This window comes from Mesoplodon mirus (assembly GCF_964341445.2).
Source record: "Mesoplodon mirus genome assembly, chromosome: 11".
NCBI lineage: Eukaryota > Metazoa > Chordata > Mammalia > Artiodactyla > Ziphiidae > Mesoplodon > Mesoplodon mirus.
In genome coordinates, this window is record NC_138987.1 from 77,210,149 (window position 1) to 77,282,237 (window position 72,089).

General features: G+C 39.9%; 1 protein-coding gene across 4 annotated transcripts; it reads left to right on the top strand.

The window, feature by feature from the left end:
- The first annotated feature begins 297 nt into the window (after positions 1-297).
- SINHCAF (SIN3-HDAC complex associated factor) lies at positions 298-31,048 on the top strand. Of its 4 annotated transcripts, none has more exons than XM_082634777.1 (6): positions 298-1,737; positions 15,849-15,996; positions 17,298-17,397; positions 19,015-19,141; positions 25,362-25,512; positions 28,924-31,048. In XM_082634777.1, exons 2-6 carry the CDS (start codon positions 15,869-15,871, stop codon positions 29,081-29,083), a joined length of 666 nt encoding a protein of 221 aa, XP_082490903.1. In that variant the 5' UTR covers positions 298-1,737; positions 15,849-15,868; the 3' UTR covers positions 29,084-31,048. The 4 variants fall into 4 exon arrangements, with proteins under 4 accessions (XP_082490903.1, XP_082490904.1, XP_082490906.1 ...); XM_082634778.1 differs by lacking the exon at positions 298-1,737 and adding an exon at positions 1,752-2,066; XM_082634780.1 differs by lacking the exon at positions 298-1,737 and adding an exon at positions 2,375-2,559.
- The last annotated feature ends 41,041 nt before the right edge of the window (positions 31,049-72,089 follow it).

Here is a 72,089-nt window from a genome sequence, read left to right on the forward strand (position 1 = left end):
CACTGTAACTTCCAAACTCATTTTAAGTTGAACACAAAAATTCTAAACTAAAACTGTTTTTATGTGAGATAAGTCTATAATAAATTTGAAAATGTCCACTGATTTATTACTTACAAGCAATTAGAGTTTATTATGTACTGTGCACTGTTTTAGGCACTAGAGTACAAAAATGAATACAACATTAAATTCTTGCCCTTAGGGAGCTCACATTTTAGTGAGAGGTGTCAGTTTTTTTCTCCTTTGCAGGTATTTAATATATCGTTTTCATATACAGTTACAGAAATAGTATGCTACAGAGCTTAAAGAAAAAAAGAAGCATTAGTTGAAGAATTCAGAAGTGGATTTGTCTTGTATGTACTAGGAATTGGCTGTCCTATTAAATTAGCATTTCAGAAGTATCTATTTAAATCCATATTGTTGACACTACAGTGAAAGCAGTGAAACTTGTCAGCAGATGATTAAGTTTTATTGTTGATGTCCACACTTTTGTATCCTGGGACCAATATCAAGTTTCTGGGAAAAACATCCTTCCTCTCTCCCCATGTCCCTCTAACATTAAGTCAGGGTCTCAGCCTGTTGGTGTTAGATGTGTTCTGGGAATAAAGGTGTATCACAGTCATTTTTCATTTTTCACTTACCAATTTGAGAAGATTTATTTCAGGTTTTCAGTTTTTTTCCCCTCCTGAGGCAAGAAGCATGGCTACTTTTTCAATTCCCAAGACCACCAGTTGGTAGTAGTATTTCTGGGTGAGTGGAACACACATTACCAGCAGCTGGAGATGGTATGCACATCCCTAGACTACTGGCTTTCCACTAACTAGTCTTTTAGGAAAGCGACACTGTTCCCACGGAAATTAACAACCGTTCAACTCAGGCTTGAAATCTTAAGGCCGAAGTGGAGAAGAAAATTGGATTGTTATGGGTTGGGTTACTGTTTGAGGAGGGCAGACAGGAGTTAATGAATGAAGAGTGTCAAAATGGGACTTTACTAAAAGACTCATTAAAGACAAACCTCTTCTGGCCCCAGAAAATTAAAAAAGAAAAAAGATTCAAAAACCCATTTTCAAACAAAATTTAGCAAATGTGGGAAAGGTATAAACTCAGTGTGGATGCTTGCAAGACCACCTCTCCTGTCACTTCAGGCCAGAAACCGGGCACAGGTGTGAGCATTTTGCAAAAACAGCTTTCAAAACTATTTTTCAACGCGAAACGGTGCGCCTGAAGAGCTTCAGAGTGGAAAGCACTTCACGAAGTCTAGTGTTCTCCCTGGGTTGCTAACCTTTCCGCCTTTCCCATCCCGCCACTCCCCCTTGGCCGCCGCCTCCAGCCAGGGGGCGTTTGTTTACGTGACGTCAGCTGTAGTAAGCAGTCCCCGCCCCCGTTTCTCTCTGGCCGGCGCGTTTCCCGCGCCGCGGCGCTTCTCCCCTTAAAAGGACAATAGAGGCCTCGGGAGCGCGCGCGCCCGCCGGGCCTTCTCCCCTCCCAGCCATCGACGCGCGCGCGCCCGTATGCAAATAAGTTCGATTCAGGAGAATTTTGTACCAGGAGCCGCGCGTGCGCAGAGGGAAAGCGGAATCTACACCTTCCGCGCCAGCGGTAGCAACTGCAGAACTGCAGGAGACAATCTTTCTAGACAAGGCAGTTGAGGAGGAGGGAGCGATTGGGAGGTGGGCTTGGCTTGGCGTGCACTCCGCACCTCGGGAACGTTATTGCGCGTGGAACGTCTGCTTTTGGCAGGTGAGTGACTCGAACCATTACTGTGGTGGAAAACTGTCTCACGAGGCATTGATTTGAGAGTGGCTTTTTTTTTTCTCTTTTCACCGAACCTCACCACCTCCCCCTTCCTTACACAGACACACACGCACACATTTATATACACACAGGAAGTTTTGTCTTGGAGATGGCATTGCTGGGAGCGCTGTTTTCGTGATCTTCAGACCTCAGATTCTTTTGTATCTGCATGTTTAGTGTGTCCTTTTCAATTGAGGAGCGTATCTGAGGCAAACCGAAAGTCTTGAGGTGGGGGAAGTGAGTGGAGCCTGGAAAGGAGTGAGGAATCGCCAGAGGTGAGGGATCCACGTTGAAGGTGACAATGACTTTTCTCAGCCGCAGTGTTCGCTGGCGACAAGGAGTTCGGTGGCTGAAAGGCCCGAGCGAAAAGGAGTTGCTGGCGATTGCGGAGGGGCCCCGGGTCGGTGCACCCGCGTGGGCGCGCGCCCGGGAGTGGCCGGCCGCCGTTGTTGGACCTCGTGCTTTAGTTTCTTGCGGCCCCCGCGCGTGTTGTGATGAGGGCGGACAATGAACGCCCCTCGCTCGAAAACTAAGTTGCCGCCTACTTGCGAGCTGGCGGGCGGAGGGCGTTTAAATCGGCCTTTCGGGTCGGTGCCGGCGTAGCCCGAGTGCACGCGGGTGGCGTTGTCCGCCCAACTCCGGAGGGATGCGGATGCGACAATGAGCAACACGCGGCTGCTCGGAAGCGGCCCCGGCTAGCAGACGCCTCTCCCCGGGCCGCGCCCAGTCAGCGCGGGCGTCCGGGGTGTCTGTGGAGCCTCAACTTTGGTTCGCAATTTATTCACCTGTAGCGTAGATGTGGGCGCCGCGGCGCTCTCTAGGGCGACCGTGCGCGGCTTAAGATGGCCAGTCGGAGCCGAGTTGACTCCGGGATGGAGGCAGCGGCGTTGACTGAGCCGGAGGAGTGCGGGAACTCCGGAGGGCACTGCTTTTTGTGCCGAGCGTGACAGACCACGTGCTGGGGCTGCGACCCGGGTTTGGTCGGGGGTCCGGCTGAGCGTCCGGCTCGCGGTCAGCCGGGAGATGCGGGCGCTGTCGGGGCCGGTCGGCAGGACAATGTGACTTGCTGATGATGGCGTCTTGCCAGTTTAAAAAGCAGAGTGAAAGTCGCCAACTCTCGGCCGGTGCGGGGCGGGGAATCCGGGCGTTTCTTATCAAGGACATTGCAAAACTTCGATTAAATGGGCCTGCTGCTAGGGGAGGACGGCGGGACTAGCCCCGGAGTCCCGGGTCGCGGGGTCCGGACCCTTCCCCTGGGCGGTAGTCAAGTGTTTCCCCCTGAGGTACAATCCCACGTCCCTGAGGCTGCACGTAGGCAGCGCCCGGCTGGACAGAAAACAAAGAGCTGCATGTGCCGGTGCGGGCCCGGCCGGCGCTCAGGGCGGCCGCCGGGCGGGCTGGGCCCCCCGAAGTTCGGACGAGTTTCGGGAGGGGCTTTTTGTTCCTCGGGCCCTCGCGGGGAAACTTTGGCGGCGCTACTTGTGCGCGGTGCGGTGCCGGTGCGCGGGGGAGGCGACGTGCTTCCGCGCGGCGGGCGGCCGAGGGGCGGCAGTTGGGGCCCGGAGCTGGAGCCCCGGCGTCGGGTGCCGCGACGGCCGAGGGCCTGGGAGAGAGCGGCCGTGAGGTCTCGACCCGCTCCCCGGGGCCGAAGCCTGCGTCTGGGAGGTCTGTGGATCCGCCTTTGAAGTCGAACTGTTGCCATGTTTGAATTACGTCAGGGTAAAGCCATGAGGAGGAACAAGCCCCGGCAGCGCAGCGTGCGGGAGGCGCGGCCTGCGGGAGGCGCCGGGCCGGCCGGGTGGGCGGGCGGGCGCGGGGCCCGTTGTTCCGGCGCAGGTGAGGGAGGCGGCGGCGAGAGACGCGCTTACCCTCCCGCCGCCGCCGCCGCCGCCGCCACCCCCGCCCCGCCCCGCCCCGCCCCGCCCCGCCCCGGCGGGCAGCTCTCTGCGGCAACTTTCCTTCCGACCCCAGTTGCTGTGTTTACCCACCGATCCGCCGGGGAGCGGTTCTCTTTGCTGCCTGGGTGCTTCTGTCTCGGCCGTCGCCGCGTGCCCGGGGGGTTGGGGAAGCGCAGCCTGGGGCGACCGCGGAGAACCGGGGCGGCACGGGGAGGCATTTTGCTGCTTTCGGGGAAACCGGCGAGCGCGGCGCGCACCCCTCCCCCACAGCCGAGCCGCGGCCCGCAAGTGCAGGGGGCCCAGCCCCGACGACACCCGAAAAACCACCGCGGGGAAGTTCGGGGCTCCGGTTGTCCTACAAAGCGAAGTGAGGACTGTGGGTGAATCGTGCGTGCAGCTCTCGTCTTTGTGTGTTTACGTGTGGGAGGGGGGCCGGCTGGGGCGAGGGCTGGTTTGGTTGGGGGGATGACTTCTTGGGGGTGGTAGGGCGGTGTAGAGTTTGTTCTCGTAACTCTGACCCTACTAGGTTTCTTTGTTTTTGTTTTCTCGCTCTAACGTTCGATTAGTCCAGGCACCCGGAAGACCAGAAATTACTGTTTAGTCAAACATCAACCCGGGGCGAGACAGTTTCTCCCCAGCCGTCCTTCCCCCCGCACTCCTCTCTCACGTTGTCCTAAGGAAGCTTAAGAACACCACCCCCTTTCCTCCGAATAATTAAAAAAATGAATTTGACCTTGTCATTAAAAGTACTCTGAAAGCACCTGTTTTTGAACTGGAGTTTGCCGGACTTGAAAAGCCCTTTAATAATTTATGTTGCAAAACCGAACACGTTTATTAGTTGCTGAATCTAAATTAAATTCTGGGAGTTTATTTCTGGTGGACTTGGAGAAAAGCCCGATGGCATTTAAAGTATTTATATAGTGGTTTGGGGAAGGGAGAATCTTCCTTGGCCCTAAAGGTATGCTTGGCTCAATGTTCCGAGCGTTATCTTTGGACGACCTTGAAGAAGCTAGCACGTAGGAGTTAGGCCTTTCTTGGAGATTTTCTGTGGGCGCTGGGGAGGCAGCTGCTCAGGGGTTGACACAAGGTGATGGCTAGCGATCCCCGCTAGCTGCTTCATAGTTCCTGTGAACTGGGGTTGACCTTCTGATTACCCCTCTTAGATTTTCTTTCCAAGCTAACTTTTTTTTTTTGGTATGTGGCCCCAGGCATAGCTCAGAAATTATGCTGGTTTGACACATGGATGCTTCTTTGGTATTTGCCTGCAGTCTAGACATCCGATAAGCAGCACCACGTCTGTTGCTTCTTTCCTGATTTCTCCTGCATTTTGACCATGTTTAAGGGCTAGAATCTAAAAGTGGTCATTCCCGAAAAATAATAATATCCTGAGATGCCATGCCCACACAAACCAAAACATCCATACAAATTGAAATCAGTTTTGTGCTGTCATTGTTTTGTTATTAAATAAACGTTTTCCCCAGGTTTTGGTTGACCAAATTACAAATACTTAAAGGCTACCAGTATTAGTAACAGTACATTTCTTAAGTGAATAGAAAGATCTTGTCGAGAGAATGAGAAACTTTGGATTTAATAACTTTTTGGCTTTGGGCGGTTGTTTCTCTGGGTCAGGTATTTAAAATGCACATGAGGCAAGGCACACTTAAAGCAAGTTTTACTTTTGGTTGTATTTTCTTTGTATGTTATAAACATTTATTTAACTTGTTGCAGTTTGAAGTAAAAAATTTTCCAATATGTATGCTCAACAATAATCATTAAAATGTTTGCAGCATAAAAAAAATAAGTAAAATGCATATGAAGAGCTTTGCAAATACACTGTGAAATTCTTTGATCTGTTTTTCTTAATTCGTATTTTATAGCCGAGTTACAGCTAGAATTTCGATATTCTGGGAAATTTCAAATAAAATATCTTAAGAGTTTTTGTTTTAAATATCAGATGAAATGTGCAGCAGAGATTTGGCTTATAAAGGTAAATGAGTTGAGAGTGGGAAAGACACAGACAAGGTCTCTGCTGCCGTCCCTTTTTGCATTACTTTTGCAAGAGATTGGAGTTGAAAAGTTCAATACATAGTATATTCTGGAAGCTTTGTGGGCCTCAACGCTGCTGTTGCACAGTACTGTTAATTCTGTATATCTGGAACCTGGATGATCAATTTTTTCCCAGAGTTGTAATCAGGCCCTGGGAAAACCTGGCTCGTGAGGCTCAAATTCAGGCAGATTTATGTCAAAAAAGCAATTTGAGAATGATTTTCCATGTAAAATAAGTTTTTCACTGGGGAAAGCTTAAGCTTATTTGAAATCTAAACCAACTTCATAAGCTGTTGTAAGGACAAATTAATTTACTGTGCCAGGCACATAGTAGGTTGCTTTAAAAATATTATGTTTTCTTTTTTTTCCTAAGCAGTGTTGGGAATATAATTGGCTAAGAATGAGGGGAACACATTTGTTGAGGCAGTAGGTTAGTTGTTCAGAAGTCTCTGGGGTCGAAATGCCTACGTTCCAAAGACCTGATCATCTTAAAGATGTAAGTCATTTTGTAGTCAAATTTTGTCACCTGCAGAATAGCAGTAATAATAATAATACCTGGTTCTTGGGGATATAAATAAGCAAATCATGTGCTTGGTAAATACTGACTATTGTCCTGACAACTTTGGGAAGTAGACATTTTACAGAAGACAAAACTGAGGCCTGGATCAGTTTCCTTGCTGGAGGAAGTAATTCAGTAAATGATGAGTGGAAAGAATGAATGTCTTTGGCCTCTCCCCCTCCTTCAGGAGCTGGTTCTGGGCGTACACTGCCTTCATCTCCTGGTGGCCAATCCAATTCTGATTCAACCACTTTACATCAAAAAGTCCTGTGGAAATCTAGAATATGCTATTTTCTTCCTGATTTCTCTTGTCCACAAGAGTGTCCTGTTATAAAGTGAAAATATTTTATTGTCTTTTGGTTCTCTAGTTTCTTTCTCTCTCTTTTTTTTCAGATTCTCTTTTAATTGAATCTGCGGCTAAGGTTTTCTGTATTATGGAAATGATCTGGAAATTCAGCTAATGCAAAAGAAGGGAGTGTATTTTCAAGGGAGCGAAGTTTTCTTTTTGTACTAGAAATATGGAAGTCACAGGCACATTTGCTATTATATATTCAAGTACAAAAGTTGCAGTTGAACTAAAATAATTCATTTCTAGCTTCATATTTAGTTGTTTTCACGTACTATAAGTTTGTTTGGATTAATGTTTTCTAAATTTGGTTGGTGTTAATGTATGCTGAGTTTAAATAGCTCTCATTTTGCGATTCATTTCTCTGCACAGTATTCTCCTAATCTTCCCTTCCTCTCCATGTGCCTGCTTGAAATCAGCAAGAAATATTTCTTCTACCAGTTGTTATGAAAGCATTGACTTGTTTACTATTAATCTTTTCTAATTAAAGTAATTCCTTTGGTTTACATTTCCTGGAAATCTTTAAAGCTCACAATTTTTTTCTACAAAAGTCTACAGACTAAATGTTAAAGAAAAATGACACCATTCAAAACATCAGTTTTTTAATACATGTTTTTATTATGGACATCATTCCTATTTCATGCCCTTAAAAACACTGTTCAACTCTATTTTGGCTACCCCACTCTTCTTAGCAAGTTGCACCCAGTTTTGTATACTTTGTACAGTCAGCACCTGGCTGTAATATAAGACTTAGTATCTGCCCTGTAACAGTTTATCACCGAGTAGAAGAAATAATACATTTAGTTTCTGCCCTATAACACTTTATCATTGAGTAGAGGAAATAACACATTAAACAAGTTCCGGTGTGTTTGTTAGCTATGGAAAGGTTTTGTAAAAAGATATATAATCCTTAAAGAATTTCTCAGGTTAAGGGGATGGAGGAGAAACCATCTTGGACAAAAATAGGAGCCTAAGTAGAGATGCGGCTAGTTATTAAAGTTGGTTTGACACTCCTGGAATATCAGAATTCTAAGTTGGGAGCAGCTGTTAGTCAGGACTAGATCCTGAAAAGCTTTTAACTTCTTGCCAAGGAGTTTGGATGTATCCTGAAGCCAGTGTTGGTACCTTGGAAGGGATATTAACATTTGAACTTTAGGAAGATACCACCTGTTTGAAGGGTGCAGGGAAGTCGGTTATGAGGCTCTGACAGGTGTTCGAACACCATAATGAGGGACAAACAGGCAGTGGGGATGGAAGGGACATGAACCAGAGAAGTGAAGGAATTAGCAGATTTTCTAAGGATTTCATCGTGGACATGGTGGGGACCATGCAGAGGATGAGAAGAGAGCCTAGTTGACTTGCAGATTTTTTGTGTGACTGTATGGATGATAACCAAGATAGGTGAACACAGGAAGAGCGTGTTTGGAAGAGAAGACTATATAATCAATTCAGAGCATTTAAAGGTTAGGACTGCCAGTTCTTGTATTGGTGCTTCAGAGAGCTTAAGGAACTTTCCTGAGGTTTGGGTTAGACCAGGTGTGTGCTTTCTTCACATTTTTGTCAAACTTGAAAATGGGAGAACAAGCTTCACTGAAAGGAATATGGTCTAGTTTCATGAACTTAAAAGTCTCTCTGAAAATGCTAAGTTTCTCTTTTCCCACAAACCTGGTCTTAAAAGAAAACCTTCAGAAATCAAGATTCTACCTTCATTTTAATTTGTTGTGCGTGCCTTGGGACAGATAGAGTTTATATTTCTATAATGTGCAAGTCTTACAAATTTAAGGAAATAAATGGTGTACATACACTGATATTTTCATACTCTTGCTTCACAGCGTCCCTGGAAAGTAGAAGTGAGATTTCACCCTAATATTACAAAGGGAGAAGTAAAATTCTAAGTGACTTCGTATTTACTTGTAAAGACAAAAGCAGAAATAGACTCCAACTTGACTCACAGTGCCTTCTTCACCACACTCACAATAGTTACATTTCTTACTGATAATCATCTCTTAAAAGCAAATAAATACTATGTTCCCAAACTTTAACTTTCCCATCCCCTGGAATCTCTCTTAATCTGGTATTGGGATACCCAGGGTTTTTTTAATAACACTGTCAAAATGGGATTTTTTTATACTATCTAAAACTCAGACCTGGGTTTGTGATTTTTATTTTTAACCTGTGCTACTTCAGCTGAACACTCATTTCTGAGTTTGACCCCTTTCCTGTAGGAGGAGTTCTAGATTCTGCTAACGTGGATTCCATAGGCACCACTGTATAAATATTTTACCATCTAATTTCTCAGGCTGGGTTACGTGTTTGGAGAAGCTATTGGCGAACAAGTGGGGATCCATCACCTCTTTCAGTTTTCCTCCAGGCAGGTTTAAATTGTTAAATTTCACTTAAAAAAGTGAATCAGTAAAGTAAATTCAGAACCTTTGGTGTTGGGATGTGGGTTGGTATCTACTAGAAGGAGGTGAGAGGAAATAGTAGTGTTTAATTGCTCCATGGCTTTCCTTAATCCCTGCAGAAACATGTCTCCTTGTAGGGGAATACTGCATCCACGTGGCCTAGCGGTTGGAGAGCACAAAACCCTCAGTCCTATTTGACCCTTTGTGAAGAGTGTTGCTCCAGTTACAGTTAGTGTTTACTGGATCCTGTACTTATATGTGATTAACGATAGCGTGCTGTTGACTAAAATGGTGTCGAGTGCCAAGAACTCAAGGTTGCCCAGAACTTTTGATCATGAGTGTTGTTTCGTATTTCTCTTCGTTTCCCATCATCCTGCCATTTAAAGTTCAGGTCTAAAGCATACATCTCCTTCACTTCAAAGTTGTCTTTGGTTGCTTGGTTCCTTTTGTCTTTGTTCACCGCTGCTTCCTTCCCACTTAACAAATCTTTTGCTCGTCTCTTCTCTGCAGTTTCCTTCCCATTCTGTTCTGTCTGTTCTGAGTTTACTAGTCTATTCTGTACTCTCTCCTGTGGAATATATTTCCTAATGTGTGTCTCTTTGTCCATATGTCTTTGAGGAAGTTTATTTAAACTCTGGGATTTTTCAGATTCCTCTTTAGTTAAGTCGAGATATGTGATGATAACTAAGGTTTTGGGGTGTGGTGCTCTTGATTAAAAAAAATATCAGTATAGAAGGGAGTAAAGTGAAAGTAAGCCTCCTTCATTCTTGCACCCTTCAGAGGCAACTGCTGTTTACTAATTTTTAAAAATCTATTTTAAAAAGCCAGTTTGTGTATTTAAGTTCTCATTAAAAACATACTATGGGATTATACTGTATAACAAATACCTTGGATAAAAGTTCCCTCCCTGCACAGTGTCGTAGAACTAATGCCATCTTTTTAAGGGCTGAAAGGGTATTCTGTAGTATGAAGACACCATACGTAAACCAGTCTGAGAATCCATGGACATTTAGGTTGCTTCCAATATCTTACGTATTTTTTTTTTTTAAAGGTCTAGGTCATTTGGATTTTAGAGAGAAAAAGTGATAATTAGAAGCTATAGGGTTTTGGTCTGTTGAAAACGAAGATCACTTTAATTTAGGAATGCTTTAATTTGGGAGGTTGCACCCCTAATTTGTGCATCAGAATTTCACTCCTCAGGATGGCATGGACAAGTTGTGAAGTTAACTGTAAAGCTGATTTATCATCCTTGGCATACTTACTTCTCTCTGTTTTCTTCTATCTAGTCCATCCAGAGGCATTTTGAGTTTTGAAAGGTATTTTTGAATATAAGAAAGACTTTACTACCCAGAAGGAGTCTAGAAAGTAAAATTGGGGAAGTTATTACATTGGAGGAACTATTGGTGTCCTTCAAAGCATACATACCAACTAAGGTGAGCCTAATACATGTTACATTTGTCATAATAAGAACCTTCTCCATTTTCCTAAATGTTAAAATCACACCCTTACAAGATTTGAAAGACAAGAAAATACTCTGCAGAATTAAGTTCTTCACCTCACTGTCTCCTAATTCCATAATAAAAATTCCATATTAAGAAGCTCTAAAATTTGCATTTCACGATTCTTCATACTGTTTCTTAGTTGGAACTTAAAATCAGGTATTTGATATTATTAAAAATTGTAAGACATCGCCTTCAAGCCATTTATCAGAAAACTTTTCTTAAATAGCATCCCTTCACTATTGGCTGTGAAGATTTCTTTCCCATTTATATTGTATTGTACTCAGTAAACTTACCTTATGTGTGCCGAATTAAGTGTAGTAAGACATCATCCCTGCTCTTTGGCTTCATAATCTCATTAGATCAGATTAGAATTGGCTCTTTTGTATCTTGATAAACAGTGGTTACTTCAGCCTTTCCTTGTCCAACACTAAGGTTGCATTTCCCATTCTTTCATTAAGTTGATGATTGAATTCTTTTTAAAGGTAAATTTATTTATTTATTTTATTTTTGGCTGCATTGGGTCTTTGTTGCTGCGCGTGGGCTTTCTCTAGTTGCGGCGAGTGGGGTCTACTCTTCGTTGTGGTGCGTGGGCTTCTCATTGTGGTGGCTTCTCTTGTTGTGGAGCACGGGCTCTAGGCGTGTGGGCTTCAGCAGTTATAGCACTCAGGCTCAATAGTTGTGGCTCACGGGCTCTAGAGCGCAGGCTCAGTAGCTGTGGTGCACCGGCTTAGTTGCTCCGCGGCGTGTGGGATCTTCCCGGACCAGGGCTCGAACCCGTGTCCCCTGAATTGGCAGGTGGATTCTTAACCACTGCGCCACCAGGGAAGCCCGATCACTGAATTTTTATGATCAACTTTTTGGAAGTTTTAAAGTGGAAGAAACCCCAGTAAATCAATCAAAATAAATGTTTAGAATTGATTGTTGCATTTAAAAAATTCACATTGTTGTCTGTGTATGCTATTTGTTCATGTAATTATAGTTATTTCTCTTACAGCTTTTGCTGACTTAGCTATTAACTTTATCTTTTTAATTTGGGGAGATTGAATTACATTGGACAGAACAGTAATTTCAGCATGGTTGATTTGTCTTTAACTGTTACAGTATTGAAAAAAATTTGTGGCTTTTTAGCTGACAGTAGATAAAGAACTAATGTCAATGAAAGTGCTTTATAAAACATGAAGTGCTATACAAATGACAGCTTTTTAAAAAAGTTTAATCAACACATTTATTGAGTACGTACCACATCATTGGCACTGAGGTGCTGAGGTTACAAAGCTGAATGAAGAGAATAAGAGAATTCCCAACCCAGTCTATTTTATTTTTAAAAACAAGCTTATTGAGATATAATTTATGTACCATAAAATTCACTCTTTAAAGTGTACAGTTCAGTGGCTTTTAGTGTATTTAGAGTTTTGCAGCTATCACTACTTTCTAATTTTAGAAGGCAAATGACGGTTTTTAATCAGCATTTTACTTCTTTCTGATTTTTGCCTTTATCTCAAAGGTAACTTTTCTTCTGCCTTCTGCAAATACATGCTTAAGGGTGAGATTGTACGGGGTACACTCTCATCTGTAACTATTCATCAATTAGGAAGCAGATGGTATTAGCTTCCTCCTATTAAAACACTGCTGAGTGATGTGACACCTATAAGAATAGATGCAAAAATCACAAATAATTTGAACAGATAAAATAGATTGTTCTGGAGGGATCATTTAATATTGCACAAATGTGGGATTAGGAAAGAAATATGTTTTTTAAATTGAAGTTGATTCAGAATATTATGTTAGTTTCAGGTATACAACATAGTGATTCAGTATTTTTATAGGAAAGAAGTATTCTAAAGAACCACCCGGTTTATTGAGATAACAGAAATTCCAAGTTTAAAATCAAATTGTGCCATGCTCACCCACTACCTTCTCAAATATATAAAGTAACTTGGCTTCAGAGCCAGTTTGTGTCCTTAGTTTTTCCCCGGAGACTAGGTAAGGTTTTTTTGTTTTTTAAAACATTAGTGGGTCTGTAGATTTTTTGAAAATATTTTCAGTTAATCTCTGAGCTCCCCAAAGCTCAAAATGGCTAAACACCAACCACTGCTTAACTGGGTTACTGTAAACAGAGCCCAAAATGAAACCCCTGTGTATTTGCTGCAGATTCCCAGGTACCTCTCCAGTGCAGGAATAAACTCAGAAAAGGTTTAATAGGTTTATTAAGTAATCATCCGTTAAAAGGTTCATGCGCTACTTGTGTGCTGCATTAAGACAAGTGCCTGCCTCCTTACTGCATTTAGCACTGCTTGGAAGAGGGTGAACCCTAGGATTTAGACCCCACTCAGACGTTTAGGCAGAAGAATTTTGTCAGGAAAAAAAGGTTGCAGAACTACATAAAAGATTATCAATCAGAAGACATCAGGCTATTATATTTTTTCTGATGTCTAAGAAGAATATCCTCAAGCTGCAGAACGGATTGTTTCACGGGTACTATTGGGTAAGTTTCGTGGAGATCCCCAACCACAGCAGAATTCATACTGAAGATGAACAGTTGATTCACAATAGCTGCTGATGAAAAGGAAAGCCTCAGTACCTGGAGGTAGCCCTAGTATTTCTTAGCAGCTTGCCAGCATGATAACTGGCACAAACTCTGGCTTCTTGGTCAAATCCAGCCTCAGTGAAGGTAGTTCATATCTTGGAGATGATCCAATTTTTGTATAGTTTTGATGGCATGTTTATTTGTGGAGAGAAGGGGATTGTGAGGGTAGAGATAGGAGTCTGTCTGTTGTAATAGGATTTGGTCTGTGTGTTAATGGAATGAACTGGCCTTTCTTGCTGTACTTCCTTTATCCTTGCTGAGAAGGGAGGTTGAAGTTTCCTAGAGCTATTGATGAAGCTGGTTACTGCAAGAGGAACTCTAGACTTTTGACCTTGATGGTAATGGAGGGTGTTGGGGGAGTTTGGAGAGCCCACAGGTTGGTGTAAGGACTAGAAAGTTATGTTACATTTTTGCCTCAAAACAGAAATATACAAATTAAAGCAATAGCTTCTACTTTCTGAGTACTTATTTTAAAGTTTCTATAAACCTGTGTCATTTGACCTGGTTTTTTCCAAAGCAGCACATGGCCATTTTCTTCAGGAGGCAATTTTCTTTTCATTTATCATATGGGTTTGTTAGATGGAGAAAGAAATCTACCTCATTTCACAGGTCTGTGCCTTTTCCTACTATATACAGAGCACCTTCCTCATTTTTTTCCTTTCAAAAAATCTCATTTAATGAAAATAATTAACTTAATCGACTAGGAGTATTTTATTTTCTTGTTTTAACAATTCTTAAATCAAAGCAACTGTTTAGGCTTCATTATGGAAATGCATCCGTGGCCTTCTGCCCCACTGCACCTCCCTTTTTGCTTGCCTCCCTCACCCACAAAAGCATCAAAGAACACTTAATGAACAGTGGCCCCTGTTTAAAAGGAAGACTTAAGTCTTTAGTTATTTGCTGATAAAATATTTTCTTCAAAACAAGTTATAAATCCTTTGTTTATATTTCAGAATCCCTGCATCTCAAACACACACACACACACACACACACACACGAGATCCTGGATATTTGGTTATTTTTCTGAATCACTTTCATATACTTGCTCTGGTATGGCTAACCAGAAAGGGAATGGAATGAGGTTAGGCAAGAGGTCATCCAAAGACAAACACCAAAATTTTTGTTTTACTTGTATATTTGAGTGTATTTCTAAAAGACCTTTTAAAGGGGTGGTGTTCTGTGGTTATAACTCCTAAAACTGTGGGCACAAATCTAGTTAGTATTAATAATTTTCTCTTCTTGATGCTTTATGTGATGGTTTTGTGATAATTTGTATTTGGACCTTTACACACACACACACACACACACACACACACACACACACACACACACTGCTCTGGATTTGTCCCTTGGGATTTAGTTTCTGTTCATCACCTCTCTTAGTCCAGATGTTTTGGTGAAGTTGGTCCTTGGTTTGGATATTCTAAATTGCTTACAAGGTACACGTTTACTGCCAGCTACATTTTTGTTGCATCCAGCCCTGGAGCTGAATCTGCCTTCCTTGCTTGATGTTGAGATTTTTTTGATCATGGAAATCACAGTTTACGTTTTCAAACATATGCCTCCGACTATTACTGCTCTAAGGCATAGCACCTCATTGAAAAACTTCAAAAACCTCTGTAACAGCTGTGAGGGGCAGACCACTGGTCAGACAACGTGAGCTCATTCTTACTTTATCTTAATGATTTATAAAATTATTATTCTTAAATTATAACCCTGGATTTTTGTGTATTTTACATCCTCCTTTCAGTAGTTTCAATTCAGGGACAACTTGCCTTAGAATTTCCCATTTATCACAGAAGAAATCCCCTCTGATTTCCCATAGGGCAAAGTAGTGTAGGTTGATGCATATTGAGCTACTTGTGTGCTTAGTATCAAATAGTGGTCCTGTAGTAAATGCTCAAAACTTTCCAAGAGAGGGGAATCACGTTAATGCAGAGATGCAAAATAAAGGGGGGTACCTTAGCTTAAATTTTAGGATGTGTCCTCCATTGTGTATGATTCCATTATTTCACAGGATAGTGGGGAGAGTTTGTTGTATTCTCTACTTAAAATCTTGAATTTTAGAAAATGCCTCCTTCCTGCAATTTTATTTTTTTTTAAAAAATAAATTTATTTATTTATTTATCCACTTTTGGCTGCGTTGGGTCTTGTCTGCCGCGTTCAGGCTCTCTCCAGTTGCGGCGAGTGGGGGCTACTCCTCGTTGTGGCGTGTGGGCTTCTCATTGCGATGGCCCCTCCCGCCGTGGATCACGGGCTCCAGGCATGTGGGCTTCGGTAGTTGTGGCTCGTGGGCTCTAGAGCGCAGGCTCAGTAGTTGTGGCGCACGGGCCCAGCCGCCCCGCAGCATGTGGGATCCTCCCTGACCAGGGATTGAACCAGTGTCCCCCGCATTGGCAGATGGGCCCTTAACCACTGCACCACTAGGGAAGTACCCTTCCTGCAATTTTAGAATGAGTGTTTGCCAGGAGGGGAGAAGGAGGTAGTAGAAGCCTTGTTAAATACCTGAGCTACTTTGTGTGTTTTAGACACTTGCTATGCTCGTGTGCCTAGAATTGACATGGATCCAAGAGGTTTTCACCAGAGCCCTCCTGTCTCGCTTGGTCATGTAGTACCGCATTGCTGGGGGTAGGGTGGAGCGGAGAGTTCGCTTTTAATGGTTTCTTGTTATAGCCCTCAACAAAGCTGTGTCATCAATTCCCTTGGCTTTACAGACTATTGCCCAGAAGAAAAGATGTTTGGTTTTCACAAGCCAAAGATGTACCGAAGTATAGAGGGCTGCTGTATTTGCAGAGCTAAATCCTCCAGTTCTCGATTCACTGACAGTAAACGCTATGAAAAGGACTTCCAGAGCTGTTTTGGGTAAGATCATGTGATGTTTGTACCATTTTTGGAGTGAAAAAGATCACAGTATACAGAAGTATTTCTAAGCAAAGGGATTGGAACAGTGTGTTAATAATTAAAATCACTCATATTCTAATCTAGGTTATTTCAAGGCACTTGCTCTTAAAACAAATCAAACAATACTGACAGCCTTCCTTTTTCCAGATTATGAGGAACTACCAGATTAATTGTGGAGCCTTTTAGAAGTTATAATCAAACAAACCCTTTTGTTAACTTCAGGATGTACAAAGAGATTTTTTAAAAAAATTACCCTTATTCTCTCTTACAGTAATTGTCCTCCACTAGTTTTCTGTCCTTTGTATTGTTCTTCTAAATTATAGAAATATATTTTAACCCAGCCTGCTGAGGATACTAACAGGACTTAATGCTCTGCCCTGAAACCTGTCAGGCTATGTTAGCTTTTATTTTATAATTTTGTTCTTTATTTATCTTTTGACAATAAACCTCTGCTTAATAAAATGGAAATTACTTTCCAACAAATACTTGGATGAAATAAAATACTTAAAGTTGAGCCATTTCCCATGTTAGAAATTAATTTCACCACTGTTCTTCCTTATCAAAACATTTTGTGGATTATTTATTGTTAATCCTAGACTTTGTACTTATTTTGAAGGTTGTCAGAGTCTCCACTAACCAACCTTGCCTTTTGAAATTACATTTTTCTCCTAATGTCTTTACTTCCAACTGTATATATAATAAATGTTATTAGTATTTTTCTGTGTATTTATAATACAGGAAAAGTGTAGTAAATGAAAAATTCCTCAGAGAGACAATTAAAAAATAGCTTGGTAACTATAGATTTCTTTCCCCCATGCAGATATATTCATTAAAAAAAAAATTACAGTGCCTCTCTGGTTTTGTTTGTTGTGAAACTAGAATATCACGGCACATTTTTGTACTTAAAGGGTCGTGTTTTATTGCTTATGAAGTATCTACACATTTCAAGAAAGATTAATTGGACAGCATTGTTTAAAACCATGGTGACCAGGATCTTCTCTAGGTCTTAAATTTTGCTGTTGTTTTAAAAAACATTCTTTATTTTAAAATGACCAAATTGTAGCACATGGAATTGATTCATTGGATCTAGAAGTTAATTATATTTCTGAAATATTCTACAGAAACAATGGAACTGGATCACTCCAGACAATTAGAAATAACATCTATAAACTATAAATAGTGTTTTTTTCTAAAAGAAATGTACTTGCATGAGTTGTTTAATGTAAAGGAGACTAATAAAGGTTTGATTGTTTTCTTATCAGGTTACATGAGACTCGTTCAGGAGACATCTGTAATGCCTGTGTCCTGCTTGTGAAAAGATGGAAGAAATTGCCAGCAGGATCAAAAAAAAACTGGAATCATGTGAGTTCATCTTTCGTCTTTCTCAATTATACCTCTGTTATATTTAAAGTAACATTAATTTTTCCCCCTAATTTAGGAAATAATATGTTCCTAGGGTAGAAAAGTCTGAAAAGAATAAAGAAAAGCACTACTTGCTGCTCAGATATAATCACTTAACATTTTGACATTTTGGGGAGAAAAATAGCTTGGTATGGCATTTCTCTAAGGTTGTATCAAATATACCCATTTTTGGAGATTCACAGTGTACATTTCACATATTTTTAGGTTTAACCCAGAAATTCCTAGAGTTAATTAGACATGGATCCTTTTTTTCATCTCCTAGGATTATGTATGTCCTAATTCATGTTGGTACTAATGAGCACATTGGTTTATAATCAGAACTGGATTTAAAGCCTGCCTTTACCACTTACTAGTTGTGAACTTTGGGCAAGTGACATTTATTTATAAAGTGCAAAGATAATAGCTATCTCACAGAACTGTCGTAAGAACTGAATGTGATGATGTATATAAAGTATAACACATAGTAATCACTCAGATAGAAGCTATTGTTATTCTCTATATTAAATCCAGTTGAGATCAAACTGGAATGTAAATGTGTTTTCTATTTGCATTTCACTTTATAACGTCACTAGAACTCTTTAGAAAATACTTTCAATAACCAGAACGACACTGTTAGGTCTTACTTAATTTTTCTGTATGCTAGCTTGCAGAAGATTTATGACAATTATACAAAATGTTTTCTTTTAAGTGGGCAAAAAATATTTGTTTTTTACCTTTTTTCTTACACTAGCCTAACACTGTCCTTTGGTGACAATGTTTCATTATTATAATAGGTTTCTGTGGGTCTGTTAACCTATAAAAATGTGAGTTTTTCTTTAATTAATAGCTTACCTGGAGAAGATCCAAATTGTGATTTTGAAGGTGATATCAACCTTTTTACATAAGGTTAGAAATCTGCAAATAGCCAATGTGAATGAAGGCATGAGAAATGAGACCATATGGGGCTAGACCAGTGGCCATGCTAGGCTGTGGAAGAACATGCCATTGCCCTCACGTGGCTGACCTCAGGGATTAAGGGTGTGTAGTAAAAAGAGCATAAAGCATAGGTCTGAAAACCCTGATTTGCGTCTGGGCCCCTTCCCCACCCACCCTTGCCCATTTACTAGCTTAGTGAAATAAGGCAAAATACATAGTTGAATATCTCTTGTTTTTCTTTACCCTAAAACTGGAGTAACAAATTACTGCTTACTGCTTTGTGGTGAAGTTAAAATCAAAAGTATGTGAAAACTTTTTTGTAAACTGCAGAACATCATCCTATAGAAATGTTAATTGTTGTTAGGTTTGGTTTTTCTTAACCTACTTGGGTCATTTTCACCATATATAAAATCTATGTAAATTTTTTGTCCAGCAGACTCCTACTGTTACTTACTTCAAAGGAAAAAAAACACTAGATAAATTATTCTTTAATAGCATGTGATGATTAAAAGTGCACATGAGCTCTCAAACACTGAGTAGAAAATTCAAATTTGGCTCCTTCAAATAAGCATTTGTCTGAACCAAGGGAATACAGAGGTGTCATTTTTAAAATGGTATTAAATATTCAGTATTTTCTTCCAGGTGGTAGATGCAAGGGCAGGACCCAGTCTAAAGACTACCCTGAAACCAAAGAAAGTGAAAACTCTATCTGGAAACAGGATAAAAAGCAACCAGATCAGTAAACTGCAGAAGGAATTTAAACGTCACAGTAAGTTTGATATTGAAACATGAGGATTTAAGAATAGTTGTTTTGTTTTTGTCTGGGGTGGCACATGGCATGTATGGACCATTTTTTCTTTTATTGCTTTTTTAAAAAAGAGTGGGAGGCAATGTTGACTTGGGAGAGATATTTTATTTCTATGAAATCTTCGAACTTTCTCTTTGATTTTGGTGTCTTAAAAGTACTTTCAGAAGCCACTTCTTCAGATTGTGCTAAGAACACTCAGACCATTCTGATCTCTTTATTGACATCTTAATTTTCTAGAAGGTGAATTTTTCAAGTTTGTTTACTTGATTTTTATTCTTAAGGAGTTTGAGGCCTGGAGATATGCAGAAAGGTATATAAATAATTAGTGGACAATCTGAGACTAAAGCCCAGGTTCTCTGGAGAGTAATTTTGGAAATCATAACTCAGATATTGCAGTAAAAGCCAGCCTCAAGACCTCTAGGTTTAAGGGGGCTTGGTGTGTTGTGTGGGGTGAGAGGATGGGAAAGGAATGATAAATTAATATTAAGCTCGTCTACTTTTATTGGAAGTCATTGGGGGCAGGGGACCTTTTATGGTACTACTGTATTTAGGAATTTAGATTTCAGATTTTTTTTTTTTTTTTTTTTTTTTTTTTTTTGCGGTACACGGGCCTCTCACTGCTGGGCTTCTCCCGTTGCGGAGCACAGGCTCCGGATGCACAGGCTCAGCGGCCATGGCTCACGGGCCTAGCCGCTCCACGGCATGTGGGATCTTCCCGGACCAGGGCACGAACCCGTGTCCCCTTCATCGGCAGGCGTACTCTCAACCACTGCGCCACTAGGGAAGCCCTAGATTTCAGATTTTGAACAGGAAATCCACTGCATATAATGTTATTATGTTATTTATTACGCCCAGGGGGATCTGAGGCAGCACTATTGAATCAAACACATTAGTGTTTCTGTGGGGAAAATGTAGGCGTATTCATATAGGTGGAATAAACTAACTGTAAATAAGCTAGTCAGGTTTGCTTACCTAATTATAGTCCAGATCGGGCCAGATTTTGTGACCAAATTGGTTAGGAATAAACTTTTGTTTTGAGAACCTTTTCAGAATTGTAGGTGGACCTGTATTGGAATTTTCAGGATTAAAAAAAAAAAAAAAACTGGGGAATTCCCTGGCGGTCCAGTGGTTAGGACTCTGAGGTTCCACCGCAGGGGGCACGAGTTCCATCCCTGGTTGGGGAACTAAGATGCCGCATCCCGCACAGTGCGGCTAAAAAAAAAAAAAATCTGTAGGACCTTGTTAGACTAAGTTTTATCAATCAGTGCTTGTTTTAGAAAAATGGAAAAAGACAAGTTACTGATCAGATAGAATGAGAGGAAGGAAGGAGAACTATCATCTCTTGAGCATTTTGGTATATGTACCAAGCACTTTACATACATAATTATCCCAATGATTTCTATTTTAGAGATTAGGATAGGAAGTACAAAGTAGTGATTTCACCTTGACCCGAGGTCACTTAGTAAGTGGTAGAGATGAATTTGACCTGGGGTTTGTCTAATTTCAAAGCCCTGTGCTGTTTCTACAATATCATTCTGCTCTCTGGGATAGTGTAACTCATGCCACAGGACTCCAAAGTCCTTCCAGATCTGCTACTAACTCTGCTCTCAGGTAAGTTGGTGTTACCAGTCCATAGTTATTCTGTTAATATATTTAACCTTTGGCTAAAATATTTTAATACAGTTATGGTAAAATATTTAGGCAACATCAAATATGTGTATATTTTAATTATACATGTTTGTTTCTTAACCAGCTATCACCAAGGGGGGAAGAAAGACTGACTCTACCCTTTATTCTCTTTAAACGTTTTAGTGAACATTTAGAAAAGAGTAATTTTCTTCTATAACTTGAGGGGTAGAGAAATTGATATTCGTTATATATTCTTAGCGTCTCCCTTTAATGATAGGGAAAGTGACATCTGACTAACTTTTGCCTTACCTAAGGGAATATGTCCAGTGTAATTTTAGATTTTTGTGATAAAGCTGTGCTGTGGAGGGGTTGGAAACTGAAAATAACTGGGTTTTGGAAACTCAGAGTGAAACATGATTTTCCCAGGTGCATTGTGAATTGCTAGCAGCTGTGTGCACCATAACAGTTTTGAGATATTTGAATTTTTATACATCACCCACTAAATGGTTTCCCTGTCTCTGGTTATATATTTGCTTCCATGCATTTTGCATGTACTTGCCCTGTATTCCTCTTCTTGGGGCATTCTTTCCTTTGTGGTGTACTGGAAAAAGGCATTGGACCTAGGGCTTGAAGATCTGGATTTGAGTTACAGTTCTTGAACAAATATGTGATCCTGGTGTTGCTTAACATTTAACCACAATTTCCTAATCAGAGAAGTGAGGATAATCAAGTAAAAGGGGTTTTGTAAAACAAAACAAAGCGAAATAAATTCCCATACAAAGGTTAGCCATTCTTTTTGTCCTTCTTCTTCCTAAAACCTGTAATGAATCTGGTTGCTGTAGAATAAAATGGAAAACCCCTAGCAAGTCTTTGGATGTACCGTTTTAGGGAAAGGGTCAGTTCCCGTCGTGTGCATAGTGTATTCTGCTTCCACAATTTTACTCATCATCCCCACCTACCCCATGCTATCTAACTAGGCTTTTGTGCCTTTCCAAATCCTACCTACCTAATGTTTAAGACTTCAAAAATTACAGTTCTTTGAAGAATTTCCAGATTTACATTCTAGAAGAGAGGTTTTTTTTTTCCCTAACTGCGATTCTATATATAATTGTATCCTAGTGTCCCAGGTGTTAGATTGAACCATGTAAAATTGCCATTTTTATAGGTAGACATGGTCAAATAACTGCAATTTCAAATGGTTCATAGATATTAAACACTTCCTAGGATAGTGATGACTATCACTAGAGCAGCATAGAGATGACTGCTATTGCTGTTAATTATTAGGGCAGTCTTTTGTTTTTTTTTCTAAACACACACCCTAGCAGTGTATGGGCTGTTTATTTAGTTAGTTAGTTTGCACTGGGTCTTAGTTGCGACCTGTGGGATCTTTAGTTGCAGCGTGCGGACTTCTTAGTTGCGGCATGTGGACTTCTTCTTAGTTGCAGCACGTGGACTCTTATTTGTGGCATGCAGGCTTCTCAGTTGCGGTATGTGGACTTCTTAGTTGTGGCACGCATGCAGGATCTAGTTCCCCAACCAGGGATCGAACTTGGGCCCCTTGCATTGGGAGCGCGGAGTCTTACTCACTGGACCACCAGGGAAGTCCCAGGGAAGTCTTTTAAATATTCCTGTAGACTTATTCCTGTAAAGCATGCTACTTCTTATTTATTCATTCATTCATTCATTCATTTATTATTCTTTTTTTAATATTCTTTTCCATTATGGTTTATCATAGGATATTGAATATAGTCCTCTGTGCTATACAGTAGGACCTTGGTGTTTATCCATCCTGTATGTAACAGCTTACAGCTGCTAACCCCACCCTCCTACTTCCTCTCTCCCTCAGCCCCATCCCCCTTGGCAACAACCAGTCTATTCTCTATGTCCGTGATTCTGTTTCTGTTTCATAGATAGGTTCATTTGTGTCATTTTAGATTCCACATATAAGTGATTTCATATGGTATTTGTCTTTCTCTTTCTGACTTACTTCACTTAGTATGATAATCTCTAGTTGCATCCATCTTGCTGCACATGGCATTATTTCATTCTTTTTTATGTAAAGCCTGCTACTCTTGAGAATTTTGTTCAGTTGTTTTTTCATGAAGTTAAGCTATTCATATTTTGGAAGTAAATGAACATATTAAAAACACCAATGGTGCTTTCTTTGTTTTAGATACTTAATTTTATGCTATTGTATATAAACTTTTGTTAATAGAAAATGCTTGTGAGCGCTATTCAAAAAAGTTTTCTTTAGTCTCTTTCTTCCCATGTAGGATATGACACAGGGTTTGATGTCTAGTGGATACTTAATAAATATTTGATTAGTTCTATGAATTGGAGGATTATTCTATCCACCTATCCTGGGGGGGTGGTGGTGAGTCTTTAGCCAAAGGTAAGATGTGTGGTAGGCTCAACCCCTGTCTGATATTGCTGTTACTGAGAGTAGCAGTATGATAGCTTTATAGCTCAGTGACTATCAACCAAAAGATTTATTTTCTGGCTTGTAAATTTATATGAAGTCTTCTGAGGGCAAAAACACTAAATCATGTTTAGCTTGTATCTGATGAATTGCCTTTACTCCTTATTAAGTCAGGATCTATTGTTTTCCCTTTATGGGTAAGGTATCATTTTTCTTTGGATGCTTTCAAGATTTTTTTCTTTTTCTTTAACGTTCAGAAGTTTAATTATAATGTGTCTTGGCATTGATTTCTTTGGGTATATCCTGTTTGGGGTTTGCTCAGCTTCTTGAATCTATGGATCTATGTCTCTTGCCAAGTTTGGCACGTTTTCAGCCGTTATACTTGAGTATTTTTTCACCTCCGCCCTCTTTCTCCTCTTCTTCCGGGACTGCAGTCACATGAGTGTATGTTTTTTGCTGTAGTTCCACAGGTCTCTAAGGCTCTTTCATTTGTTTTCTTTGTGTTGTACAGGTTGGGTAATTTCTGTTGCTCTTTCTTCCAGTTCACTGATTGTTTCCTCTGTTCCCTCCATTCTGCTGTTGAGCCCGTCTACTGAGCTTTTTATTTCATTTATTGTATTTTTTCAGTTCGGATTGCAGTTCCTTGGTTCTTTATAGCTGCTTTTTTTTTTTTTTTTTTAAACTGAGGCCTACTTGCTGAGGCTATGTTTTCATTTATTTCAAGCTTGTTCATAATGGCTTATTGAAGCATTTTTGTCATAGCAGCTTTAAAATCTTTGTCAGATCATTCTAACGTCTCTGTCATCTTGGTGTTTAATAGATGCTTGACTTTTCATTCAATTTGAGATCTTCCTGGTTCTGGATATGATAACAATTTTTTATTGAAACCTAGACATTTTAAAATTGTGTTGTGAGACTCTGAGTTTTATTACTTGTTTTAACTGGCTTTTTTTTTTCCAGAAGGGGAAATGGGGGGGGGGCACCACCTTGTTACTGCCAAGTGGTGTTAAAAGTCAGGTTCCCCCTAACTTTTAACCTCCTTTCCAGCCTCCTTTGGTATCTGAGGTAGGAGGAGCTCCTGACTGTGGCTGGGTGGGGGTGGGCTGGGAATTAAGGCTCCCATGTGGTAAGGGTGCTCCTGTTCCTGGTGGGCCACAGTGAAGGCCCTGACTCTTCAGAGGGCTTCCACTGACATCATCCTGGTGGAGGTGTTGGGGGGCCTCCTAACAGTCTTGGGAGGATGGAAACCTAGGCTCCCCACTTGGCTTTTGCTCCTGTGGGTAGGGGTGGGGACCCTTCTTTTTCTGTGGTGTTTGGCTGGAGTAAAGGCGTTATTGTCTCCGAAAGGATTCCTCTTTCGCTAAGCTGCCCCTTTCCTGGTCCTTTGGCTAGAGAGGGCAGGCTTCTGTTGGCTGTGTGTGTGTGTGTATGTGTGTGTGTGTGTGTGTGTCTATGTCGTGTGTGTGTGTCTATGTCTATATCTGCACCCATTGGCATTTCTGAGTTGTTGGCTTCTTCAGCTGCAGGACTGGGATTTAGGAGGCAAAAAGAAAACCCATAAAAGCTGGGTAGCTCACCCCCGCTTCCTTCCTTAAGTCTCGAGCTCACTAGCTGTTGCCGACTTTCAGAGTGTTTAGTTTTGTTTTATATGTTGTGTCCGTATCTATTTTTAGTTGTACTTATTAGCAGGAGAATAGAGAAAAGTATGTCGGCTCTTCATCTTATTGGAAGCTCATTTTCTTTTAGATACACTTTAGTACAAATATCTTCAAATGTCAGTAGTGCATAGAAAATAAATTTTTTCTTTTTTTTTTAATTATCTCATTCACTGGGGGGCTTCCCTGGTGGCGCAGTGGTTGGGAGTCCGTCTGCCGATGCAGGGGACGCGGGTTCGTGCCCCGGTCCGGGAGGATCCCACATGCCGTGGAGCGGCTGGGCCTGTGAGCCATGGCCGCTGAGCCTGCACATCCGGAGCCTGTGCTCCGCAACGGGAGAGGCCACAACAGTGAGAGGCCCGCATACCGCAAAAAAAAAAAAAAAAAAAAAAAAATTATCTCATTCACTGTGTTTTATGCTGAGGCTTAGTTGCAGCTGCATATAGTGAAATTATAATTTGTTTTCACTTTATTTCAGATTCTGATGCTCACAGTACCACCTCAAGTGCCTCTCCAGCTCAATCTCCTTGTTATAGTAACCAGTCAGATGATGGCTCAGACACAGAGATGGCTTCTGGCTCTAACAGAACGCCAGTGTTTTCCTTTTTAGATCTCACATACTGGAAAAGGTAAAAGCAACAGAAAATATCTCTCTAACCAGCAAACCTTCTTAATTATAGGCAACGGTTTCCCACTTCCTTAGCAATTAAATGGCATTTGGCACACAGCTGGTAGCATGTGTGTTCGGAGGTGGATTAGGCAAGAATGGAGCTGAGAGTGTGGATTTTGTGTGTTTTTTTCTATTAAAATTGATTTAAAGTGGAAATCATGTTAAGAAATCTAAATTTCCTATGATGGAGTATACTAGGTATTCATTCTGACCAACTCTCCCACTGAAAAAAGTAAAAGGTCTAGAAGTATATATATTTTTATGTCTTTAAAAATGGCATTAACAAGTAGACAAGTTAATAAGAAATAATCAGAGGCCAAATGCTGAGTGAATGAGGGACCCCAAAGTCAAAAAAGAGATAATAGACTAGGAAAGAGAGAATATTTAAAGAGAAAGTGGTTAAGGATTTTCTAGTTCACAGATTTGGGAAGACTAACAAGTTAAAAGCAAGGTAATAAGCAATTATCTTATGGGCGAAGAAGTTTCACCCATAGATACATCATAGGGAAACTATGGAACATGGGAGGCAAAGCAGATTTTAAGTAGTGAGAAAATAAAGACATTATTTTCAAAGGAACAGCAAACCTACAAGCTGAATTCTCAGCATGAACAACGAAAGCCATAAAACAATAGATTAATACCTTCAATGGCCCAAGAGACAATAGCTCTCAACTTAAAATTATATATATGTAGCAAAAATATCTTTCGTAAATGAGGGCATAGGACTTTTTGACTAGAAAAAGAAAATTGAGAGTTTGCTGCCAGACTGGCTCAATAACAAAAATTCTATAGGCAGAAAAAAGAGCTCCAAGATTGAAATTCTGAGAAGGATAAATAAATATTTGTTGCCTATAGGTAAATTTAAACAAACACTGAAGGCTTAAAATGATAATAGATGGGAATTTTTAAAAAAAGAATTAAATGACAACAGTAACATATAAGTCAAAGTAATAGAAGTGATGGGAGTTAAAATGTCCTAATATCTTTGTATTGTTGACAATAAATGTATTGAATAACTTTAGAGTTTGATTAATTAACTGTATAACCACTAAAAGAATAAAAATAAGAATGTAAAACCTCCAGAGAAGAAGGGAAGGATGGAGAGTTTTAAAATATACCTAGCAGGACTTCCCTGGTGGCGCAGTGGTTAAAAATCTGCCTGCCAATGCAGGGGACATGGGTTCGATCCCTGGTCCAGGAAGATCCCATATGCTGTGGAGCAAGTAAGCCCGTGCACCACAACTACTGAGCCCGTAAGCCACAACTACGGAAGCCTGTGCGCCGAGAGCCCGTGCTCCACAAGAGAAGCCACCGCAATGAGAAGCCTGCGTGCCGCAACGAAGAGCAGCCCCTGTTCACTGCAACTAGAGAAAGCCTGCTTGCAGCAACGAAGACCTAACGCATCCATAAATCAATCAATCTAGCAAAATAAAATGACGAAAACCTCCATATATTTGTAAATTAAGAAACCATGGGTTCAAGAAGAATGTATAAGTTAGAAAATCCTTATAACTAAAAAAAAACTGAAAAATACCACAAATGAAAACGTGTGATATGAAGTTAAAGAGGTAGATAGAAGAAAAGTTGCCTTTAATGCTTCTTACAAAAAGAAAGATTTAAAATAAATGAAGTTACATGTATCCAATTTAAAGATTAATGAAGCTCAATATAAAGAAAAATAAAAGCAAGGAGATCCTAAAGATAGGAGTAGAAATAAATGGAGTAGAAAATCAATATGAATGGATAGTATCAGTAAAGCTAAGAGTTGGTTCTTGAAAAAGATAACCAAAAAAGTTACTAGAGATAAAGCAGGTCAAGAAAAAGAGATGGTACCGATAAGCATCTTGGATAAGAAAAGGGAGATTCAGCTTTAGAAAAAGCAGAAGTTTAGAAGACAATAGGATATTAGAAACAGCTTCATGACAATAAATTTGAACATATAGGTGAAATGGATACATTAGTAGAAAAAGACCGTTCACCAAAACTGTCTCAGGAAAAAGTAGAAAACCTGAATTGTCTCCTAATAAAGGAATGGATTCAGTGGTCAGAAGTCTTCCCTCAAAAAATCCCAGGCCTAGATAGACGAATTCTACCAAACATTCCAGAAACAAATGATTCTAATCTTGCACTGGCTTTTCCAGATTATGGATAAAAGAGGGCATAGGCTCCAAGCATTCTATGAGGCTAACATAACTTTGATATGTCATAAACAATATATCATAACTAGATTAGATTTATTCTAGGGATGTGAGATTGTTTGAAGCATTAGAAAGCCAACTAATATAATTTGAGTTTCCTAAAGGAGGGAGAAAATGCCTACTGTCTTAGTGGTATATTGAAGATGTTTGATAAATTTGAACTTCGCTTCAAGGTTTAAAATAAAACCTTTAGCAAAATACGAATAGAAGGGAACTACGTTGATAAATAATTTGCATTTTCGAGTAAAGTTGAGCACGTTCCCGTTCCTATAGCCCAGCAACGTAACCTAGGAAAAAACCTTCAGACCTGTGCACCAGTATGTACAGCATGTTTGTAATAGCAAAAATTGTCCCATCAGAAGGAGAGTGGGTAAATTGTGGTATATTCACATGGTGGAATACCGTACATAAGTTAAAATGAAATAAAGCTCTAACAATATGTATGAATGTCAGTCACTGTTGAGCAAAAAAATTGCAGCATACAATGTGATTCCATATACATGCATTTCTCTCTATATATATATTTTAATATATTACATATGTGAGTTAACAAGCAATATGTTTAGAGATGCAAACGTTGTACGTAAAGAAAAAAACGGAGTGATAAACCTGAAATTAAGGAGGAGAGAATGAGATTGGGTGGACTGGGATTGGAGAGGGGCATACGGGGGACTTCATAGGAAATAATAGTTTTTTTTAGAGTGTGTGATCCATGGATGATTTGTTGTGTTGTCATTTTTGTATGCCTTTATGTATATTTGATAGTATGTGTATATATTTTTTGTCTGTTCAGTATTAAAATAAAACCACCAGCTGTATCAGCCTGTTGACGGTGGCTGTTTTCTTTAACATTTGGTGATTTTGGGAGGAAACCGTTTATAACTTTTGGAGCAGCCTCTGAAACTGACTGCTGTCTCTCAGATTGCCTTCTTCCCCCTTAATATTTGATAAGATTCCAGTGTGGGATTTAAGGTGCCTGGGTAATTCCCATTACCTAGCAAACTGGGGTCACTCTAGGAGCCCATTCATTAGGAATGTGATGAGATTGTGGAAGTAGAACCTTTGATCATGCTGTACTAGTTATAATGATGAGTAGATTTTTCCTTTTTTTGTATTCCTGTTTTTCTGCCTTATTTAATATATTTTGTTCTCTCTCCATTTTTTTCTTTTAGACAGAAAATATGCTGTGGCATTATCTATAAAGGCCGTTTTGGGGAAGTCCTCATCGACACACATCTATTCAAGCCTTGCTGCAGCAATAAGAAAGCAGCTGCTGAGAAGCCGGAGGCGCAGGGGCCAGAGCCTCTGCCCATCTCCACTCAGGAGTGGTGACTGAGGTTGATGTAGAAGGGGAACAAAAAAATGAGTTAAATTTTGGAAAACACCAACAAAATGACCTTCCTATTTTTAACTTGGATACCTGTTATTCTGCCAAAAGTTGATTTCTAGAATAGTTTTGAGTGGGTTATTTTCCCTCCAGTTCCACAAAGTCTGAAGCCAGTATCTAGCTTACTAAAAGAAAAAAAAGAAGTGTACATAATATTTAAGATGCTGAGTATTTCATAGGAAAGCTGAATGCTGCTGTAAAGTGCTCTTTAAGGCTTTTTTTTTAAAAAAATCCCCTTCTAATGAATGAAATTAGGGGAATTTCAGGGGACAGAGATGGGATTTGTTGTATGATAAACGTATGTAGTTTTAGTCTTTCTATATTGAGAAGCAGTGGTTGGGGCATTTTTTAAGATGGCTGGCTACACTTGTTTTCCTTCGTTATAATAAATTTGTCATAACTCAGTAAACACAGACTTGCCCCTAGAGGTAGTTGTTAATAACTTTGAAATATTAAGGTGTTGCCAAGGTTCTGATGATTCAAACCTGTACTACTGAATATTAAGCAGGATGGACTAAGCTCTCTAGTGCGAATATCTTGAAGGAGTAATTTCTAAATATACAGAGGTAACTTGACTGTATATGTTGCATCCTGTGTCACCTCCCTCCATATTGATATTTGATAAAGTTTTTAATTTATATGAAACTTCTAAAGCATAATCAAAGTTCCTCTTGGGGAAATGTCACATCTTTAGGATAGGCAATCCTATATGAATAGTACCAAAGCATTACCCCTTGGTAGAGAATGCACTCTATTAAAAACGTTAGATTATCTGAAAAATAAAATGTGCAAGTCTTCAGGATAGCACATGAAAAAAACAAAGGTTAATGCTTCTTGGGGCACATTTCTTAGAGGGCTTGCAAGTGTGTAAATAATTTGTTTATGTTACATGACTGGTGACTTCATTGAAAATCTGCACAATTCAGTTTTAGCTCTGGATTACTTCGGTTGACCTTTGTGAAGGTTTTATCTGTGTAGAATGGTTGTTTGACTTGTTTTAACCTATTAGGGTTTTGGGTTTTGGGTTTTTGTTTTTTGTTTTTCATTCAATATTAAAGTAAAATTCTACTAAAAGAAAAGAGGTGTGTGTTAATGCTGAGTGGGTTGGTTTTGGTTTGGTTTCTTTTAGTCAGGCTTTCTGAACATTGAGGTGTTAGATTATACATCCTAAACGTGGAGCTCTTCAATTGTAAAACCTTCATTAAAAGCCTTTTACTTGAACCCAAACCAAAGTACTATCTATTGCCTCTTTTCTAAAAGTTCAGGAAGAATATATCACCAGTTCAGACTTTTCATAATGCGGGAGGGTCATTTGCCTACCTTCTAATAACATGACTCAGTGCTTATTTTTAAAACTGGATTTTAAAGATTGGATAGTATAAATAACAAGAAGGAGTGAGCCAATTTTTATGGGTACCCTATAGTTTTATAGTTCTTAATCTAAGCTTAAAATTTTATATTTCTTCCTTTGGAAAAAACTACAAGCCACCATATGCACAGACTACATAGTGAGTTGGGTCAGCTTTCCCACAGACTTTGAGGTGTATTACAAGAATCCCAGCCATTATCATCTTCCTCCTGAGTTATTTTGAAATGGTTTTTTTTTTCTCTCTTTTTATTTTGTACATTTTGGCTGCAGTATTGGTGGTAGAATATACTATAATATGGATCATCTCTACTTCTGTATTTATTTATTTATTACTAGACCTCAACCACAGTCTTCTTTTTCCCCTTCCACCTCTCTTTGCCTGTAGGATGTACTGTATGTAGTCATGCACTTTGTATTAATATATTAGAAATCTACAAATCTGTTTTGTACTTTTTATACTGTTGGATTCTTATAATCAAGACTTTTACTAGGGTATTGAATAAATTTAGTCTTACTAGAAAATAAAAGAAGCTGTTTTGTGGCTTTGTCTGAAAGGTGTTCTTAAGAGTAATTAATGTTTTTGACCCTCACAGATACTCAGTGTAAGCCCTTAGTATTATTAACAAGCCATGAAGGAAAGAAGTCCTCTTCACTGAGAAATACAGGCTTTAAAATACAGATCTTCCTCCACTTACCATGGGGTTACGTCCCAATAAACCCAAAGTAAGTTGAAAATATTGTAAGTCAAAAACGCATTTAATACATCATAGCTTAGCCTAGTCTACCTTAAACATGCTCAGAACATTTACATTAGCTTACAGTTGGCAAAATCATCTAACACAAAACATATTTTTCATTAAAGTGTTGACTATCTCATGTAATTCATTGAATACTGTACTGAAAGTGAAGGCCAGAATGGCTAAATGTACTGGTAGTTTACCCTCCTGATTGCGTGGCTGACTGGGGTCTGTGGCTCACTGTGGCTCCCTGCTGCCGCTGCATCACAAGAGTGTCCATATACTGCATATTGCTAGCCTGGGAAAAGATCACAATTGAAGTCTGATTTCTACTGAATGCATATCGCTTTTGCATGACCGTTAAGTCCAAAAATCCTAAGTTGAACCATCATTAAGTCGGAGACTGACTGTAAAGGACATTTTTTGTTGTTGTTGACAGGGACAAGTAAGTAGGGTTTATTGGTGGGCGTGGGTGGGGAGGGGGCAGCGCCGAGGCTCTCACGAGTGCAGGGCCCGCCATTTGTCCAGGGGGCCACGATTGGGGATGTACGTGACCCCACAGCCATCTGAGATGAGCTGCTTTTCTGCCACCATGTTTTCAAGTTCATCTGCATTAAACTTAGTAAATCCCCACTTCTTGGAGATGTGGATCTTCTGGCGGCCAGGGAACTTGAACTTGGCCCTGCGGAGGGCCTCAATCATATGCTCCTTGTTCTGCATCTTGGTGCAGATGAACATTATGACCTGGCCAATGTGGACCCTGGCCACTGTGCCCTGGGGCTTTCCAAAGGCAATACGCATACCTGTGTGGAGCCTAGACTGGGGACAGCATGTCAGTCATTAATGTCCGCTGGAAAGGGCTGTCTCCAAGGTCCCTTAGGGCAACCCATACAGGCAACAGGCTGCATATACTACTGAGGAGGCTGCTGTTTGCAGCCATTGCGCACCAGGCCCCCATGGGGAAAAGAGCACAGTCGGCTTAACTGGCTGCAAATGTAAAAGACATTTTTTTTTGTAAAAGACATTTTAACTGATGGGCACGATAATTAACCTAGTGGATAAGATGATTTTAACAGTGAAGGACAAAAGGTCTCCAGTGTTTCAGTGTCTGTAATATGGTTTTATTAGTATTGTCTATGGACATAGTGGGAAGCAGCATTGAGACTTTAGAGAAACTATAAAAGGTAGTTATAGAGAAAGGTAGATTTTGGGATTGGGGTCAGACCCGGGTTCTCTGATTCCTGGCTCTACCCCCTTATTAGCCATTTGAGTCACTTGACCTTTGTGAGTCTCCAAACTTCTGTTACTTCACAGAATTGTTTACAGATTTATGATGAATCCAAAGAGGTATAATTCATACCAAAGGTTTTTTTTCTGTGTCGTGCGGCTTTCGGGATCTCAGTTCCCCAACCAAGGATTGAACCTGGGCCATGGCAGTGAAAGCCTGGAATCCTAACCACTAGGCCACTAGGGAACTCCCATATATCAAAGTTTTAAAAACAGGTTATTACCTGGGAAAGGTAGATGCTGTGGGTCAAACTTCTTATACTACAATTAAATTAGCTTTGGGATAGTCCAGGTGGTTTTGCCAGCACATAATCTAGTTATTGTGAAGCTACTAAGTTAACCTAAATAGTGGGAAGATGACAGCACCTACATGATCTATTGCTGTTTAATAAAATTACCAAAAATGTAGTGGCTTGAGAGAAATTGATCTCAGTTTCCATCTAGGTGCAGTGTGGCTGGGTCCTTTGCTCAGGGTCTCACAAGGCTGCAACAGGTGTCAACTCGGTTGCATTCTCATAAGGTGACTTGGGAATAATTCACCCCAAATTCACTTGGGTTGTTGGCAGAATTCATTCCCTGTGGCTGTAAGATGGAGAGCCCAGACTACTGGCTGGAGGGCCCCCTTAGTTCCTTACCACTTGGGGTCTCCCAACATGGCACTCACTGTACCCAGCCAGCAGGTCTCCAGAGCCAGTCACCTAACAAGACAGTCGTCTTGTCCACATTCAAGTTACACAGTGAACATGAGGTGGTGTGTGGGGACCATAGAGTTTGGTGTGCCATAGCACCTCTTCTTTTTCTTACGTGAGCCACTTGAAACTGGGCCTCTTTGTCCTAAAATACAAGCATTTGGGTGTAGCAAGTAAAAAGAAAAATAGTTCCCCTATTATGAAATACCTACTGTGGTGGGCTTGGCACCTGTAAATACTGTTCAAACAACCTTGCAAAGTGAAAAAACAAAACAACCTGTTTACAGGTAGTCAGTGAAGGGATGCAAGGGGGGGCATATAACTTAAAATAAAATCAGCTTTCCTGATTGCAAAGCCTGTGCTCTTCACACTGGACCCTGTCCCTGCTATAGCAATGGTGCCTTCTTAACCTGCATTTTGGGTGGTCACCTGGGTCTCTTCCGAAGGATGAAAACGAGGAGCAAGTTTTACCCTTGTGAAGAGGTTGACCTTTGTCTAAATCAGTTAATCAAATTTTGTTAATTTTGATGTTGAAAGTACATATTATATACTGTCTTTTTGTGGAGAAAATGGTCTCCAGGAGGTTTAGTTGAAACAACGGAATCTTCTAAAAATAAATGAAGGTAGCCAGAGCTAACTGCTTGCTCTGTAGTAAAGAATGGAAGATACCGAGGGAGCCTCTTGATTGACCGTCCCTAGAGCAGTTTCCCAATCGCCCAGATTTAGCATTATGCTGCCCTGGCAGTCATTTTTGTGTGATGTTCAGTGAACTGGGAAGGGAGGAGAAAGCCCAATTGGATCAAAGTTAGATAATTTCACAGGCTCATGTTCTCAAAGAAAGGGATCTGAGGGTTCTAACAATTTCTCGGGCTATGGAGTTTGGTTACTTATTGTGGTCATGAGAATGCTTTAGGTTTCAAATATCTTGCACCCTGGTTAGAAACTGCTTGTTATTGTATGTCGAGTAGGGGCTTCTTAGACATGCTTAGTTGCAGGCTTCAGTGTAAAAGAGCTTAATCTCTCAGTTTAGAGAGACCAAAAAGATTTTTGGCAAAGCCTGCCCTTTGTTTCAGTGTCTGAAAGTGGGGGAAATAATTTACTCTGTTTGAGAACTTCAATTCTCTACACTTCTGTAGCTTACATTAGCTTTAACATTGTCCAGGTATTGTTTTTTTGTAACTGCAAGGAGAGCGGTTGTTTTATGTTTATACTTACCTCAGGAATTAAGACAGAAGTCTCAAGATTCTTCAGCAAGTCACTGGTAGAGTTAAAATAGGAACCTGAACAGTTATGGGTTTTTTTGAAGGTAACAGGTGTGTTCTTTGCTTCCAATCACCTTTACAGTCCACTCCAGTGTTGATTTTGCCCCCAACACTCCAAGGGTCACTGATGGCTTTCTCATAGGGAATTCCAAAGCCCTCATTTTACTCATCCAGCCTCTCAATAGCACTTGATACAATTGATAGTTTCTTTCTTTGAAGCATTCTTGGCTGATAACACTGCTGTTCCCAGGTTTCCTACTTCAGATGCTCATTGGCCCAGGGTTCATCTTCAACCCTCTTCCCAGACCATTTCCGTTCCCACGGTCCCAAATACTATCTAAAATATGCAGACATCTCCCAAGTCTCTCTCCAGAACTTTTTATTAATCAGGGTGCCAGCAGGAAATAGATGGCTTACTGACATTGGATAATTTGAGGAAAGCTTAATAAAGGAACTTTACAAAGCTATGCATATGGTGTAGGGAAACTCCAAGGGAAAGTGCAGTTCTCAGGACTGGTAACATTGGGGCTAGTAATGTTAGGGTGCTGTTACTACCCCTAGGTCTGAAGGGTTGGGGGTCGGGAGTGGTCAATGGAACCAGGAGACAGGCTATGTAAAAAAGGGTGGGGGGCTGGGGGAAGCCATAGGAATAAATATTCCTGTCACTCTCCAGATTGACCAACTCCCTCATTAATACCTTTACACATACTGTTTGTTCCCTCTGACCCATTTCCCCACAATCCTATAGCTAGGAAACACCTACTTATCCATCAGGTTTCAGCTTAGGCACCACTTGGGGAAGACTTCCAGAACAACCACTACCCTACCCAACACACACACACACACACACACACACACACACACAGAATTGTATGCTAAGTAGGTTCCATGAAAGCAGGAACCATGTCTATTTTTTACTACAATAGTTCCCAGAGTCTAGTACAGTGATTTTTAGTATAGAAGTAGGAGCACAATAAATATTTATTGACTGACTGATTACAACTTTGTATTATCACAAGTCATGATCATAGAAGAGTTGAATTTATGCTAACGGTCTTGATGAATTTCAAGAATTTAAAAAATATTTTGACCTTGAACATTTTTAAATATGCAGAAAAGTTGAAGGGATAGAACAATAGTATAACCTCTCCCTAGATCCACCAACTGTTAAATTTTACCACAAGTACTTTAGCTGCTTTGCTGAATCATTTGAAAGTAAGTTATGGCCATATGACACTTCATCCCTGAATACGTAAGCATTCATTTCCTAGGAATAAGGATATTCTACATCCTTAGGTGTGCCGTTGCCACACCTGAGACGAATAGCCCAGTAATGTCTAATATGATCTGTATGGAATAATTGCCCCTGTTGTCCCAATGTGTCTTTTAAAACTTTTTTCCTCATCCAGGATCTAGTCACAATTTATATACACATTTGGTTAATGTCTGTCCTCTTTTAATTTAATCAGGAATAGTCCTCCCTGCCTTTTTTTTTTTTTTTTTCATGACATTGAACTTTTTCAAGTATCAGAATCGGTTGTATAATGTCCTAAATCTTGGATTTTTTCTGGTTGTTTTCTTAGTGGATTTAGATTACACTTTCTTGTTGTGTGGGGCATCTCTTAGTGTGTCAGTAGAGGCGCACAATGTCAAGTTGCCCCACTGTTGGTGATGTTAAGATGATCACTTGGTTAAGATGGTGACTGCCAGATCTTTCCATTTTAAAGCACATTTTTTCCTTTTGTAAATGAATAATCTGTGGGCTGATACTGTGAAACTTTTAAAACACCCTTTCATTCAAGTGTTCATTGAGCACCTATGTCCAAGACCCTACTAAGTGTTCTAAGTAGTCCTTCGATGCTTGAGAAATCATGTAATCCTTAAGTCCTTGAGAATCCCAGCTCACTAAGGTTCTTTTGCTTATTCTTGCCATTTACTTGCATTTGACTTTTATTTTTTTGATTTCCTTGTGGTTCCCATTCAGAAGTAAAGGTGTGATGGATGGGAGCAGGGTTTATGTTTGGCATGTGAGCTTATTAGTTAATATCACCGGGGCATAGATGAATAAACAGTGGAATTAAAGTTAGAAGACTTGAATTCAAATCTTGGTTTTGGTATTTAATGGCTTTATGATCTCTGATAAAGTTTCTCTGAGCTCTTTTCCTTCTCTGTAAATGGAGGAAGTAATAGCAACCCGAGTTGTAGTAATAATAAAATGAGTAAGTGCACAGTGAAGGTTTGTGTCATCAATTGTTCTTTTTAGCACTGGGGTCTAAATACGGGATACAGGAGGAGTGAAAACTTTTTTATGACCTGTAGTTATGGTGAACACAGCAAAGGTCGTCAACAGTTCACATCGACACCCACCCCCTCCAAAAACAAAAACAAAAAACAAAAAACAACCCTAAAGCTTTCTTAAGTTTCAGTGCTTAAAGGAGAAAATGTATTCACTACAAGATGATTACGCTTTGGCAGCACATGAATCCCAGGATTGGGAAATTGTATAGAGGGCATGAAGCGATGCCAAATATAATTACGCTGTACAAAAGTGTGCTGAGATCCAGGGAGTGGCCAAGATAGGCTCTCAGGATGATTTTTTTTTTTTTTTTTTTTGTGGTACGCGGGCCTCTCACTGTTGTGGCCTCTCCCGTTGCGGAGCACAGGCTCTGGACGCGCAGGCCCAGCGGCCATGGCTCACGGGCCCAGCCGCTCCGCGGCATGTGGGATCTTCCTGGACCCGGGCACGAACCCGAGTCCCCTGCATCGGCAGGCGGACTCTCAACCACTGCGCCACCAGGGAAGTCCCTCAGGATGATTTTTGAAGGGTAAAGTTTGGCTGAGCTGTAATAGCACGGTGGAACCAATTCATAAAACATGCTGAAATAGTACAACATACCTCTTTAGCCTCAAGGCCTAAATCTCCAGTTAGTTTAAGCCAGGCTAGTTGCCTGCTTCGGCCAGCCTAGCCTCCTGGAACAACTGCAAGGGCGCACCATTCACATCCAACAGAAATGCCGTCCCTTCCACCCCTCCCCCTCCCAGGCCTCCCCCCACTCCCGCGTTATGCCAGCACTGAAGATAACGGCAGTGGAGTGCACGATTTCAGGGATGCTTTTGGCTCTAGCAGCTTGAGATTCTGCTTCCTAAACTCCATGAGACAGAGTTCAGGTCTCTTTGTAATGTTTTCCTTCTTTCTCAAATAAACCAGTGATGAGGGATGCAGTGGGGATATCTTTGGCCGTTTCTAGAGCATCCTGGTGATATCAGTCAGCCAATTGTTAAAATAAGGAATCTGTCATAATTAAAAATTCTAATTTTCATTTTCTTCTGAAGAACTTAAACCATTTCATTATTGAAGAGGCTGACATCTAGAACTACCAGGAAAAACTAAACCCTTTGCTACTGTTTTCACCAGCAGCTTTTTTATCCTAGCTACAGAGCTTTCCTTATCATATGGTACTATATGAATGTCCACAAGGTGGTGTTAGTCACACAAAGTACTCTGAGAATGTTTTAGGCTCATCCAGTTTAGAGCGCTCATTTACAGATGGAGAAACTTACCTAATGGTCACCTAGCTCATTAGTTGCAGAGCTAAAACTGGAGCTAATCCCTTGTTGAATCCACACTCAGCCAAACAGTTATTTTAGCTTAAATGTAAGTCTTAGAAACATATTTAAAATGTCTGGAGAATCTATTTCTATTTCCTTTTGACAAAGATAACTTTAATCTTTGTTAAGAACTAAAAGCCAACCTTTACTGCTTTCTGCAGTTAATTTTAAATTATCACAAAGGAGAAAGAAAGCATACTTGTGTTTTCCTTCTCCAAATTCCCTATCCCAGAAGACTGCCATTGTGATAAACACATGCTACTGGGGAGTCAATTCTTGAATATCGCAGATACTGTGGCCATAGTCCTAAAGGATTAGGACAGCCTGGATGTCTGTCCAGTGCACATTTGGAGATTAAGCTGTTGCCATACAACCGAGACCAGAAGTTACCAAGCCCTCCCTAGAGCCTCTGATTGATCTGGTTGTTAAGGCAGCATGCTCCCACTGTCTGTACAGGTGTGGTTTCCAAGTAGTGTGCAAGCCTGGTCCTTTGGGGTATACAAAATAATTCCTGTCTATTTTTTCTCATTCTTTTTGTCTCCTGTTTTTTTATTGAAGTATAGTTGACATATAACATTGTATTAGTTTCAGGTGTACAACAATGATTTGTTACGTGTATACATTGTGAAATGATCACCACAATAAGTCTATAGTTAACATCCATCACTGACATATTGTTACAGATTTTTTTTCTTGTGATAACTTTTAAGATCTATTTTTCTTCTATGTTTTTATGGTTTTTAAGGTACATAATATTAGCACAGTGCTACATGTACATATATATATATATATGTAAGAAATGTATTAGGAGTATATACTCATTTTAATTTTTTACTAATTGGAGAGAGATCAAAAAGGTTTGGAGAGAGTTGCATACTTCTCTGTATGTGTATTACATGTCAATAAGAAGTTTACTTTTAAAATATTTGAAGTTCATTGCTCTAGTTACTACATAGTGATGGAGGGTTAGGAGTAGGAACTGTTTATTTTCAAGTCCAAGAGATCATTTTGGTGAAATATTAGAGAAAGTGGTTTATGAACCCTTCCTAAATTTGATGGGGAAGGAGGAATGACAGTTGCCAGAGCTGGTTTATATTACATGCTTATCAAACGGCTTCCTCTCCCGCGGTGTAATATTTCCTCTCCCCTGCCTTTATCACTGAGAGTGGAGTGTTTTTCAGAATGGCATATCCTCCCTCGGGAGTAAAGTTATTAAGTGTGCCTTGTCATTGGTGGAAAGAAAAAAAAAGCCTGGCTTTACCTGGGGATTTCTAGTTTCTTCCTTTGCCTCCCATTCAACTGGATACCCACAATTCCTAGCCCCCAATTATTTTTTCTTAATCATATTGAAACTCCATAGAAAATAGAAATGACCGCACTGGCTTATTAGTCAAGGATGAGTCTCTACATTTGCCAAACAATTGAAGGCACTGAAATAGGCCAGGAGAAATAAAATTATGTGCAAGCCTTTTTAAGGGAGGTTGAGAGTGGAGGGTAGAAAATCAGTTATTTAGATTGAGCAGTTGTAAAATGAAGCTCCACAGCTACCCAACATGACAGGTAATGAAGAATATGAGGAAGTAGTAGAAAGAGGTTCTTTTGGAAGAGAATCAAGTCAGAACATTTTGAGAGAAATTATTAGTGGATGGTAGAAACTAAGAAAACTTGTTTCAGGGAAAACGAATGTGATTCCATAATTTAGCAATAAAATAATAGATGTTGCAAAGTGTCAGAAATTTATTTATTCAATCATCTATTTAGTTAATTTTTTTTTTTTTTTGCAGTATGCGGGCCTCTCACCCCGTGGCCTCTCCCGTTGCGGAGCACAGGCTCCGGACGCGCAGGCTCACTGGCCATGGCTCAGCGGCCATGGCTCACGGGCCCAGCCGCTCCGCGGCATGTGGGATCTTCCCGGACCGGGGCACGAACCCGTGTCCCCTGCATCGGCAGGCAGACTCTCAACCACTGCGCCACCAGGGAAGCCCTATTTAGTTAATTTTGAGTTCTTATTCCACACCAGCTGCTGAACGAGGCACTGAGAAAATTATAATGGACTACACACTACCCCTGCTCTCAAGTGTCTCATAGTCTTGGAAAATAGTAAGAAATGCTTAGACAGGGGTAAGCACTGGTGCCACGTTAGCACACGGAACGGCCCCACTGGTTTAGGGGAAGGTATTAAGTGACCATTTACTGAGCATTTTGTGCCAGGCACTGTGCTAACAAACACTTTAAAAATCACATTGGCTTTTAACAGCTACTCTACTTTTAAAACTAGAGTTTTTAATAAACTCTACAGTTGTCTTCATTTTACAGATGAGAAAATAGAGGCTCAGAAAGACCAATAGTAAGAAAAAAATTTGATGCCAATACCAAAACTTCTGTAAGTTAAGTAGAAATATGAGAAAGTAAAAATAATTTGAAAAGTATTAAAGATAAAAGAAACAATTCAGCCACTAAAAGTTAAGCTTCCCTGGGTACGTTTACTTTCAAACTTTTCATTGAAGTGTAACACAAAAGGGAAGGGCACTATGGTAAATGTACAGCTGGATGAATTTTAGTAACTGAGCACACCTATGTAACTTGCATCCAATGTAAGAAACACAACATTACCAGTTTTCTAGAAGACTCTCCTATCCTTACCTCTCATGCCCCTTCCTAGTCACTACTTTCCCCTGACTTCTAACAATAGAGATTAATTTTACCTGTTTTTGTACTTTATATAAATGTAATTATATAGCATGTACTCTTTTCTGTCTGGCTTTTTTTTTTTTTTTGCTAGCTCTGTGAGATTCAGCTATATTGTTGCACATAGTTTTTTTTTTTTTTTTTTTTTTTTTTGCATTACGCGGGCCTCTCACTGTTGTGGCCTCTCCCGTTGCGGAGCACAGGCTCCAGACGTGCAGGCTCAACGGCCATGGCTCACGGGCCCAGCCGCTCCGCGGCATGTGGGATCCTCCCAGACCGGGGCACGAACCCATGTCCCGTGCATCGGCAGGTGGACTCCCAACCACTGCGCCACCAGGGAAGCCCTGTTGCACGTAGTTTTAGATCATTCATTCTCCTTACTATATAATATTTCATCATGTGAATGTACCATACATTTCATAGATATTTGGGTAGCTTCAATGAACATTTTAGTACATGTCTTCTGGTGAACATATAGATGCATTTTTGTTGGTTATATACTAGGAGATGTGTATGTTCAGTTTTAGGCGATGTTGGCAAATGATTTTTTAAGTGCTTTTACCATTTTGTACTCCACCACCAAAGAGCTCAGAAAAGCAGCATTGCTTGGGACTTATAGACTATAAAGCGAAACTTCAAAGTATGCTCTCTACAGAAAATACTGCCCACTTGACTCTTACTGTAGTGCATATTCCCAGTATCAGCTGTGCCAGGCAGCTTGGAGAACCAAGCTGCTTAATTTTGGACTCATCTGAGGGAGAGAGATTTTAGACCTCAAATATCTTCAAACCCCACATTTTAGTTTTTTATTTTTTTCACATTGTGGGAGAACTCAGTTACTACTTGGTTAGATACAGGTTTCTTCTTTTATTGATTAAAATTTAATACATATTAGATGAATAAGTTCACACGATTTTCCTTGACAGTGGCTATTATCCTCACGTTATGTAGGATGCAATGGGCGCATTAACCATGACCTTCTTTACACAAGAACAAATAACCATAGTTAAGAAGCCAAAATTTCTGGCTTTAAAAACATGTATTCTTGTTGTAAAGATAATGGAACATTTTTTTAAACAAACTAAAAAAAAAAATCACTTATAAATCCAACTCTCCATCCCCAGCCCCCAGTACAATAATAGCCTTGGTCTTTTGTCTTCCACTCCAGATCCTGGTGTCTAGGTTCTGCTCTTTCCCAGTTGTGGTTTATGTTCCACTGGACACAAGCAGTTTTCTAAGTCTGTAGATGGTGGAAGACTCAAGGAGGTTTTTTCTCTACAGCTTTATCAGCACTGATGAAATACTGGCAGAGAGAAGAGATGGGAGCTCCAACTCTTTCTATTCTGTAGCTCCAAAGAAAGAAAGTTTAGGGAAAGAGGGGTAATTCACATTTGGAAGATTAGAGGATAAAAGAAAGTCTATTTTCTTAGATGAACAAGGGTTGATAGTCATAAATGGTTTCTGCAGGTTCTCATGCTTGTGAAGAGCCTTGTGTATCCACTCACTCCTCCATGCCATCTCTTCATGTACAATCTTTAAAAAGAGATGAAACTTGCCCACAGTGATCTAGAAGTTAAGGTCCCAAATGAATTCTCACAGTGATGGTTCTGACAAGCACCAAACAAAAGTAATTAAGATAGTAGAGGTAGCAGACAAATAGCAATAGAAAATGAGTTAGGCAGTGATCCAATAATTTCTTGTTGTTGATTTTAGTCCTTTGCTCATAAAGAAAATTAACATAATGTTTTATTCGAGAGTGCACTCTTGCTTCTTTTATCTTCATTGATGATGGAACTATCACTGGAATTAGAAATCCAAATTCTGTGTTCAAAACTAAAGCATTGTGGGCTTCCCTGGTGGCGCAGTGGTTGAGAGTCCGCCTGCCGATGCAGGGGACACGGGTTCGTGCCCCGATCCCGGAAGATCCCACATGCCGCGGAGCGGCTGGGCCCGCGAGCCATGGCCGCGGAGCCTGTGTGTCCGGAGCCTGTGCTCCGCAACGGGAGAGGCCACAGCAGTGAGAGGCCCGCGTACAGCAAAAAAAAAAAAAAAAAAAAAAAAAAAACTAAAGCATTGTATGTCTAGGAATCTATCCAATGTAAGTGACTAAGATTGTATGTAAGATGTAGCTACACGAAAGAATGAATTTCAACCCTTACCTCATACCATATAAAAAAATTAACTCAAAATGGATCAAAGACCTAAATGTAAGAGCTAAAACTATAAAACTCTTAGAAGGAAACATAGGTATAAATCCTCATGGCCTAGGACTTGGCAACAGTTTCTTAAATATGACACCAAAAGCACAAGCAACTGAAGAAAATAATAGATAAATTGGACTTCATCAAAATTAAAAACTTTTGTGCATTAAATGACACAATCAAGAAAGTGAAAAGACAACTTATGGAATGGGAGAAAGTATTTGCAAGTAACATATCTGATAAGGGCATAGTATCCAGAATATATAAAGAACCCTTACAACCAACAATAAAAAGACAAACAACCCAGTTAAAAAATGGGCAAAGGATTTGAATAGACCTTCTTCAAAGAAGATATATAAACAACCAGTAAGCACATGAAAAATGTTCAACTTCAGTAGTCATTAGGGAAATGTAAATCAAAACCACAATGAAATACCATTTCATACCTACTAAGATAGTGATACTACTAATTTTTAAAAAGGAACATAACAACTATTGGGGAGGATATGGAGAAATTAGAACCTTTATACACTGCTGGCGGGGATGTAAAATGGCACAGCCACTGTGGAAAACAGATTGGTAGCTCCTCAAAAAGTTAAACATAGAGTTACTACCTAACCCAGCAATTCCACTTCTAGGTATAAACCCAAGAGAACTGAAAACATATGCAAAAACTTGTACAAAAATATTCATAGCATCACTATTCATAATATGTCAAAAGGTAGAAACAACCTAAATGACCATCATCTGATAAATGGATAAATAAAATGTGGTGTATTCATATGACTGAACATTATCAGTCATAAAAAGGAATGAAGGGACTTCCCTGGTGGCACAGTGGTTAAGAATCTGCCTGCCAATGCAGGGCACATGGGTTCGAGCCCTGATCTGGGAAGATCCCACATGCCACGGAGCAACTAAGCCTGTGTGCCACAACTACTGAGCCTGCGCTCTAGAACCCGCAAGCCACAACTACTGAGCCTGCGCTCTAGAACCTGCGAGCCACAACTACTGAGCCTGCATACTGCAATACTGAAGCCTGCATGCCTAGAGCCCATGCTCCGCCACGGGAGAGGCCACCGCAATGAGAAGCCCGCGCACCACAATGAAGAGTATCCCCAGCTCACTGCAACTACAGAAAAGCCCACGTGCAGCAATGAAGACCCAACACAGCCAAAAATAAATAAAATTTAAAAAACAGGAATGAAGTATTGATACATGCTACAACACGGATGAATCTTGAAAACGTTTTGCTAAGTGAAAGAAGCCAGACCCAAAAAGCCATACATTGTATAATTCCATTTATATAAAATGTCCAGGATAGGTAAACACATAGCGACAGAAAGTAGATTAGTAGTTGCCAGGGGGTTGGGGGCGGCAACTGGGAGTGATTGTTAAGAGCATGGGGTTTCTTTTTGGGGTGATGGAAATGTTTTAGAATTAGATACTTGCACAACCTTGTGACTATACTAAAAACTTATTAATTGTACACTTTAAAATAGTTAAACTGGTAAATTTTGTTTTGTGAATTTTTTTTTTTTTTTGCGGTTTGTGGGCCTCTCTGTTGTGGCCTCTCCTGTTGCGGAGCACAGGCTCCGGACGCGCAGGCTCAGCGGCCATGGCTCACGGGCCCAGCCACTCCGCGGCATGTGGAATCTTCCCGGACCGGGGCATGAACCCGTGTCCCCTGCACCGGCAGGCGGACTCTCAACCACTGCGCCACCAGGGAAGCCCTTGTTTTGTGAATTTTATCTCAAAAAATTACAAAAAAATTTGGTTGCAAGGGTATTCACTAAGTTCCTAGCTTTTATATTAAGAAAAAGAAGGAAAAGAAAAATATTAAATATTCAACTATGGGGTGTTCTTTGAATGAATTGGACTAGAGCTATAAATTTGTAGAAATTAATTTATTAATGTGAAAAGATGTTCATGATCTTGAGTAAAGAAAAAAGTTATAAAATAATATTTAAGGAATGATTCTATATTTTGAAAAAACAACAAAAAGAAAACCAAAATACACTAGAGAGTGAGAGACTGGAAGGGTATACACTACCATGTTAGAGAGCTCTGTGTGGCAGTTTTCTTCCTCTTTCTGCCTGCTAGTGTTCTCTGGTTTTTCCACAATTCCCTTCATTCCCATAACAGATTATGGTCAAAGAATTGGCTAAGATGTAGGAATTCTGAAGACTTGGGCCACCTTGACTCTCTGGCTTGCCCCAAAGCTGGGTTTTCCTCAAAGTCAAAAAAACATGAAAATTGAAGGGGAAGGAGAAAGTTCTCTAGGTAATAAAGAAATCGTTTTAGAAAATGTCATTAGGCAAATGGTTCCTATAACTGCTAGACTGCGTGCTGCTTGATAGTTTCCCCTGGGCCTTCATATCCCCCTTGTGAAGGAGGTAAAAAAGACCAGTGTGTTGGCAATAAAATTGTTATGGCAGCACCAGGGAGTGCTACTGTAATTAGGGGGCTCCAAGCACTTTCCTGCAATTCCAGTTTTCAGATGTTTAAAACTATGTTGTAAACTCTTCATCCACAATGAAACTTAGCACCTTTGACTACTGCTTCCCAGAGATTTAGTTGTTAAAAACAACAACACCTTTTGATTGAGGAGAAAAGAAAAATAAGACTAAATATTTCTGGAACTTGGAATGTATTCTTCCACATCATTTTGCTTTTTAAAACGAAAACTTTTACATTATAGTCTTTTTGTATACTGAGCAGGTTTAAAAACAATGTAAAACACTTAATATTTTAAAAAAAGCCTTTTAAGATGCATTGATGAAAGTTGAACATTTCTAAAAACTCCAATAAATTATAAAGAAATGTTTACTTATGGGCCACAAGGAAAATAGGGGACATTTACTAGCTCTTTACTAGTTGTGTAACTCTGGGAAATTTATATAACCTCTGTGCTTAGTTTTCCTTTCTAAAAAACGGGAATCATAATAAAACCCACCTCTTTGTGACAGCCATGAGGTACAGCAATCAGATCTGCCTTCAAGAAAGGACTTGCTCTTGAGCTCTAAGGAGTGTTAGGACCTTCAGGATCTAGCTCAGATTCTGAGGTAGATCATGATCTGGGGCAGCCCCTGGCCAGCGGTTGAGCTCAGTGGGGTATGGGCATAGTCACTGCAGTGCAAGATGAGACTCCTCTAAAGGGAAACATTGCTCCAGAGTTCCTGATGGCCAAGATTTTGTCAGACTGCAGCGCAGTCTGAGGCTCACCTGTCCCAGCCTGCTAACTCTTTAACGTGTCAGATCTGCAGTGTGGTCTGAAGACCCCCTGCCAATCCTGATTTTCCCGCCTTTTATCTTCCACAGGCGTCGTCCCCCAATAAACCTTTTTCATTCCTAACTCCATCTGCTTCCCAGAAAACCCAATTTACATGCTCATATTTGTTATAAGACTTAAGTGTGATAGTACATGATAAATCCTAGTCAATGCCTAGCATGCAGTAAGCCCTCAATAAGTGTTTAATATTACTAGCATTATGTAATTGATTTTAAAATTAGTTTTTATTTTTGGTCACCACTATTTTCTCATTTATTCTTGATTTGGTTTCCACCATCCTTTTCCATTGACATATAAATATAAGATTGCATATACACGAATTTTTTAATTTATTTTTTATTTTATTTTTATTTTTATTTATTTATTTTTTTGCAGTATGTGGGCCTCTCACTGCTGTGGCCTCTCCTGTTGCGGAGCACAGGCTCCGGACGCGCAGGCCCAGCAGCCACGGCTCACGGACCCAACCGCTCCGCGGCATGCGGGATCCTCCCGGACCGGGGCATGAACCCGTGTCCCCTGCATTGGCAGGTGGACTCTCAACCACTGCGCCACCAGGGAAGCCCTACACGAATTTTTTTAAGTAAAAGTTTTATCATTGGCGTCCTGTGAAGAGAAAAATTTAAACAAATATTGACTAGTATTTGGCAAAAACTTAAAGAGAAGAAGACAAGATGTGCATGACGTGAAGATAATAGATTATGAGGACAGATATTTTTATTTAATATTTAAACAATGTTATATGGCATATTCTTTTAACCACTCACCTGTTCCACCCCTCTCACTGTTGGGGCCTCTCACTGTTGTCGCCTCTCCCGTTGCGGAGCACAGGCTCTAGACGCGCAGGCTCAGTGGCCATGGCCTACAGGCCCAGCTGCTCTGCGGCACGTGGGATCTTCCCGGACCGGGGCACAAACCCGTGTCCCCTGCATTGGCAGGCGGACTCTCAACCACTGCGCCACCAGGGAAGCCCATGGAGAATTTTTTGGCTATGCTATCTTCTAGGAGTTTTATGGTGTCATGTCTTATATTTAGTTCTTTAAGCCATTTTTAGTTTGTTTTTGAATATGGTGTGAGAGAGTGTTCTTATATCACTGATTTACATATATCTGTCCAGCTTTCCCCACACCATGGGTTAAAGAAACTGTCTTTTCTGCATTGTATATTCTTTCCTCCTTTGTTGTATATTGACTGTGGGTGTATAGGTTTATTTCTGGGCTCTCTACTCTGTTCTGTTGATCTATATGGCTGCTTTTGTGCCAATACCATGCTGTTTTGATTACTGTAGCTTTGTAGCATGGTTAGAAGTCTGGAAGGGCTATACCTCCAGCTTTGTTCTTTTTCCTCAGGATTGTTTTGGAAATTCTGGGTCTTTTGTGTTTCCATATAAATTTTAGGATTATTTGTTCTAGTTTGTGAATAAAGTCATGGGTAATTTGATAGGAATCTATTAAATTAAATCTTAAAACTTAGATTAAATTTGTAGATTGCTTTTAGTGGTATGGCTATTTTAATGATCCTAATTCTTCCAGTTGAAGAGCATGGTATATCTTTCCATTTCTTTGAATCATCTTCAATTTCCTTCATCAATGTTTTATCATTTTCAGTGAATAGGTCTTTCACTTCCTTGGTTAAGTTTATTCCTAGGTATTTTTTTAAATGCAATTTTAAATGAGATTTTTTTTACTTTCTCTTTCTGATATTTCATTGTTAGTGTAAAGAAATGCAACAGATTTCTGTGTATTGATCTTGTATCCTGCTACCTTGCTGAATTCATTTGTTAGTTCTATGGTTTTTGTGTGCAGTACATAGATTAAAAAACAATAAAAAATTTTGTAAAAGGGATTATAACTACAATTAACAACAAAAGGATGAAAATGAAGATGTAAAGTAGGACATGAAAATCACAAAATGTGGGGGAGAGGAGTAAAAAAATGTAGATCTTTAGAATGTGAACTTATATGACTATCAGTCTAAAGCAAGTACATGTAGTTACAGCTTAACATACTTGAAAACCAGGGTAATGACATATCAAAAACATACAGTAGATTTACAAAAACCAAAAAGAAAGTAACTCAAACATAATACAAAAGAAAACCTGTAAACCATGAAAGGAAAAACAAAGAGAAGAAATGAACAAAGAAGAACTACAAAATCACCTGGAAAACAAGATTTAAAATGGCAGTAAGTACATACTTATCAGTAATTACATTAAATGTCAATAGACTAAATGCTCTGATCAAAAGACACAGTGTGGCAGATTGGATAAAAAAACCAAGAACCTACAACATGCTGCCTACAGGAGACTCACTTTAGGGCAAAAGACACACATAGATTGAAAGTGAGGGGATGGAAAAAGATATTTCATGCAAATAGAAAGGACAAGAAAATGGGTGTAGCAATACTCATACTAAACAAAATAGACTCTAGAACAAAGTCCATAAAGAAAGACAAACAGGACCAATTATATATAATGATATAATAATAAGGGGACCAATACAAGAAGGGGATATTACACTCATTAACATGTATTCATGGGACTTCCCAGGTGGCTCAGTGGTTAAGAATCTGCCTGCCTATGCAGGGGAAACGGGTTCAATCCCTGGTCTGGGAAGATCCCACATGCCGCAGAGCAACTAAGCTTGTGTGCCACAACTGTTGAGCCTGCGTGCCACAACTACTGAAGCCCACACGCCTAGAGCCCATGCTCCACAACAATAGAAGCCACCACAATGAGAAGCCTGTGTACCACAACGAAGAGTAGCCCCTGCTTGCCACAACTAAAGAAAACCCATGCACAACAATGAACATCCAGTGAAGGCAAAAAAAAATAACTAAACAAATCCCATTAAAAAAAACATATATTCACCCAATATAGGAGTACCTAAATATGTAAAACAAATTCTAACATACATAAAGGGAGAAATTGACAGGAATACAATAATAGTAGGAGAATTTGACACCCCACTAACATCAATGGACAGATCTTTCAGACAGAAAATCAACAAGGCAACAGAGATCCTAAATGACACAATAGACCAGTTGAACTTAATTGATATCTACAGGACATTACATCCAAAAAAACACAGAATACACATTCTTTTAAGCCCACATGGACCATTCTCTAGGATAGACCACATTCTAAGTCACAAAACAAGCCTCAATAAATATAAGAAGATAGACATAGAAATTATTTCAAGCATCTTTTCTGACCACAACAGTATGAAACTAGAAATTAACCACAGGAAGAAAAGGGGAAAATAACAAACAGATGGAGACTAAACAACATTGTACTAAAAGAACAGTGGGTCAACAATGAAATCAAAGAAGAAGTCAGAAAATACCACAAAGAAAATAGATTAAAAAAATAAGAAAATACCTCGAGACAACAAAATGAAAACACAATCTTACAAAGTCTATGGGATGCAGCAAAAGCAGTTCTAAAAAGGAAGTTAATAGTGATACAGGCCTTCCTCAGAAAAAAGAAAAACTCAGCTAAATAACCTAATCTACCACTTGAAAGAATTAGTAAAAGAAGAAAAAACAAAATTCAAAGTCAGCAGAAGGGAGGAAATAATAAAGATTAGAGAGGAAATAAATAAAATAGAGATCAAAAAAACAATAGAAAAGATCAGTAAAACCAAGAGGTGGCTTCTTGAAAGGATAAACAAAATTGACAAACCTCTAGCCAGGGTCACCAAGAAGAGAAGAGAGAGGACCCAAATAAAATAAGAATTGAAAGAGGAGAAATAACAACAGATACCACAGAAATACAAAAAAATCATAAGAGAATAGTACAGTCATATGCCAACAAATTGGACAACCTAGAAGAAATGGACAAGTTTCTAGAAGCATACATCCTGCCAAAGTTAAATCAAGATGAAACAGATAATTTTTTTAACATCTTTATTGCAGTATAATTGCTTTACAATGGTGTGTTAGTTTCTGCTTTATAACAAAGTGAATCAGTTATACATATACATATGTTCCCATATCTCTTCCCTCTTGCGTCTCCCTCCCTCCCACCCTCCCTATCCCACCCCTCTAGGTGGTCACAAACCACCGAGCTGATCTCCCTGTGCTATGCGGCTGCTTCCCACTAGCAATCTATTTTACATTTGGTAGTGTTATATATGTCCATACCACTCTCTCACTTTGTCACAGCTTACCCTTCCGCCTCCCCATATCCTCAAGTCCATTCTCTAGTACGTCTGTGTCTTTATACCCATCTTACCCCTAGGTTCTTCATGACCTTTTTTTTCTTTTCTTAGATTCCATATATATGTGTTAGCATAGGGTATTTGTTTTTCTCTTTCTGACTTACTTCACTCTGTATGACAGACTCTAGGTCCATCCACCTCACTACAAATAGCTCAATTTTGTTTCTTTTTATGGCTGAGTAATATTCCATTGTATATATGTGCCACATCTTCTTTATCCATTCATCCAATGATGGACACTTAGGTTGCTTCCATGTCCTGGCTATTGTAAACAGAGCTGCAATGAACATCGTGGTACATGACTCTTTTTGAATTATGGTTTTCTCAGGTTATATGCCCCGTAGTGGGATTGCTGGGTCGTATGGTAGTTCTATTTTTAGTTTTTTAAGGAACCTCCATACTGTTCTCCATAGTGGCTGTATCAATTTACATTCCCACCAACAGTGCAAGAGTGTTCCCTTTTCTCCACACCCTCCCCAGCATTTATTGGAAACAGATAGTTTGAACAAACCTATCACTAGAAGTGAAATAGAATCTGTAATTTAAAAAACTCCTGGGGGCTTCCCTGGTGGCACAGTGGTTGAGAGTCCACCTGCTGATCCAGGGGATGCGGGTTTGTGCCCCGGTCCGGGAAGATCCCACATGCCGTGGAGCGACTGGGCCCGTGAGCCATGGCTGCTGAGCCTGAACGTCCGGAGCCTGTGCTCCGCAACGGGAGAGCCCACAACAGTGGGAGTCCCGCGTACCGCCAAAAAATAAATAAATAAATAAATAAATAAATAAATAAAAAAACAAAAAAACAAAAAAAACAAAAAAAACAAAACTCCTTGCAAACCAAAGTCCAGGACCAGATGGCTTCACTGCCAAACATACAAAGAAGAACTTATACCTATCCTTCTCAAATGATTCCAAAATTTTGAAGAGGAGGGAATACTTACAAATTCATTCTATGAAGCCACCATCACCATGATACCAAAACAAGACAAAGAAAGACACTACCAAAAAAAAATTACAGACCAATATATTTGAAGTTATTTAAAAAATATTTTCTGTGTCATGATTCCCATCATTATCCAGACTGGAAGCACCTACTGGATACTGATGGATGGAGCAGCTACCAGAGATTTTAGGAATCTTTTGTGCTTTTTGGTAAATCCAACACAAAAGGAGCAATGCAAAGTCCACTGCTTGACTGCCATGAATGTTGGCATTAAAGTCTGTTCCTTTGTGATGGTGGAACACACTTTACAAGTAAGAGTCACCAGAGAACCTGGTCAGGCAGGTTTTTGTCCTGAACATCCTTGGTAATTAGTTGGAATGTAAGAAAATGCAACTTTGTCAAAAATATCTTTCCAAAAATATAACCCTGAAGACTGTCAGGTACTGTTCCGGCTCCTTGAGTCTTTGTGACTAATATTAATCATGGCTGGCATTTTCCCATCGTGTCAATCTAAACGGAGTGTCATCTGTTTTATTCTTGCCTCTTTTTTGCTTGAATGTTTTTTCTATAAGGTGCTAGTTCTTCCTTGCCATGGTGGTTACTGATCAGAGAAGCAAAGTCAGTTTATTTCTTAGTCAAAGAGCGATGGGTGGGGACTTCCCTGGTGGCGCAGTGGTTAAGAATCCACCTGCTAATGCAGGGGACACGGGTTCCAGCCCTGGTCTGGGAAGATCCCACATGCCAGGGAGCAACTAAGCCCGTGCACCACAACTATTGAGCCTGTGCTCTAGACGCCCCCCGAGCCCGTGCTCTGCAACAAGAGAAGCCACCGCAATGAGAAGCCTGCGCACCGAACGGAAGAGTAGTCCCTGGTTGCTGCAACTAGAGAAAGCTCTCCCACAGCAACGAAGACCCAACTCAGCTAAAAATAAATAAATTTATCAAAAGAAAAGAAGAGTGATGGGCGAGTAAAATTTACCATGAGTCTACAGAAAAGACCCAGCACTCTAAGCTTCTTAAGGGCAGTTATTGTTGTGTATCAAATTGTATTTTCTACAATTCCTAGCATTATTGTTGTGCACGTTATAGTTTCTGAAAATAAATTTAAGGAGTGTGTTAAAATATATGTGTATGTATAAACTGTGGAGTGAGCCATAGTAGTTTATTAATTTTTATGTGGTTATTATAAGGTTAAATGAAATATATACACACACAAAACTGGGTTTGATTATTTCTTTATTTATATTTTTGTGGTACGCGGGCCTCTCACTGCTGTGGCCTGTCCCGTTGCGGAGCACAGGCTCCGGACGTGCAGGCTCAGCAGCCATGGCTCACGGGCCCAGCCACTCCGCGGCCTGTGGGATCTTCCCGGACCGGGGCACGAACCCGTGTCCCCTGCATCGGCAGGCGGACTCTCAACCACTGCACCACCAGGGAAGCCCAAGGGTTTGATTATTTTTAACATGGTACCCTCCTGGCTCTTTCAGTATTATCTGGTTTATAACTCTTAGGGAATCTTCAGCTTTGGTAACCAAAGGTATTTAGAATGTTGGTGAAATGTTACCTTTAGCTACTAGCACTGTCAAAAATGCAGTTTGCTTTGCAGAGAGGTGAGCATCTGTTCTCTGTGGGGAACTAGAGGCTGGTCAGGGACAAGACAATAGGAACTGATGGCCTCTCAATAAACTCTGTAATAAGGAACACATTCCCTATCCCTTGAAGCATTCAAGTCAAAACTAATTGATCACTTATTAGAATCCTGAAGAGGTGATTTGTATGAAAACAGGACAGGAGGAGAAGACTGCTAAGACTCCTTCTGTATGAAGAACTGTCTTTGAGAATTAGATTCATAAAATTAACAATGTTTAATGCTTCATCAAGGTCATTCTTAAGTAAAACTGACTTTTTTTTTTTGCGAGCACCTGGCAGAGAAGAGAACAATGGCTATTAGTACAGGTTAGCATCACTGCCTTGACTTGGGTTAAGGTGCCAGGAGTTTTCCCCACCATTGTTTTTTCCACCATCAGTGCAAATGTCAACAGAGTGAAGATGTCTACTTTCATTATGAAAACAGAATCATTTTAAAATCCAGTCTGACAACCATTCTCTTTTGGTTAGTCTGTTTACATTTAGTGTAATTACTATATATTTGGATTTAAATCTTTCATCTTACCATTTGTTTTCTGTTTTATCCTGTGTATGCTATGTTGCTTATTCCCTCTTTTCTCTGCTTTCTTTTGGAGTAAGTATTTTTTACTCTTGCACCGCTGCCCCTACTCCCCCCACCTCTAACATTAGCTTGTTAGTTACTACTACTCTTTCAGTGATTACTCAAGAGATTAAACATGAATCCTTGATTAATTAAAATTATATAAATAAGTACTTTTATTATTCCCAGACAATATGAGGACTTTGAACATTTTTACTCCATTTACCTTCCTCCAGCCTTTAAAAATTGTTTTGATTTTGAAAAAAATTTTCAAAAAGTTGCAATAATAGTGTAACAAAATTCTATATACACACACATATATATATATTCATATAGATTCAGCAGTTGTTGACCTCTTGCTCTCTCTCTCTTAGTTTTTTTTTTTAATATAAATTTATTTATTTTTGGCTGTGTTGGGTCTTTGTTTCTGCACATGGGCTTTCTCTAGCTGCAGCGAGCGGGGGCTACTCTTTGTTGCGGTATGCGGGCTTCTCATTGGGGTGGCTTTTCTTCATTGCAGAGCACAGGCTCTAGGCACGTGGGCTTCAGTAGTTGTGGCTCACGGGCTCTAGAGCGCAGGCTCATAGTTGTGGCACATGGGCTTAGTTGCTCTGTGGCACGTGGGCTCTTTCTGGACCAGGGATGGAACCTGGGTCCCCTGCAATGGCAGGCGGATTCTTAACCATTGCACCACAAGGGAAGTCCCTCTCTCTCTTAGTTTTGCTCTTAAGGCCTTTTTACTGATTGGATGAGGCCTGCCCAGATTATCAAGGATTACTTAAAGTCAACTAATTGTAAATGTTAACCATATCTAAAAAATACCTACGCTTAGGGCCTCCCTGGTGGCGCAGTGGTTGAGAGTCCGCCTGCCGATGCAGGGGATACGGGTTCGTGCCCCGGTCTGGGAGGATCCCATATGCCGCGGAGCGGCTGGGCCCGTGAGCCATGGCCGCTGAGCCTGTGCGTCCGGAGCCTGTGCTCCGCAACGGGAGAGGCCACAACAGTGAGAGGCCCGCGTTCAGCAAAAAAAAAAAACAAAAAAAAAAAACAAAAAAAAAAACCTACGCTTAGTGTTTAATTGAATAAATGGGTGCAATGGCTTAGCCAATTTGACACATAAAATGAATCATCAAAAGGCACATCAAGTTTCTTTGCTATTCCAAGTCAGAGAATATAACAGCCATTTACACTTCCCATTTGTTCATTCATGCCTTCATTCATTCATTTATTCAAGAACTATTTCTTGAGCACCAGCCATGTGCCAAACACTGTGATAGATACATGGATATATATTCTAAGATCCAGACAACTGACTTATAAATAACTGCTACACTGCAACCTATTATGTTAAGTGAGGACCCTATTGTGTATTTTTAAGGCTATTGCTTTATTAATTTTCCTGCAGGATGTAGATAGGAATGTATTCATTTTCATGACTTTCATAAATCTCCTTGCATAGTTTCTTGTCAATTAAATATAAATATCTCCTATCAAAAACAACATTTTAATTAAACCAATAGTTTTACCAGAAAGGTTGAGCTCAGTGGTTATTGAAATGGAGGGGAAACCTCAGCCTTATTTAGTAGCTTATTTCCCAAGGCAACAACAGAGGACCAGCCTCAGTGCGTAACTGCTTTTCAAGCTTCTGCTTGCACCTCATTTGTTTGCATCCCATGGTCCAAAGCAAGTCACAAGGCCAGTCCATGTTCAGGATGTGGGGAAATAGATTCTACATTTTGATGGAAGTTGCTGCAAAGAATTCATGGCCATTTCCCCCCCCCATATACTACAATGGTTTGAAGGTAAGATGAAGAACATGACAGGTTTTTTTGCAGCTAGTCAGAGAATCACACCAGTGGAGCCCAACTGGACATATTCTGGGATATATGAGGCTTTCCCTGCCATACTATCATACCTGGTCACCTTTTAAAATTGAAGTATAGTTGACTTATAATATTATACTAGTTTCAGCTATACAACATAGTGAATTTTATACGTTAGAAAATGATCACCACAACAAGTCTAGCTACCACGTATCACCACACAAAATTATTACAATATTACTGACTATGTTTACTGTGCTGTACATTATATACCCATGACTCATTTATTTTATAATTGGAAGTTTGTATCTCTTAATCTCTTTCACTTATTTTGCCCACCTCAACCCTCCTCCCCTCTGGCAACCACCTGTTTGTTCCCTGTATCAAAGTCTTTTTCTTTTTTAAAAAATATTTATTTATTTACTTATTTATTTATTTATTGGCTGAGTTGGGTCTTAGTTGTGGCACGTGGAATCTTTTGCTGCGGCACAAGTGCTTCTCTCTAGTTGAGGTGCACGGGCTCTCTAGGTTCAGTGCATGGGCTCAGTTGCCCTGTGGCATGTGGGATCTTAGTTTCCCAACCAGGGATTGAACCAGCATCCTCTGCCTTGCAAGACAGATTCTTAACCACTGGACCACCAGGGAAGTCCCTCAATGAGTCTGTTTCTGTTTCTGTTTGTTCATTAAAAAATTCCACATGTAAATGAAATCATATGGTATTTGTCTTTGACTTATTTAACTTAGCATAATACCCTCCAGGTCCATCCATATTTTGGCAAATGGCAAGATTTCATTCATTTTCTATGGCTGAGTAATATTCCATTGTATATATATATCACAATTTCTTTATTTGTTAATCTACTGATGGACACTTAGTTTGCTTCCCTATCTTGGCTATTATGAATAATGCTGCTATAAACATAGGCGTGCATATATTTTTTCAAATTAGTGTTTTTGTTTTCTTCAGAAAAATACCCAGAAGTGGAATTGCTGGATCATATGGTAGTTCTATTTTTATTGTTTGAGGAATCTCCATACAGTTTTCATAGTGGTGGACCAATTTACATTCCTACCAACGGTGCACGAGGGTTCCTTTTTCTCCACATCCTCACCAACATTTGTTATTCCTCGTCTTTTTGATAATAGCTGTCCTAACATGTGTGAGGTGATATCCCTTTGTGGTTTTGATTTGCATTTCTCTGATAATTAGTGATGTTGTGTACCTTTACATGTACCTGTTGGCCACTTGTATGTCTTCTTTGGAAAAATGTCTATTCAGATCCTCTGCCCATTTTTTAGTCAGATTGTTTTTCTGTTATTGAATTATATAAGTTCTTTATATACGTATATATATATTTTTTAAATGGTCACCTATGTGCCAAATATTATTTCTTTTTTAAAATTAACTAATTAATTAACTTATGGCTGCACTGGGTCCTCGTTCCTGTGCCCGGGCTTTCTCTAGTTGCAGTGAGTGAGGGCTACTCTTCATTGCAGTGCGCGGGCTTCTCATTGCGGTGGCTTCTCCTGTTGCTGAGCACAGGCTCTAGGCACGCAGGCTTCAGTAGTTGTGGCATGCTGGCTCAGCAGTTGTGCCCCGCGGCCTCTAGAGCACAGGCTCAGTAGTTGTGGTGCACGGGCCTAATTGTTCTGCGGCATGTGGGATCTTCCTGGACCAGGGCTCGAACCCATGTCCCCTGCATTGGCAGGCAGATTCTTAAGCACTGCGCCACCAGGGAAGCCCCGAGTTTTTTATATTTTGATTATCAACCCCTTATCAGATACATCATTTGCTAATATTTCTCCCCTCCAGTAGGCTGTTTTTTTATTTTGTTGATAGTTTCCTTCTCTGTGCAAAAGTTTGATGTAGTCCCATTTGTTTATTTTTGCTTTTGTTTCCCTGGCCTGAGGTGACATATCTGCCTGGTCACTTTTTAGCATAAAGGATAAAGCTGGTGATTATGTAGTTAAATAAGACATACTTATCTTAAAAATAAGACAATTCAAGCATAAAAACAAAATCTCATTTGAAACCTGAATTTTTGGTTTTTCCATTACATCAAACAGACACCTTGTCAACTGTGCCCATTGTTTTGAAGACATTAGACCTGCAGTCTACATCACTGCCTCTTTCCTTTATCCCCATGCACATAACCATTCTTTAACCCTTGGAAAAATATCCAAATTTCCTTCTTTTCCTTGATTACACACCCTGTAAAAGATGTTTGGTCATTTAGATTCAAAATAAAACAGTTTACTCACCTTGCAATAGCTTTTAATGTTTTTTTTAAATAAGTAAAGTGGAAGGTATGTAATAGGTGCTATGGTAGTTGTTTTCCTCTCATGGAAGAATTACTTAGTTTTTGCAATACAACATGCCATGCTTTAAAATTAGCAGGAAATAATGAAAAGATACCCTTCAGCAAAGTCCCACTGAGGACAACTGAGTAGCTAAGCTACTTAGCGAGGCAAATTCAACCATAAACTTTCTAATTCAACTGGGCACAAACACTCAGGATCTTGCAGTGTGACCCTATTGACCTGAAATAATACATGTACCTTTAAAAAATGAGCAGATTACTTGCTTCCCATCAGCAAGTTTAAAATTAGTATTTTCATGGCTGTGTAATAAAGCTTTAAAAAGAACACAGTTAAAATGATAACCACAAGTCAGAGAAGGAAAACATTCAAACGCAAACATATCTCAGTTTTCTTAAACAAATTCTGCCTGGGGTGTGCACACATACAATTTGTTGCTTTCCTCCGTGAATGTTGTACAAAACCACATACCCTGGAAGAATTTGGCTGTGTTCAGTACCAATTAACAAAGAGCCTTTTTCAAACATCTCAAGAGTGATATAACTAGCTGCAAAGGGTGTTAATTGCTGAAGCACGCTGGTTTATCAAATGGATAACTATGTGAATGAGCTTTGTAAACTCTACAAAATACTCTAAAAAATTTGTTGTCATTCTTTTTATACTTGTGTACGTAATACATGCACACAATCTAACATATTTCACCTTCCACAAAATGGTTTTGCAGTGTGGTGGACTGAAAGTGAAATAACTTTGGTAATGCTTTTCCTAGATGAATGAATTTTTAAATTTTGCTTTCTTGTCACTGGAATCTAGACACAGTCCTTAACAGTATGTGTAGTTCCTTGAAAGGATTATTTCTGATGATCTGCATAATGTGTACCCATTTTAGAAAAATTTGAAAATGGAGAAAAGTGTGAAAAATAAGGTGAATAACCATTCACGATTTCATCATCTAGAGGTAGTAGTCATTAATATTTTAGGTGTTTTCTTCTCATCTTTTTTCTATACATATAAATATACAGAGGAATATGAAAATTATATATATTTTATATAATACTATGATACTATATAAGAGGCAATATAGTATAGTGGTTAACATTGCCAGAATATTTACGTTTGAATTCTGGATCCTCCACTTTCTAATTGTGTAATCTCGTACTTATTTTCACTGTAACTCAGTTTCCTTAACTATAATATGGAATAATATTAGTGATCTACTTCACAGGGCTATTGTGAGGATTAAGTGAATTAATACATGCAAAGCACTTAGAACAGTCCCTAGCACATTATAAGTGTTCAAAAAAAATTTTTTTTTTTTGGCCACGCTGCATGGCTTGTGGGATCTTAGTTCCCTGACCAGGGATCGAACCCGGACCCATGGCAATGAAAGCGCCGAGTCCTAACAACTGGACTGCCAGGGATTTCCCTAAATGCTCAATATTGTAAAACATTTTTTATCGTATAGCACCAGGGCATAAGCATTTTCCAAAATAATTTAAAACATTTCATGAACATATGATTGAATATCATATTCTATTACATAGATATGCCATAGTTTACTTAACGAGCTCAATTGTTGAATATTTTGTTTCCAAATTGTTACTATTATAAATATTATTTCAATGAATATCTTAATGCATAAAGTTTTGTCTGCATTTCAAATTATTCAATTAAACTAGATTCCTACAAGTAGACTCTGGTGACCAGCCTCCAGTATGGCCCCCAGTGAGCCCCCTCTTCTGGTATTCTTGCCCTTGTCTAAGTCCTCCCCATTCCCAACCCCACACTAAATACATAAAGCTTTTTTGTTTAACCAATAGAATATTGTAAATATGATGAAGTGTGACTTTTGAGGCTAGGTCACAAAAGTCATCATGGGTTCTTCCTTGTTCTCTCTCTGTTTGGAGCACTCACTCTGGCAAAGGACAGCTGACACATTGTGAAGATGCTTCAGCATCTCTATGAAGAGGTCCATTATGAAGAGGTCCATGTGTTGAGGAACTGAGGCTTCTGCTAACTGAGGCTCCTGCTATGTGAATGAGTTGTTCTGGAAGCCAATCTTCCAGCCCCAGGCAAGCCTTCATATGACAAAAGCCCAGGCCAACAGCTTGAAAAACTCTGACCCAGAACCATCTAGCCCGAGCCACTCCCAGATTCCTGACCTGCAAAAACTATGTGAGATAATAAATGTATTGTCTAGAGTGAATACAGACAATATTGTATTATAATTATCAAACTTGCTAAGAGGCTAGGACTTAATTATTCCAAGCACTAAAAAGAAATGATAATTATGTCATGTGATGGATGTGTTCATTATTGCTGCAATGGCAATCACATTACAATATGTAAATGTATCAAATTAACATGCTTAAATTTTACAATATGTCAAATACATTTCAGTAAAGAAAACTTATTGTCCTATAAGCTGCTAAATTTGGGGGTACTTTGTTATGCAGCAATAGATTAGTAATATACAGAAAAACTGGATTAAGAGGTAGAATATTTAAACATGTTTGATAGTATTAAATGGCTTTCCAGAAATGTTATATTGATCAACTCCCATCAGAAGTATATGAGAGTACTTATATTATGGTACCTTCATCACCACTGAATATTCAGTTTTGTAATCTTTGTTAATTTCATAGAAAAAGTAGGTATTTTTCCATTGGAAAAAATTTGCTTTTACTTGATCTCTAGTGAGGTTAGTATTTTTTCCTATTGTCTTTTTTGAGCAGTTTTAGGTTCACAGCAAAATTGAGAGAAAGGTACAGAGATTTCTCGAGTACCCCCTGCACCCACACATGCATAACCTCCACAATTATCAACAAACCCCACCAGAGTGGTGTGTTTTTTACAACTGATGAACCTATATTGATACTTCATAACCACCCAAAGTTCATTGTCCACATTAAGTTTCATTCTTGCTGTTGTGCTAGGTTAATTTTTTCATGTTTCTTTTCTATTTATATTTCCTCTTCTGGGAAACCTCTTTATATGTAATTTGATCAGTCTCCTATTGAGGTCTTAGTACTTTTCATAGCAATTTGTATGAACTCTATATATAAAGGATATTAACCATTTTATGTTTGTCACATTTTCAACTGGTTATTCTTGTTGGTTTTATGTTTAGTGATATATATTTAAAATTTTTATGCAGTCAAACGGATTGTGATATCTTCTTTAGTGTTTAAACCTAGAAAGTCCTATTCTATTCAAAAAGAAGATAAACATTTATGTTATAGTTTTTGATTTTGTTTTATATTTGGATCTTTTGTTCATTTGGAATTTATAATTTTTTTTTTGTATCACCAAAGAATTGCTAATTTTAAAAGCATTTATGCATAAATAGAGCAATTTTCCTCTTTTCTATTGATCACTGATTATTATAAATTAAGTTTTTTTAAGATCTAGTGCCTGTTTCCGTGTTCTCTGTTGCACTGAAAAGCTCTTCTTGTGTCGATATCACTCTGTTTTAATTATTGTGGTTTATAATATTTTAATAACTGGAAGGGCTAGTTAGGAAAATGACCTTAGTAGTATGACCTCATGGTCTCTCAAAGGCACAGAGTTTTCTAGAATGCAATCAGATGCCATTCAAAACTGTTTAAAAGTTGGGTGGCTCTTCACATAAGAATATGAAAGAAGGCAAAATTTCATCAAGATCAGGAGTCTGTGGAGCTGGGCAGAAAAAACATTTTAACTTTCTAAGAACCAAAGAAATGAAAAGTCCAATCAAGTGTTTTAGCAGCCTGGGTGAAAGTTGTAGACTTCCCGGAGTCAATGAAGAAAGAGGGTAGATGGAACTCACACCCAGGGTATGAATGAGTTCCGCTGCACAAACTAAGTTTGACCAATAAATTACTTTTCATATGTTTATGTATCTTTGTCAAACTCTGCAAAGTTTGAAATAATTCATCTGCAAAACTAACTGAGCTTGGAAAGCTTCTGTAGGCATTCCTTTGATAACTGAATATTTTCTTCAGTTATAAGTTTCAGCTTTTCTTTCAAGTCAGTTCTGGCCATTACAATTTTTCTATTAATCATCCAGTTTATTGAGATTTTCATTTATCTGCATATACTGATGTTTGTTATTTTATAACAAGAAATTTCCAGTATATTGCTCATTTCTTTATTTGTTTTTCTCTCCTTTGTGTGTGTGTGTATTGAATTTGACAGGAAGATGTTTCTTTTTGTTTGTATTCTTCCCTCCAAACACATGCTATTGGGTTTATCAGTTTTACTGTTTTATTTTTAAATTTATCTCCATTTTCCTTTTTCTTAGGTTAATTTTAGGTATCCTAATTTTATGAGTTGAATAGTTGAAAACAATTTTTTTAAGAAGGAAAGCAGTTAAAGTTTAAGTTTATTTACCATTGAGTATATTTGGTTACAACTCCTAAACTAAGTTTTATATGTATTACTTTCCTTTTCATTATTTTGCAAATAGTTTGATGTTATATTTGTTTTCTTCTTTGACTCAATATTATTTTACTTAAAAAATGAAGCTCTGACTAAGCAAATCACTAGTCTTTCTCTTCATTTACATTTTAAAAAGTGGAACAACTCTTTTTTGTTCTCCTCCTCCCTAAAAATAATTTTTCAAAATTATGCCATAGAAGAATTTAAGAAAAGCCAATAGAAATCATTGAATTTGAGACATTTAGTTCACTTATTTGATACTTCTCCCTCAGATCTCACATTAAACCAACTGGTTTTGAGAATAAAAGTTTTAAGTCATTACCACTGAGTGAAATGTGTAAAGTGAAAGACTCAGGAAAAGGGATATTTTTGGCATCAGCTAATTTGTGCTACAGCTAATACCTTGGATCCATGATTCAAAGGCAGAAATGTAACTGAAACAGCTATTTAATTTGCCTAGAGCACAAAATAAGCAGCACATCCTATGTCAGGGGAAAGGTACAGGTGAAGAACAAAAAGCCATGAGAAGAAGGAGGCCACGTGATCATCATCGTCTGGCAGAAGAGCAGCCATGACCCCAGCTGTTGAGCACTTCAGCCTCCACAGCGGTCATGCCAGAGGACGAACGTTGCTTATTGCTGGCCAGGAATTTTGCTCCAGATCCACTGTAACCACTCACCACAGTGACCTGTGCAGGCTGGCGGTGGATCACACGAACTCTACGCCCCTTTAGATTGAGGCACAGCCTAGAGCATTAATATGTGCGCTACTTCCTTTTCTGTATGGCTGTACCATAGTTTTAGGACTGGCAAAGATTACTGCCTTACTAAGGAAGCAGCTAGCAAAGTCTACAAAATACCTCCACCCTTAAGTACACAGCTTCTGTGTCCTTGCTTCTGAGCCCCATCCTGCCACCGAGCCCCTCGTCAGTTCCTACCATACAAACCAAAGGAGAGAATAAGGAGATGAGCCCCAAAGAAATCACCATGTGAAGAAATGATGGGCTGGCCTCTTCCAGGAGCTAGAGAGAGCTGCTAACATCTTTATACTTCCTGAGGAAAGTTCCACCCTCCTCTGGCGTTCTAGGAGGTCCTGAGCCCTAGCCCAGCGCCCTCTTCCTAGAGGAGGTTTAGGCTGTGGACTCATAGCCCCTGATACAACGATGGAACCAGGAGTGAGGAGACCTCAGCTCTATCACTATGGCTTTTCATATTGTGAGCATGTTATCGTGGGAACTTTTGAAAGACACGTAGCCTCTCTGGTCCTGGTTTTCATCATTTTAAAAAAAAGAGGGTTTGGTTTGATGACCTCCAGGGCCTCTTCCTGATCCAAAATTCTTGGTTTGATTTTCAGGAGTTTGGTCCATGAACACAGCCTGGGATTGTGCCATTCCTGCCCATCACAAAATCTCTCTCACCATCACAATAGCCAGAGTGTACCAAAGGCACTATGTTGAGTGCTTTACATGCTTCCCTTGCAAGAATCTTCTTATATTGCCTCTATTTTACAGTTGAAAATGGGGAAGCTTCCAGAGGTTATGGAATTTATCCAGATCACGCAGCTCGTAATTGGTGTAATTGAGTTCAGACCATGGTCGACCTGAGTTTAGAGCCAAAGGCTCTGCTTTGCACCACGTGCAATGAACTCTTATTTCCTGCTTGCTTCTAGATTATTTTGTCTTAGTCTTTACCAAGTCAAGAAATGAAAGTTGAGAAAGAGTAGAAAAGTTTCAGATTTTAGAAATCAATGAAGTTTTAAAAAAAGAAGGAGAGGGGACTTCCCTGATGGCACAGGGGATAAGACTCCACACTCCCAATGCAAGTGGCCTGGGTTCGATCCCTGCACAGGGAACTAGATCCCACATACGTGCCGCAACTAAGGAGCCCACCTGCCGCAACTAAGACCCAGCTCAACTAACTAACTAACTAACTAACTAATAAATAAATAAATAAAAGGAGGAGGAGGAGAGGAGAAGAGGCACCAGATATAATTCTGTTTAGGGTAATCCAGAAAAACAGCAATAATACAAAGTTCCATACGGCAAAATTTGCAAACTAGTTGCCCCCTCAACCCCTCACCCCCAGTTCCTTTTTGAAAACAAGGGTTTTCTGTAGCTAATGCATTATAGAGGACACTAAATCGATAGGATAAATCATGTTTAAACATGATATTGATAGTGTCTTCTATTCTCAAATTTTTGCCTTTTTTTTTTTGCGGTACTTGGGCCTCTCACTGTTGTGGCCTCTCCCGATGCGGAGCACAGGCTCCAGGCACGCAGGCTCAGCGGCCATGGCTCACGGGCCTAGCCACTCCGCGGCACGTGGGATCCTCCCGGACCGGGGCACGAACCCTTGTCCCCTGCATCGGCAGGCGGACTCTCAACCACTGCGCCACCAGGGAAGCCCTATTGCCTTGTTTTAATAAGTGAAATCAAATCAAGGTACTCTAAGTTCCTTATAGCTCATCATGTTGTAGCTCCATTCATTACAAAATCGTTTAAAAGTAACTCTAAATTAATGTATTTCTAATTATTATCTGTATAAACTACACTCTTACATTTCATATTCCAAACAATCATTTTATAGATAAGTTGGATTGGGAGTTACAGATCACAGAGTTGATTTTCTCTTCCTAAACACAAAAAGTGACATCATATCTGTGAATGCTCTAGAATTACTGTACAAATATTTTGAATGTTCCAAAATGTTTGGAAAGAGAAGATTTTTATGCTTCCTTTAGAATTTTAAGGTCTAATCTTCTATCTTCAACTGAAATTATCTGAATTTTAACCAGGCAGCTTTAGATACACGATTTGTATACATGTCTGAAATATATTTAAACCCAGTAATTGAAGCTGTGTAAAAGTATTTATTTGTAACTAGCCCCCCCTAGTGAAAATTATTTAAAATAGCATAATTCATTTCAGAATCTCCTTTGAACTGGTCAAATTTTTTGCGAGCAGTTTCAAATTTAAAAATTTTTTATTTTTATTCTCTATAGAGTCCCAGATTATAGACTAATAGATTTTTTATTCTTATAGGGTCTATTTTAGAAATTTATGATGAAAAATAATCCAAATACATACACACAATTAATTATCCATGTCTTAACACCATAGCTGCGACTTTTTGGAGAAACAATACAATTGACTTTAAAGATAAATCTTGGTAGAAAAGTAAAATACTGACTACTCTTGAGATGAGAAGTGAGTGTGGGACATAGGTCGTGATGAGATTGCCACAAAATTCAGGCTGAAAAGAATAACCTTGTTAACAGTCCCAAATTGCTTGTACTTGTTTTTTCACTTATCTTTTGGGTATCCTGTGAAGTAGGTATCATTCCCCTCTTTGGCAGATCAGAAAACAGTTTCAGCAAGTGAAGTGCTATGCCCAGGGTCACAGAGCATTGTGGATGCTGTGGTGTGCACCCAGATTCCCCTGCAGGGCTGGAGAACTTCTTATTCTTCCACTTGCTGGAGGAGTTGTTGGCTGATGCTTCCCAGCTAGGACCTGCTCTCAACAGAAGAAAGACACTTTACCCAAGGTTATGCTCCCTCCCTGGGGACAGTGCACATCTAATGACTTCTTCATGTGGGAAACAAAGACTTGTCGACTTTGCCTCAATTTGGGATATCACAGAAGGGCCATCCCAGCTTCAGAACTCCCCATGGGAATCTGCTGAGACCTCGGCTGCAACCGCATTGCAGTTTAACCTTTCTTCTCTGCCCAGTCTTTCTTCCCTCACCACTCACAGGTACTATGTCTTCCAGGGCTCTCCAGTAAGGTCTGCACAGAAACCTCAGTGTCTCAGTCTGTTTCCTGGGAAACCCAACCACTGACAGCTGGTCCTCGTTGTGGTCCTAAAATGGGATCTTGTTGCTGGCCCTGGCTGGCTGTGATAAAGACCCTATTGCTGGTAGTAGGGGGAGCATTAATAACCCCAGGCATGCAGTTTCAGTGCTATTGCTAAAGCTTTTACAAGTGGTAAACTGAGATGGGATACTGACGGGAAGAAATGTGCCGGCAGGTGCAACATCTCAGGGGTTTGAGAGTTTCGGGGGGAATTCATTAAATATAAGTATTTTGGAATTAGATAACTGTTGTTTGCAATTAGATGGTCATGGATGCTTTGGAGAGAGGCAATGAAAGGCTGAGGATGATTACTCACCAATATATTGTGAAATGTGAAGCCAGAGTACTTCCTTGGCTGTACATAAATTGATTCCCATCTCCTGCAGCCTGGGAGCAGTAAACTGAAGACATCTTTAAGAGTAACAGGATTCCAGAGAATGTTGAATTCTCAGCTCAAGCTGGTCTGCTATTTCTAGGTCTGGGCCCTGATTTGGAAGGAGTGAGAGTCTGAGGTGTTGGGTGGGGACATCTGGGTTGTGCACTAAAAATTCCATGATTACTTTGGACCCTCTAGACCTGCAGAAGTGATACACTCCTTCCTGTTAAAGGCTAGTGCCTCTTGTTTATTTGCAGATGATGCAAAAAACTTGTGCCCTGCTCAGGATGTATCTCTGTCTCCTCTTGTGGCCATCAGACCCATAACTGGGGTCAAGTTCCAACATAACTCGGCCAGAGAAGTGTTGGGCCTGCAAAGGGAAAAGGGACTATACTCTGAAGTGAAGTGGTTGTAGGACCTGGTCATTGTGTAGTCTCAGAAATTGGGAGTGTATGTGTGGGGCTGGATTCTGAGGGTGCTGAATCAAGGGGCACAGAATATAACATTGGAAAAGGGAGGTTGTTTTGTGTGAGTGTTCTCTCTTGGTACAGGGCTTACACCTTGGCAAGGATGCCAGGAGATGGCACTAATACACTGCAAGTTCGCCTCTTAGCTGCTCGGGGGAAAAAGCATGTATTAGCTTACATTAAATAAGGTAGAACTGGAAGCACCGCTATGGCAAATAGTGAAAGAAGAAATCAAAATGTACAGAGACGTGGGCATGCTAGACTGAATATACTACATAGGCCAGAAAACCCACCAGCCATTACATTCTGTGGGAACCTAGAGGACACTCTTGTTTACCTTAGAAATAAAGCAGGTCCTTGGGGAGAAGCTCTGGGCTGCTGGTAGGAGATGCTGTTACAGACACGGGCTCACTGATTGTAATGGGGACAATAGGGTCCTGAAATAATAGAGGCCAGGTGGTGAGCACAGCTGCAGGATGGAAGCAGCTGAGAGCACATTGGCTGTAAACAGAGAATGACAGGACCACCTCCCAGCCCCCAGCCCCACCGTCCACCCCAGAATCACACCACATTGGCTCAGCAGGGCTCGAAATTCCACTTTTTGTTTTAAATGTTAGGCTCCAATTCTTTCTTTCTTTCTTTCTTTCTTTCTTTCTTTCTTTCTTTCTTTCTTTCTTTCTTCCTTCCTTCCTTCCTTCCTCCCTTCCTCCCTCCCTCCCTCCCTCCCTCCCTCTCCCTCTCCTCCCTCTCCCTCTCCTCCCTCTCCCTCTCTCTCTCTCTCTCTCTCTCTCTCTCTCTCTCTCTCTCTCTCTCTCTCTCTCTCGGCTGTGTTGGGTCTTCATTGCTGCGTGCAGGCTTTCTCTAGTTGTGGCGAGCGGGGGCTACCTTTCGTTGCGGTACGCGGGCTTCTCATTGCCGTGGCTTCTCTTGTTGTGGAGCACAGGCTCTAGGCGCACGGGCTTCAGTAGCTGTGGCTCGTGGGCTCTAGAGCACAGGCTCAGTAGTTGTGGCACACGGGCTTGGTAGTTGTGGCTCGCGGGCTCCAGAGCGCAGGCTCAGGAGTTGTGGTGCATGAGCTTAGTTGCTCCACAGCATGTGAGATCTTCCCAGACCAGGGATCAAACCCATGTGCCCTGCATTGGCAGAAGGATTCTTAACCACTGCACCACCGGGGAAGTCCTCCAATTCTTGTTTTTTTTTTTTTTTTTTAATACTTCTCTTTACCAGAGGCCTTTCTCAACCAGATCCAAGAGCAATTCAGCCCCAGCACCCAGTGACCTCCATTGCAGGGTGACATCTCAGGCTTACATGTTCAAAGGGGAAATCTTGATTTCTAACTTTAGACATTTTCCTGCCACATCTTTCTCTGTGGCTCAAGCTAAACACCTATGAGCCATCCTCAGTGCCTCTCTTTTCTCCATCCACCTGTTCAGTAAATTCTATTGGCTCTACCTCCAAAATACATTCTGGTCCATCCACTTCTTTTCATCATCCGTGCTTTCACAACGTAGTCTAAAGTTTTGTATTCCTTACCTAGAACACTAAGAGTATTTCCCTTATTTGTCTTTCTGCTTTATTCCTGTCTTATAATCATTATTCCACAGAGCAGCCAAAGGGTTTTACTAGGACTAAGACTAGGACTAAAATGGTGAGACTATGTCATAACTCTGTTTAATGTCCTCTGTTTCCTTCCTATTACACTCGAAGTAAAAACCCAAGCTTCTTTATGGCCTTTAATGCCCTAGGTGATGTGGTCCCTTGCTTTCCTCTCTAATTCTGTTTTATTGTTTTATATCATTCTCTCCCTTGCTGGCAGCTCTAACCACACAGGTTTTCTCAACTCCCCACTCCCTTGTTTTAAAATAACACAAGCTGATTTTTGCCTAAGACCATCTAACTTTCTATTCCTGAAATACTCTTGCTCAGATAATTATGAAGCTAGTTTATTTTAGGGGAGGAGGAGTTGAGAAAAAGAAGAATCAAGGATAATTTTGGGGAAGGCTTTTGGTTTGACTGATGTGGATGAATAGTAGTCCCATTTACTGACGAGTGCATACTGGGGGAGGAGATATAAAATATGAAACGTCTATTATTAGCTTACATTTATAGAGTGCTTGAGTATTGTATTAGTTATCTATTGCTGCATAACAAATGACCCCCAAATATAGGGCTTAAAACAATATTTATTTTCTCGCAGTATCTGTGGGTCAGGAATCTAGTGTGGCTTAGCTGGGTCTTCTGGCTCTGGGACTCTCACACAGCTACAGGTGTCTCAGGACTCAACTGGGAAGGATCCTCTTCCCAGGGCTCTGGTGGTTGCCGGCAGGGTTCATTACCTTGCAGGTTGTTGGACTGAGGCTTTATTTCCTCACAAACTCCTAGATAGAGGCCTCCCTCAGTTCCTTGCTGCCTGGGCCTCTCCACAGAGCATCTCATAACATGGGAGCTGACTTCTTCAGAGAGCGTGCCAGAAGAGAGAGTCTAGCAAGACAGAAGGCAGTCTTTTGTAACTTAATCACAGAAGTTCATCATGTGGCCATATTCTGTTTGCTTCTAGAAGCAAGTCATTAGGTCCAGCACACTCAACAGGAAGGAATTACCACACGGGTTGAATACCAAGCGATGGGGAGCATTGGGAGGTATGTCAGAAGCTGCCTACCACAGGCAGGTAGGCACTATTCTAAATGCTCTACACATCTTAATTCATTTAGTCCTTACAAGACACCTTAAGATAAATATGTTATTACTGTCTCCATTGCACAGATGAAGTGCCAAGTAGTCAAGTAACTTGCCTGGGGTCACATAGCTATAAAGTCAGTAGGGTATAGAAATTTGAACCTAGGCTGTCTGGCTTCAGCATCTGTATTCTTTCTTTTAATGCTGCTTTTTAAAAAAATTGACATGTAAAATTATATGTATATATTGTGGAATGATCACCACAATAAATCTAGTTCACTTCCATCGCCATAAATAGTTACAATATTTTTCTTGTGATGAGAATTTTAAGATCTCTCTTAGTAACATTCAAATATACAATACAATATTGTTAACTATAGTCATCATGCTGTACATGACATCCCCAGGACTTACTTATTTTATAACTGGAAGTTTGTGCATTTTGACCCCCTTCACCCATTTCACGCACCCCCCATTCCCCACCTCTGGCAAAAAATACCCTCTGTTTTTTTATTTTGTTTTTTAGATTCCACATATAAGTGATATTTACTTTCTCTGTCTGACTTACTTCACTTAGCAAAATGTCCCCAAAGTCCATCTATGTTGTCACAAATGGCAGGATTTCCTTTCTTTTTTATGGCTGAATGATTGCATTTTGTGTGTGTGTGTGTGTGTGTGTGTGTGTGTATATATATATATATCACACCAGGGTCTGTATTCTTAACTTGTTGGCTACACTGCCTGAGATGAAGGTGTCAAGTAACAGCTGGCATCTGGACTTCTTGGAAGAGGATTTGCCTGGCAAAAGATATTTAGAAGGTGAAATTAACTAATCTGAGGATAAGAATCACAGCTGAGTATAGTACCCAGACTCCTTCAGTGCCAAGGAGATAAGGGAAAATAGATTTAAAGCTTTTCTCCTGTATTTTTCCTTCCTTTCTCCCTCCCTTCCTTCCATAAATACTTACTCACTGCCAACTATGTGCTGGGGAAAGTACTAGATACTGGGGAATGTATTTTTAGCTTTCCGGATACAAAAGTTATATTATTTTGAGAAGTTTTTGAACTACCGGTAGTCTTCCCTGAAATCATCTACTTAACTGTCACGTATTTCAACTTGAACTGTCTTCCTATTAAATGTACCACTATTAAGTATTGTGACGGTACTAGAAAATAAGCAATTTGTAAAGCATATGCACAAATTCTAACCCAGGCTTACTACCCTGGCTTTGCCTATTAATTTCAGCAATTCCTTAATTTAATGTATGATGTTGAAAATAATTTTACAATATTTCCAATTAAGTTAATTTTCACATTGCTTTTGTGTTCTTTGTCATCACATGTAGAATGATAAAATTCTGTTTTGCATATTATTAATGAATATGGGGCGTGTTTTTCCATTTGTGTCACTAATAACTCACTATTGTCTAATTTCAGAAATGAGTTCAATACTCAATCTACAAATTATACAGTAACCAACTTCTCCCAATGAACCACAATTCAGTTAAGCTCAAAAGCCACCTTTTTCTACACTTGTGTCAATCTGTAACAAACCAAAGCCTGATGGTCTACTTCAGCTAAGTTGGTTGGAAAAAATTTAGAAGTTCATTAGCAAGAAATCTGACCCAGAACCAAGATAGGCATCATGTAAATGGAGAAAAGATGAAAACAACAAGGTGCTATTGTATAGAACACGGAACTATATTCAATATCCTTTGATAAACCATAATGGAAAAGAATATATATAAATATAACTGAATCACTTTGCTGAACAGCAGAAATTAACACAACATTGTAAATCAACTATACTTTAGTAAAATTAAAAAAAAAACCAATGGATTAAAAAAATGATGAAATTACACAGTTTAAATCTACATTATCCAATCCCTAGTTTATGGTTGGAGAAGATCATTGATGTGGTAACCCTGCTTCTTATTTATAAAAGACTTTAAAACAATGGGAGCAATCATTGTTCTGCTTTCAACTTCTGCCGAATATTTAGATGATTACCAAGAAAAATATATTGTAAACGCCAGCCTATAGAGAATATTGGGAAAGAAAGTAGTGGTGCCTGGGAAAAATCTAACCTACTGAATTTTGAATAGTGTATGGGCTACCAATTTGGTTACAGTGTTAGGATATTCTGATAAAAGACAACTATTCCTAAAGTCGGCACCAGAGACTGCGGATCTACGCAGGCGGCGCCTGCGCCTCTGCTCCCTGTCCGGCCCTCGCGCCCTCCTGACCGCCAGGGCCGTCTGCAGCCTTCTGCCAGATGCCGCCGCAAGGTCGGCGGCACCGCTGCTCATCTTCCAGGCTCCACCCGGGAGCTGTGAGTACAAAGAAGAGAAAGGGAAATCTCTCCCAGCAGCCTCAGAAGCAGCAGATTAAAGCTCCACAATCAACTTGATGTACCCTGCATCTGTGGAATACATGAATAGACAACGAATCATCCCAAATTGAGGAGCCGTGTGGATGAAAAGTTCTTGGTGCAGCAGCCAGGAGTCAGTGCTGTGCCTC

Bases quoted from the DNA above. Each gene is read 5' to 3' on its own strand.
- SINHCAF (XM_082634777.1), top strand. From the start codon at position 15,869: ATGTTTGGTTTTCACAAGCCAAAGATGTACCGAAGTATAGAGGGCTGC. The intron at 19,142-25,361 runs GTAAGTTTGATA...ACTTTATTTCAG, and splicing joins GAAGGAATTTAAACGTCACA to ATTCTGATGCTCACAGTACC. The intron at 25,513-28,923 runs GTAAAAGCAACA...TTTTTCTTTTAG, and splicing joins GATCTCACATACTGGAAAAG to ACAGAAAATATGCTGTGGCA.